Raw genomic sequence first — 72089 nt, 5'->3', positions numbered from 1 at the left:
GACAGACACGGGGCATGAGTGGGGGGGCAACAGGAGACAGACACAGGGCATGAGCGGGGGGTGGGGGGGTACAGGAGACAGACACAGGGCATGAGCGGGGGTGGGGGGGATGGAGAGAGAAACGCACGTGGCATGAGCGGGGGGTAGGGGGGAGAGAGACACGTGGGGCATGAGCGGGGGGTGGGCGGGAGGGGGAGAGACACACAGGGCATGAGCGGGGGGTGGGCGGGAGGGGGAGAGACACACGGGGCATTAGTGGGGGGTGGGGGAAGGAGAGAGAGACACATGGGGCATGAGCGGGGGGTGGGCGGGAGGGGGAGAGACACAGGGGGCATGAGCGGGGGTGGGGGGGAGGTAGAGAGACACACGGGACATGAGTGGGGGGTGGGTGGCGGGTGGGGAGAGACACACGGACATGAGCGGGGGTGGGCGGGAGGGGGAGAGACACACGGGGCATGAGCGGGGGGTGGGGGAATGCAGGGGCATGAGCGGGGGGTGGGGGGAACAGGAGAAAGACACGGGGCATGAGCGGGGGGTGGAGGGAACAGAACACAGACACAGGGCATGAGCGGGGGAGTCGGGGGCAACAGGAAAGAGACACGGGGCATGAGGGTGGGGTGGGGGGGTACAGGAGACAGACACGGGGCATGAGCAGGGGTGGGGGGCAACAGGAGAGAGACACGGGACATGAGTGGGTGGGGGGAACAGGAGACAGACACGGGGCATGAGTGGGGGGGCAACAGGAGACAGACACAGGGCATGAGCGGGGGGTGGGGGGGTACAGGAGACAGACACAGGGCATGAGCGGGGGTGGGGGGGTACAGGAGACAGACACAGGGCATGAGCGGGGGGTGGGGGGGTACAGGAGACAGACACAGGGCATGAGCGGGGGGTGGGGGGCAACAGGAGACAGACACGGGGCATGAGCGGGGGGTGGGGGCAACAGGAGACAGACACGGGGCATGAGTGGGGGGTGGGGGGGAACAGGAGACAGACACGGAGCATGAGCGGGGGGTGGGGAGAACAGGAGACAGACACAGGGCATGAGCGGGGGAGTCGGGGGCAACAGGAAAGAGACACGGGGCATGAGGGTGGGGTGGGGGGGTACAGGAGACAGACACGGGGCATGAGCAGGGGTGGGGGGCAACAGGAGAGAGACACGGGACATGAGTGGGTGGGGGGAACAGGAGACAGACACGGGGCATGAGTGGGGGGGCAACAGGAGACAGACACAGGGCATGAACGGGGGGTGGGGGGGTACAGGAGACAGACACAGGGCATGAGCGGGGGTGGGGGGGTACAGGAGACAGACACGGGGCATTAGCGGGGGTGGGGGGCAACAGGAGAGAGACACAGGGCATGAGCGGGGGTGGGGGGAACAGGAGACAGACACGGGGCATGAGCGGGGGAGGGGGAACAACAGAGACAGACACGGGGCATGAGCAGGGGGTGGGGGGCAACAGGAGACAGACACTGGGCATGAGCGGGGGGTGGGGGGCAACAGGAGACAGACACGGGGCATGAGCGGGGGGTGGGGGGCAACAGGAGACAGACACGGGGCATGAGCGGGGGGTGGGGGCAACAGGAGACAGACACGGGGCATGAGTGGGGGGTGGGGGGGGAACAGGAGACAGACACGGAGCATGAGCGGGGGGTGGGGAGAACAGGAGACAGACACGGGGCATGAGCGGGGGGTGGGGGGCAACAGGAGACAGACACAGGGCATGAGCGGGGGTGGGAGGAACAGGAGACAGACACAGGGCATGAGCGGGGGGTGGGGAGAACAGGAGACAGACACGGGGCATGAGCGAGGGGGTGGGGGGCAACAGGAGACAGACACGGGGCATGAGCGGGGGGGCAACAGGAGACAGACATGGGGCATGAGCAGGGGGGTGGGGGGTACAGGAGAAAGACACGAGCATGAGCGGGGGGTGGGGGGGTAAAGGAGACAGACATGGGGCATGAGCAGGGGGTGGGGGGCAACAGGAGAGAGACACGGGGCATGAGCGGGGGGTGGGGGAACAGGAGACAGACACAGGGCATGAGCGGGGGGTGGGGGGAACAAAAGAGACAGACACGGGGCATGAGGGGGGTGGGGGGCAACAGGAGAGAGACACAGGGCAGGAGCGGGGGGCAACAGGAGACATTCACGGGGCATGAGCGGGGGTGAGGGCAACAGGAGACAGACACGGGGCATGAGCATGGGGTGGGGGGGAACAGGAGACAGACACGGAGAATGAGCGGGGGGTGGGGAGAACAGGAGACAGACACGGGGCATGAGAGGGGGGTGGGGGGCAACAGGAGACAGACACGGGGCATGAGCGGGGGGTGGGGGGCAACTGGAGAGAGACACGGGACATGAGCGGGTGGGGGGAACAGGAGACAGACACGGGGCATGAGTGGGGGGGCAACAGGAGACAGACACGGGGCATGAACGGGCAGTGGGGGGTACAGGAGACAGACATGGGGCATGAGCGGGGGGTGGGGGGCAACAGGAGACAGACACGGGGCATGAGCGGGGGGTGGGGGGAACAACAGAGACAGACACGGGGCATGAGTGGGGGGTGGAGGGCAACAGGAGACAGACACGGGGCATGAGCGGGGGCTGGGGGGCAACAGGAGACAGACACGGGGCATGAGCAGGGGGCGAGGGGCAACAGGAGACAGACACGGGGCATGAGCATGGGGATGGGGGGCAACAGGAGACAGACATGGGGCATGAGCGGGGGGTGGGGGGCAACAGGAGAGACACGGGGCATGAGCGGGGGTGGGGGGCAACAGGAGAGACACGGGACATGAGCGGGGGTGGGGGGAACAGGAGACAGACACAGGGCATGAGCGAGGGGTGTGGGGAACAGGAGACAGACACGGGGCATGAGCGGGGGTGGGGGAACAACAGACACGGGCATGAGCGGGGGGTGGGGAGAACAGACACGGGGCATGAGCGGGGCGGTGGGGGCAACAGGAGACAGACACGGGGCATGAGCGGGGGTTGGGAGGAACAGGAAAAAAACACGTGGCATGAGCAGGGGGTGGGGAGAACAGGAGACAAACACGGGGCATGAGCGGGTGGGTGGGGGGCAACAAGAGAGAGACACGGGGCATGAGCGTGTGGGGGGAACAGGAGACAGACACGGGGCATGAGCGGGTGGGGGGAACAGGAGACAGACACGGGGCATGAGCGGGAGGGGTGGGGGCAACAGGAGATAGACACGGGGCATGAGCGGGGGGTGGGGGGAACAGGACACAGACATAGGGCATGAGCAGGGTGTGGAGAGAACAGGAGACAGACACGGGGCATGAGCGGGGGGAACAGAAGACAGACATGGGGCATGAGCGGGGGGTGGGGGAAGGGGAGAGAGACACACGGGGCATGAGCGGGGTGGGGGGAGGGAGAGAGATACACGGGGCATGAGCGGGGGGTGGGGGGAGGGAGAGAGACACATGGGGCATGAGCGGGGGGTGGGCGGGAGGGAGAGAGACACACGGGGCATGTGCGGGGGGTGGGCGGGAGGGAGAGAGACACACGGGGCATGAGCGGGGGGTGGACGGGAGGGAGAGAGACACATGGGGCATGAGCGGGGGTGGGGGGAGGGCGAGAGACACACGGAGCATGAGCGGGGGTTGGGGGTAAGGGGAGAGAGACACACAGGGCATGAGCGGGAGGTGGGGGGGAGGGAGAGAGACGCACGCGGCATGAGCGGGGGTGGGGGGAGGGAGAGAGACACACGGAGCATGATCGGGGGTGGGCGGGAGGGGGAGAGACACAAGGGGCATGAGCGGGGGGTGGGCGTTAGGGAGAGACACACGGGGCATGAGTGGGGGGGGAGAGAGAGACGCACGCGGCATGAGCGGGGGGTGGGGGGGAGAGAGACACGTGGGGCATGAGCGGGGGCTGGGCGGGAGGGGGAGAGACACACAGGGCATGAGCGGGGGGTGGGCGGGAGGGGGAGAGACACACGGGGCATGAGTGGGGGGTGGCGGAAGGAGAGAGAGACACATGGGGCATGAGCAGGGGGTGGGCGGGAGGGGGAGAGACACACGGGGCATGAGCGGGGGTGGGGGGAGGGAGAAAGACACACGGGACATGAGTGGGGGGTGGGTGGCGGGTGGGGAGAGACACACGGACATGAGCGGGGGTGGGCGGGAGGGGGAGAGACACACGGGGCATGAGCGGGGGGTGGGGGAATGCAGGAGACAGAAACGGGGCATGGGTGGGGGCAACAGAAGACAGACACGGGGCATGAGCGGGGGGTGGGGGGAACAGGAGACAGACACGGGGCATGAACGGGGGGTGGGGGGAACAGAAGACAGACACAGGGCATGAGCGGGGGAGTCGGGGGCAACAGGAAAGAGACACGGGGCATGAGCGTGGGGTGGGGGGGTACAGGAGACAGACACGGGGCATGAGCGGGGGTTGGGGGGCAACAGGAGAGAGACACGGGACATGAGTGGGTGGGGGGAACAGGAGACAGACACGGGGCATGAGTGGGGGGGCAACGGGAGACAGACACGGGGCATGAGCGGGGGGTGGGGGGTACAGGAGACAGACACAGGGCATGAGCGGGGGTGGGGGGGTACAGGAGACAGACACGGGGCATGAGCGGGGGTGGGGGGCAACAGGAGAGAGACACGGGGCATGAGCGGGGTGGGGGGAACAGGAGACAGACACGGGGCATGAGCGGGGGTGGGGGAACAACAGAGACAGACACGGGGCATGAGCAGGGGGTGGGGGACAACAGGAGACAGACAGGGGGCATGAGCGTGGGGTGGGGGGCAACAGGAGACAGACACGGGGCATGAGTGGAGGGAGGGGGGAGCAGGAGACTGACACGGAGCATGAGCGGGGGTGGGGAGAACAGGAGACAGACACGGGGCATGAGCGGGGGGTGGGGGGCAACAGGAGACAGACACAGGGCATGAGCAGGGGTGGGAGGAACAGGAGACAGACACAGGGCATGAGCGGGGGGTGGGGAGAACAGGAGACATACACGGGGCATGAGCGAGGGGGTGGGGGGCAACAGGAGACAGACACGGGGCATGAGCGGGGGTGTGGGGGCAACAGGAGAGAGACACGGGCATGAGCACGGAGTGGGGGGGTACAGGAGACAGACACGGGGCATGGGTGGGAGCAAGAGGAGACAGACATGGGGCATGAGCGGGGGGTGGGGGGAACAGGAGACAGACACGGGGAATGAGCAGGGGGTGGGGGCTACAGAAGACAGACACGGGGAATGAGCGGGGTAGTGGGGGGCAACAGGAGAGAGACATGGGGCATGAGCTGGGGGTGGGGGGGTACAGGAGACAGACACAGGGCATGAACAGGGGGTGGGGGGCAACAGGAGAGAGACAAAGGGCATGAGCGGGGGGTGGGGGGGTACAGGAGACAGACACAGGGCATGAGCGGGGGGTGGGGGGCAACAGGAGAGAGACACGGGACATGAGCGGGTGGGGGGAACAGGAGACAGACACGGGGCATGAGCAGGGGGGGCAACAGGGACAGACATGGGGCATGAGCGGGGGGTGGGGGGTACAGGAGACAGACACGAGCATGAGCTGGGGGTGGGGGGGTACAGGAGACAGACACGGGGCATGAGCAGGGGGTGGGGGGAACAGGAGACAGACACAGGGCATGAGCGGGGGGTGGGGGGAACAAAAGAGACAGACACGGGGCATGAGCAGGGGGTGGGGGGCAACAGGAGAGAGACACAGGGCAGGAGCGGGGGGTGGGGGACAACAGGAGACAGGACACGGGACATGAGCGGGGGGTGAGGGCAACAGGAGACAGACACGGGGCATGAGCAGCGGGTGGGGGGGAACAGGAGACAGACACGGAGCATGAGCGGGGGTGGGGAGAACAGGAGACAGACACGGGGCATGAGAGGGGGGTGGGGGGCAACAGGGGACAGACACGGGGCATGAGCAGGGGTTGGGGGCAACAGGAGACAGACACGGGGCATGAGCAGCGGGTGGGGGGGAACAGGAGACAGACACGGAGCATGAGCGGGGGTGGGGAGAACAGGAGACAGACACGGGGCATGAGAGGGGGGTGGGGGGCAACAGGGGACAGACACGGGGCATGAGCAGGGGTTGGGGGGCAACAGGAAAGAGACACGGGACATGAGCGGGTGGGGGGAACCGGAGACAGACATGGGGCATGAGCGGGGGGGCAACAGGAGACAGACACAGGGCATGAGCGGGCGGTGGGGGGTACAGGAGACAGACATGGGGCATGAGCGGGGGGTGGGGGGGCAACAGGAGAGAGACACAGAGCATGAGCGGAAGGTGGGGGGAACAGGAGACAGACACGGGGCATGAGCGGGGGGTGGGGAGCAACAGGAGACAGACACGGGGCATGAGCGGGGGGTGAGGGGCAACAGGAGACAGACACGCAGCATGAGCGGGGGTGGGGGGCAACAGGAGACAGACACGGGGCATGAACGGGGGGTGGGGGGCAACAGGAGAGACACGGGGCATGAGCGGGGGTGGGGGGCAACAGGAGAGACACGGGACATGAGCAGGGGTGGGGGGAACAGGAGACAGACACGGGGCATGAGCGAGGGGTGGGGGGAACAGGAGACAGACATGGGGCATGAGCGGGGGGTGGGTGGAACAACAGACACGGGTATGAGCGGGGGGTGGGGAGAACACGGGGGCATGAGCGGGGGCGGGTGGGGGGGCAACAGGAGACATACACGGGGCATGAGCGGGGGGTGGGGAGAACAGGAGACAAACATGGGGCATGAGCGGGGGGGTGGGGGGCAACAAGAGAGAGACACAGGGCATGAGCGTGTGGGGGGAACAGGAGACAGACACGGGGCATGAGCGGGTGGGGGGAACAGGAGACAGACACGGGGCATGAGCGGGAGGGGTGGGGGGCAATAGGAGATAGACACGGGGCATGAGCGGGGAGTGGGGGGAACAGGACATAGACATGGGGCATGAGTGGGGTGTGGAGAGAACAGGAGACAGACACGGGGCATGAGCGGGGGGAACAGAAGACAGACATGGGGCATGAGCGGGGGGTGGGGAAAGGGGAGAGAGACACACGGGGCATGAGCGGGGGGAACAGAAGACAGACATGGGGCATGAGCGGGGGGTGGGGAAAGGGGAGAGAGACACACGGGGCATGAGCGGGGGTCGGGGGAGGGAGAGAGATACACGGGGCATTAGCGGGGGTGGGGGGAGGGAGAGAGACACACGGGGCATGTGCGGGGGGTGGGCGGGAGGGAGAGAGACACACGGGGTATGAGCGGGGGGGTGGGCGGGAGGAAGAGAGACACATGGGGCATGAGCGGGGGTGCGGAGAGCCAGAGAGACACATGGGGCATGAGCGGGGGGTGGGGGTAAGGGAAGAGAGACACACAGGGCATGAGCAGGGGGTTGGGGGGAGGGAGAGAGATGCACGCGTCATGAGCGGGCGGTGGGGGGAGGGAGGGAGACACACAGGGCATGATCGGGGGTGGGCAGGAGGAGGAGAGACACAAGGGGCATGAGCGGGGGTGGGCGGGAGGGTGATAGACACGGGGCAAGAGCGAAGGTGGGCGGGAGGGTGAAAGACACGGGGCAAGAGCGGGGGTGGGCGGGAGGGAGAAAGACACGGGGCAAGAGCGGGGGTGGGCGGGAGGGAGAGAGAGACACATGGGGCATGAGCGGGGGGTGGGTGGGAGGGGGAGAGACACACGGGGCATGAGCGGGGGTGGGGGGAGGGAGAGAGACACATAGGACATGAGTTGGGGGTGGGCGGCGGGGTGGGCGAACAGGAAACAGACATGGGGCATGAGCGGGGGATGGGGGGTACAGAAGACAGACACAGGGCATGAGCGGGGTAGTGGGGGGCAACAGGAGACAGACACGGGGCATGAGCGGGGGGTGGGGGGCAACAGGAGACAGACACGGGGCATGAGCGGGGGGGGGGGGGAACAGGAGACAGACACAGAGCATGAGCGGGGGGTGGGGAGAACAGGAGACAGACACGGGGCATGAGCGGGGGGTGGGGGGCAACAGGAAACAGACACAGGGCATGAGCGGGGGTGGGAGGAACAGGAGACAGACACAGGGCATGAGCGGGGGTTGGGGAGATCAGGAGACAGACACGGGGCATGAGCGGGGGGTGGGGGGCAACAGGAGACAGACACGGGGCATGAGCGGGGGGTGGGGGGGAACAGGAGACAGACACGGAGCATGAGCGGGGGGTGGGGAGAACAGGAGACAGACACAGGGCATGAGCGGGGGGTGGGGGGCAACAGGAGACAGACACAGGGCATGAGCGGGGGTGGGAGGAACAGGAGACAGACACGGGGCATGAGCGGGGGGTGGGGAGAACAGGAGACAGACACGGGGCATGAGCGAGGGGTGGGGGGCAACAGGAGACAGACACAGGGCATGAGCCGGAGTGTGGGGGGCAACAGGAGAGAGACACGGGCATGAGCGCGGAGTGGGGGGTACAGGAGACAGACACGGGGCATGGGTGGGAGCAAGAGGAGACAGACATGGGGCATGAGCGGGGGGTGGGGGAACAGGAAACAGGCATGGGGCATGAGCGGGGGGTGGGGGGTACAGAAGACAGACACGGGGCATGAGCGGGGTAGTGGGGGGCAACAGGAGAGAGACATGGGGCATGAGCGGGGGGTGGGGGGGTACAGGAGACAGACACGGGGCATGAGCAGGGGATGGGGGCAACAGTAGAGAGACACAGGACATGAGCGGGGGGGTGGGGTGTGTACAGGAGACAGACATGGGGCATGAGTGGGGGGTGGGGGGCAACAGGAGAGAGACACAGGACATGTGCGGGATAGGGGGAACAGGAGACAGACACGGGGCATGAGCAGGGGGGCAACAGGAGACAGGTATGGGGCATGAGGGGGGGGTGGGGGGGTACAGGAGACAGACACGAGCATGAGCGGGGGGTGGGGGGGTACAGGAGACAGACATGGGGCATGAGCAGGGGGTGGGGGGCAACAAGAGAGAGACACGGGGCATGAGCGGGGGGTGGGGGAACAGTAGACAGACACAGGGCATGAGCGGGGGGTGGGGGGAACAAAAGAGACAGACACGGGGCATGAGGGGGTGGGGGGCAACAGGAGAGAGACACAGGGCAGGAGTGGGGGGCAACAGGAGACAGACACGGGGCATGAGCGGGGGGTGAGGGCAACAGGAGACAGACATGGGGCATGAGCGGGGGGTGGGGGGGAACAGGAGACAGACACGGAGCATGAGCGGGGGGTGGGGAGAACAGGAGACAGACACGGGGCATGAGAGGGGGGTGGGGGGCAACAGGAGACAGACACGGGGCATGAGCGGGGGGTGGGGGGCAACAGGAGACAGACACGGGGCATGAGCGGGGGGTGGGGGGCAACAGGAGAGACACGGGGCATGAGCGGGGGTGGGGGGCAACAGGAGAGACACGGGACATGAGCAGGGGTGGGGGGAACAGGAGACAGACACGGGGCATGAGCGAGGGGTGGGGGGAACAGGAGACAGACATGGGGCATGAGCGGGGGGTGGGTGGAACAACAGACACGGGTATGAGCGGGGGGTGGGGAGAACAGACACGGGGCATGAGCGGGGCGGTGGGGGGCAACAGGAGACATACACGGGGCATGAGCGGGGGGTGGGGAGAACAGGAGACAAACATGGGGCATGAGCGGGGGGGTGGGGGGCAACAAGAGAGAGACACAGGGCATGAGCGTGTGGGGGGAACAGGAGACAGACACGGGGCATGAGCGGGTGGGGGGAACAGGAGACAGACACGGGGCATGAGCGGGAGGGGTGGGGGGCAATAGGAGATAGACACGGGGCATGAGCGGGGAGTGGGGGGAACAGGACATAGACATGGGGCATGAGTGGGGTGTGGAGAGAACAGGAGACAGACACGGGGCATGAGCGGGGGGAACAGAAGACAGACATGGGGCATGAGCGGGGGGTGGGGAAAGGGGAGAGAGACACACGGGGCATGAGCGGGGGTCGGGGGAGGGAGAGAGATACACGGGGCATTAGCGGGGGTGGGGGGAGGGAGAGAGACACACGGGGCATGTGCGGGGGGTGGGCGGGAGGGAGAAAGACACACGGGGTATGAGCGGGGGGGTGGGCGGGAGGAAGAGAGACACATGGGGCATGAGCGGGGGTGCGGAGAGCCAGAGAGACACATGGGGCATGAGCGGGGGGTGGGGGTAAGGGAAGAGAGACACACAGGGCATGAGCGGGGGGTTGGGGGGAGGGAGAGAGATGCACGCGTCATGAGCGGGCGGTGGGGGGAGGGAGGGAGACACACGGGGCATGATCGGGGGTGGGCAGGAGGAGGAGAGACAGAAGGGGCATGAGCGGGGGTGGGCGGGAGGGTGATAGACACGGGGCAAAAGCGAAGGTGGGCGGGAGGGTGAAAGACACGGGGCAAGAGCGGGGGTGGGCGGGAGGGAGAAAGACACGGGGCAAGAGCGGGGGTGGGCGGGAGGGAGAGAGAGACACATGGGGCATGAGCGGGGGGTGGGTGGGAGGGGGAGAGACACACGGGGCATGAGCGGGGGTGGGGGAGGGAGAGAGACACATAGGACATGAGTTGGGGGTGGGCGGCGGGGTGGGCGAACAGGAAACAGACATGGGGCATGAGCGGGGGATGGGGGTACAGAAGACAGACACAGGGCATGAGCGGGGTAGTGGGGGGCAACAGGAGACAGACACGGGGCATGAGCGGGGGGTGGGGGGCAACAGGAGACAGACACGGGGCATGAGCGGGGGGTGGGGGCAACAGGAGACAGACACGGGGCATGAGTGGGGGGTGGGGGGGAACAGGAGACAGACACAGAGCATGAGCGGGGGGTGGGGGAACAGTAGACAGACACAGGGCATGAGCGGGGGGTGGGGGGAACAAAAGAGACAGACACGGGGCATGAGGGGGTGGGGGGCAACAGGAGAGAGACACAGGGCAGGAGCGGGGGGCAACAGGAGACAGACACGGGGCATGAGCGGGGGGTGAGGGCAACAGGGGACAGACATGGGGCATGAGCAGGGGGTGGGGGGGAACAGGAGACAGACACGGAGCATGAGCGGGGGGTGGGGAGAACAGGAGACAGACACGGGGCATGAGAGGGGGGTGGGGGGCAACAGGAGACAGACACGGGGCATGAGCGGGGGGTGGGGGGCAACAGGAGACAGACACGGGGCATGAGCGGGGGGTGGGGGGCAACAGGAGAGACACGGGGCATGAGCGGGGGTGGGGGGCAACAGGAGAGACACGGGACATGAGCAGGGGTGGGGGGAACAGGAGACAGACACGGGGCATGAGCGAGGGGTGGGGGGAACAGGAGACAGACATGGGGCATGAGCGGGGGGTGGGTGGAACAACAGACACGGGTATGAGCGGGGGGTGGGGAGAACAGACACGGGGCATGAGCGGGGCGGTGGGGGGCAACAGGAGACATACACGGGGCATGAGCGGGGGGTGGGGAGAACAGGAGACAAACATGGGGCATGAGCGGGGGGGTGGGGGGCAACAAGAGAGAGACACAGGGCATGAGCGTGTGGGGGGAACAGGAGACAGACACGGGGCATGAGCGGGTGGGGGGAACAGGAGACAGACACGGGGCATGAGCGGGAGGGGTGGGGGGCAATAGGAGATAGACACGGGGCATGAGCGGGGAGTGGGGGGAACAGGACATAGACATGGGGCATGAGTGGGGTGTGGAGAGAACAGGAGACAGACACGGGGCATGAGCGGGGGGAACAGAAGACAGACATGGGGCATGAGCGGGGGGTGGGGAAAGGGGAGAGAGACACACGGGGCATGAGCGGGGGTCGGGGGAGGGAGAGAGATACACGGGGCATTAGCGGGGGTGGGGGGAGGGAGAGAGACACATGGGGCATGTGCGGGGGGTGGGCGGGAGGGAGAGAGACACACGGGGTATGAGCGGGGGGGTGGGCGGGAGGAAGAGAGACACATGGGGCATGAGCGGGGGTGCGGAGAGCCAGAGAGACACATGGGGCATGAGCGGGGGGTGGGGGTAAGGGAAGAGAGACACACAGGGCATGAGCGGGGGGTTGGGGGGAGGGAGAGAGATGCACGCGTCATGAGCGGGCGGTGGGGGGAGGGAGGGAGACACACGGGGCATGATCGGGGGTGGGCAGGAGGAGGAGAGACACAAGGGGCATGAGCGGGGGTGGGCGGGAGGGTGATAGACACGGGGCAAAAGCGAAGGTGGGCGGGAGGGTGAAAGACACGGGGCAAGAGCGGGGGTGGGCGGGAGGGAGAAAGACACGGGGCAAGAGCGGGGGTGGGCGGGAGGGAGAGAGAGACACATGGGGCATGAGCGGGGGGTGGGTGGGAGGGGGAGAGACACACGGGGCATGAGCGGGGGTGGGGGGAGGGAGAGAGACACATAGGACATGAGTTGGGGGTGGGCGGCGGGGTGGGCGAACAGGAAACAGACATGGGGCATGAGCGGGGGATGGGGGGTACAGAAGACAGACACAGGGCATGAGCGGGGTAGTGGGGGGCAACAGGAGACAGACACGGGGCATGAGCGGGGGGTGGGGGGCAACAGGAGACAGACACGGGGCATGAGCGGGGGGTGGGGGCAACAGGAGACAGACACGGGGCATGAGTGGGGGGTGGGGGGGAACAGGAGACAGACACAGAGCATGAGCGGGGGGTGGGGAGAACAGGAGACAGACACGGGGCATGAGCGGGGGGTGGGGGGCAACAGGAAACAGACACAGGGCATGAGCGGGGGTGGGAGGAACAGGAGACAGACACAGGGCATGAGCGGGGGGTGGGGAGAACAGGAGACAGACACGGGGCATGAGCGGGGGGTGGGGGGCAACAGGAGACAGACACGGGGCATGAGCGGGGGGTGGGGGGAACAGGAGACAGACACGGAGCATGAGCGGGGGGTGGGGAGAACAGGAGACAGACACGGGGCATGAGCGGGGGGTGGGGGGCAACAGGAGACAGACACAGGGCATGAGCGGGGGTGGGAGGAACAGGAGACAGACACGGGGCATGAGCGGGGGGTGGGGAGAACAGGAGACAGACACGGGGCATGAGCGAGGGGTGGGGGGCAACAGGAGACAGACACAGGGCATGAGCCGGAGTGTGGGGGGCAACAGGAGAGAGACACGGGCATGAGCGCGGAGTGGGGGGTACAGGAGACAGACACGGGGCATGGGTGGGAGCAAGAGGAGACAGACATGGGGCATGAGCGGGGGGTGGGGGAACAGGAAACAGACATGGGGCATGAGCGTGGGGTGGGGGGTACAGAAGACAGACACGGGGCATGAGCGGGGTAGTGGGGGGCAACAGGAGAGAGACATGGGGCATGAGCGGGGGGTGGGGAGAACAGGAGACAGACACGGGGCATGAGCGGGGGGTGGGGGGCAACAGGAGACAGACACAGGGCATGAGCTGGGGTGGGAGGAACAGGAGACAGACACGGGGCATGAGCGGGGGGTGGGGAGAACAGGAGACAGACACGGGGCATGAGCGAGGGGTGGGGGGCAACAGGAGACAGACACAGGGCATGAGCCGGAGTGTGGGGGGCAACAGGAGAGAGACACGGGCATGAGCGCGGAGTGGGGGGTACAGGAGACAGACACGGGGCATGGGTGGGAGCAAGAGGAGACAGACATGGGGCATGAGCGGGGGGTGGGGGAACAGGAAACAGACATGGGGCATGAGCGTGGGGTGGGGGGTACAGAAGACAGACACGGGGCATGAGCGGGGTAGTGGGGGGCAACAGGAGAGAGACATGGGGCATGATCGGGGGGTGGGGGGGTACAGGAGACAGACACAGGGCATGAGCAGGGGATGGGGGGCAACAGTAGAGAGACACAGGACATGAGCGGGGGGGTGGGGTGTGTACAGGAGACAGACATGGGGCATGAGTGGGGGGCAACAGGAGAGAGACACAGGACATGTGCGGGATAGGGGGAACAGGAGACAGACACGGGGCATGAGCAGGGGGGCAACAGGAGACAGGCATGGGGCATGAGGGGGGGTGGGGGGGTACAGGAGACAGACACGAGCATGAGCGGGGGGTGGGGGGGGTACAGGAGACAGACATGGGGCATGAGCAGGGGGTGGGGGGCAACAAGAGAGAGACACGGGGCATGAGCGGGGGGTGGGGGAACAGTAGACAGACACAGGGCATGAGCGGGGGGTGGGGGGAACAAAAGAGACAGACACGGGGCATGAGGGGGTGGGGGGCAACAGGAGAGAGACACAGGGCAGGAGCGGGGGGCAACAGGAGATAGACACGGGGCATGAGCGGGGGGTGAGGGCAACAGGAGACAGACATGGGGCATGAGCAGGGGGTGGGGGGGAACAGGAGACAGACACGGAGCATGAGCGGGGGGTGGGGAGAACAGGAGACAGACACGGGGCATGAGAGGGGGGTGGGGGGCAACAGGAGACAGACACGGGGCATGAGCGGGGGGTGGGGGGCAACAGGAGAGAGACACGGGACATGAGCGGGTGGGGGAACAGGAGACAGACACGGGGCATGAGCCGGGGGGCATGTCTCCCGTTGCCCCCCGTCATGAGCGGGGGGGCAACGGGAGACAGACAAAGGGCATGAGCGGGCAGTGGGGGGTACAGGAGACAGACATGGGGCATGAGCGGGGGGTTGGGGGCAACAGGAGACAGACACGGGGCATGAGCGTGGGGTGGGGGGAACAACAGAGACAGACACGGGGCATGAGTGGGGGCTGGAGGGCAACAGGAGACAGACACGGGGCATGAGCGGGGGGTGGGGGGCAACATGAGACAGACACGGGGCATGAGCATGGGGATGGGGGCAACAGGAGACAGACACGGGGCATGAGCGGGGGGTTTGGGGCAACAGGAGAGACACAGGGCATGAGTGGAGGTGGGGGGCAACAGGAGAGACACGGGACATGAGCGGGGGTGGGGGGAACAGGAGACAGACACGAGGCATGAGCGAGGGGTGGGGGGAACAGGAGACAGACACGGGGCATGAGCGGGCAGTGGGGGGTACAGGAGACAGACATGGGGCATGAGCGGGGGGTTGGGGGCAACAGGAGACAGACACGGGGCATGAGCGGGGGGTGGGGGGAACAACAGAGACAGACACGGGGCATGAGTGGGGGGTGGAGGGCAACAGGAGACAGACACGGGGCATGAGCGGGGGGTGGGGGCAACAGGAGACAGACACGGGGCATGAGCATGGGGATGGGGGCAACAGGAGACAGACACGGGGCATGAGCGGGGGGTGGGGGGCAACAGGAGAGACACGGGGCATGAGTGGAGGTGGGGGGCAACAGGAGAGACACGGGACCTGAGCGGGGGTGGGGGGAACAGGAGACAGACACGGGGCATGAGCGAGGGGTGGGGGGAACAGGAGACAGACACGGGGCATGAGCGGGGGGTGGGGAGAACAACAGACACGGGCATGAGCGGGGGGTGGGGAGAACAGACACGGGGCATGAGCGGGGCGGTGGGGGGCAACAGGAGACAGACACGGGGCATGAGCGGGGGTTGGGAGGAACAGGAAAAAGACACGGGGCATGAGCAGGGGGTGGGGAGAACAGTAGACAAACACGGGGCATGAGCGGGGGGGTGGGTGGCAACAAGAAAGAGACATGGGGCATGAGCGTGTGGGGGGAACAGGAGACAGACACGGGGCATGAGCGGGTGGGGGGAACAGGAGACAGACACGGGGCATGAGCGGGAGGGGTGTGGGGCAACAGGAGATAGACACAGGGCATGAGCGGGGGGTGGGGGGAACAGGACACAGACATACGGCATGAGCAGGGTGTGGAGAGAACAGGAGACAGACACGGGGCATGAGCGGGGGGAACAGAAGACAGACATGGGGCATGAGTGGGGGGTGGGGGAAGGGGAGAGAGACACACGGGGCATGAGCGGGGGTGGGGGAGGGAGAGAGATACACGGGGCATGAGCGGGGGGTGGGGGGAGGGAGAGAGACACATGGGGCATGAGCGGGGGGTGGGCGGGAGGGAGAGAGACACACGGGGCATGTGCCGGGGTGGGCGGGAGGGAGAGAGACACACGGGGCATGAGCAGGGGGTGGGCGGGACGGAGAGAGACACATGGGGCATGAGCGGGGGTGGGGGGAGGGCGAGAGACACACGGGGCATGAGCGGGGGGTGGGGGTAAGGGGAGAGAGACACACAGGGCATGAGCGGGGGGTGGAGGGGAGGGAGAGAGACGCACGCGGCATGAGCGGGGGGTGGGGGGAGAGAGACACGTGGGGCATGAGCGGGGGGTGGGCGGGAGGGGGAGAGACACACGGGGCATGAGCGGGGGGTGGGCGGGAGGGGGAGAGACACACGGGGCATGAGTGGGGGGTGGTGGAAGGAGAGAGAGACACATGGGGCATGAGCGGTGGGTGGGCGGGAGAGGGAGAGACACACGCGGCATGAGCGGTGGTGGGGGGGAGGGAGAGAGACACACGGGACATGAGTGGGGGGTGGGTGGCGGGTGGGGAGAGACACACGGACATGAGCGGGGGTGGACGGGAGGGGGAGAGACACACGGGGCATGAGCGGGGGGTGGGGGAATGCAGGAGACAGAAACGGGGCATGGGTGGGGGCAACAGGAGACAGACACGGGGCATGAGCGGGGTGTGGGGGGAACAGGAGACAGACACGGGGCATGAGCGGGGGGTGGGGGGAACAGAAGACAGACACAGGGCATGAGCGGGGGAGTCGGGGGCAACAGGAAAGAGACACGGGGCATGAGCGTGGGGTGGGGGGTACAGGAGACAGACACGGGGCATGAGCGGGGGGTGGGGGGCAACAGGAGAGAGACACTGGACATGAGTGGGCGGGGGGAACAGGAGACAGACACGGGGCATGAGTGGGGGGGCAACAGGAGACAGACACAGGGCATGAGCGGGGGGTGGGGGGGTACAGGAGACAGACACAGGGCATGAGCGGGGGTGGGGGGGTACATGAGACAGACACGGGGCATGAGCGGGGGTGGGGGGCAACAGGAGAGAGACACGGGGCATGAGCGGGGGGTGGGGGGAACAGGAGACAGACACGGGGCATGAGCGGGGGTGGGGGAACAACAGAGACAGACACGGGGCATGAGGAGGGGGTGGGGGGCAAGAGGAGACAGACACGGGGCATGAGCGGGGGGTGGGGGGGCAACAGGAGACAGACACGGGGCATGAGCATGGGGATGGGGGGGCAACAGGAGACAGACACAGGGCATGAGCGGGGGGTGGGGGGCAACAGGAGACAGACACGGGGCATGAGCATGGGGATGGGGGGCAACAGGAGACAGACACAGGGCATGAGCGGGGGGTGGGGGGCAACAGGAGAGACATGGGGCATGAGCGGGGGTGGGGGGCAACAGGAGAGACACGGGACATGAGCGGGGGTGGGGGGAACAGGAGACAGACACAGGGCATGAGCGAGGGGTGGGGGGAACAGGAGACAGACACTGGGCATGAGCGGGGGGTGGGGGGAACAACAGACACGGGCATGAGCGGGGGGTGGGGAGAACAGACACGGGGCATGAGCTGGGCGGTGGGGGGCAACAGGAGACAGACACGGGGCATTAGCGGGGGGTGGGGGGCAACAGGAGACAGACACAGGTCATGAGCGGGGGTGGGAGGAACAGGAGACAGACACAGGGCATGAGCGAGAGGTGGGGAGAACAGGAGACAGACACGGGGCATGAGCGAGGGGGTGGGGGGCAACAGGAGACAGACACGGAGCATGAGCGGGGGGCAACAGGAGACAGACATGGGGCATGAGCAGGGGGGTGGGGGGTACATGAGAAAGACACGAGCATGAGCGGGGGGTGGGGGGGTACAGGAGACAGACATGGGGCATGAGCAGGTGGTGGGGGGCAACAGGAGAGAGACACGGGGCATGATCGGGGGGTGGGGGAACAGGAGACAGACACAGGGCATGAGCGGGGGGCGGGGGGAACAAAAGAGACAGACACGGGGCATGAGGGGGGGTGGGGGGCAACAGGAGAGAGACACAGGGCAGGAGCGGGGGCCAACAGGAGACAGACACGGGGCATGAGCGGGGGGTGAGGGCAACAGGAGACAGACACGGGGCATGAGCAGGGGGTGGGGGGGAACAGGAGACAGACACGGAGAATGAGCGGGGGTGGGGAGAACAGGAGACAGACACGGGGCATGAGAGGGGGGTGGGGGGCAACAAAAGACAGACACGGGGCATGAGCGGGGGGTGGGGGGCAACAGGAGAGAGACACGGGACATGAGCCGGTGGGGGGAACAGGAGACAGACACAGGGCATGAGTGGGGGGGGCAACAGGAGACAGACACGGGGCATGAGCGGGCGGTGGGGGGTACAGGAGACAGACATGGGGCATGAGCGGGGGGTGGGGGGCAACAGGAGACAGACACGGGGCATGAGCGGGGGGTGGGGGGAACAACAGAGACAGACACGGGGCATGAGTGGCGGGTGGAGGGCAACAGGAGACAGACACGGGGCATGAGCGGGGGGTGGGGGGCAACAGGAGACAGACACGGGGCATGAGCAGGGGGTGAGGGGCAACAGGAGACAGACACGGGGCATGAGCATGGGGATGGGGGGGCAACAGGAGACAGACACAGGGCATGAGCGGGGGGTGGGGGGCAACAGGAGAGACATGGGGCATGAGCGGGGGTGGGGGGCAACAGGAGAGACACGGGACATGAGCGGGGGTGGGGGGAACAGGAGACAGACACAGGGCATGAGCGAGGGGTGGGGGGAACAGGAGACAGACACTGGGCATGAGCGGGGGGTGGGGGGAACAACAGACACGGGCATGAGCGGGGGGTGGGGAGAACAGACACGGGGCATGAGCTGGGCGGTGGGGGGCAACAGGAGACAGACACGGGGCATAAGCGGGGGTTGGGAGGAACAGGAAAAAGACACGGGGCATGAGCAGGGGGTGGGGAGAACAGGAGACAAACACGGGGCATGAGCGCATGGGTGGGGGGCAACAAGAGAGAGACACGGGGCATGAGCGTGTGGGGGGAACAGGAGACAGACACGGGACATGAGCGGGTGGGAGGAACAGGAGACAGACACGGGCCATGAGCGGGAGGGGTGGGGGGCAACAGGAGATAGACACGGGGCATGAGCGGGGGTGGGGGGAACAGGACACAGACATAGGGCATGAGCAGGGTGTGGAGAGAACAGGAGACAGACACGGGGCATGAGCGGGGGGAACAGAAGACAGACATGGGGCATGAGCGGGGGTGGGTGAAGGGGAGAGAGACACACGGGACATGAGCGGGGGTGGGGGGAGGGAGAGAGATACACGGGGCATGAGCGGGGGGTGAGGGGAGGGAGAGAGACACATGGGGCATGAGCGGGGGTGGGCGGGAGGGAGAGAGACACACGGGGCATGTGCGGGGGGTGGGCGGGAGGGATAGAGACACACGGGGCATGAGCGGGGGGTGGACGGGAGGGAGAGAGACACATGGGGCATGAGTGGGGGGAAGGAGAGAGAGACGCACGGGGCATGAGCGGGGCTGGGGGGGAGAGAGACACGTGGGGCATGAGCGGGGGGTGGGCGGGAGGGGGAGAGACACACGGGGCATGAGTGGGGGGTGGGGGAAGGAGAGAGAGACACATGGGGCATGAGCAGGGGGTGGGTGGGAGGGGGAGAGACACACAGGGCATGAGTGGGGGTGGGGGGGAGGGAGAGAGACACACGGGACATGAGTGGGGGGTGGGTGGCGGGTGGGGAGAGACACACGGACATGAGCGGGGGTGGGCGGGAGGGGGAGAGACACACGGGGCATGAGCGGGGGGTGGGGGAATGCAGGAGACAGAAACGGGGCATGGGTGGGGGCAACAGAAGAGAGACACGGGGCATGAGCGGGGGGTGGGGGGAACAGAAGACAGACACAGGGCATGAGCGGGGGAGTCGGGGGCAACAGGAAAGAGACACGGGGCATGAGCGTGGGGTGGGGGGGTACAGGAGACAGACACGGGGCATGAGCGGGCGGTGGGGGGTACAGGAGACAGACATGGGGCATGAGCGGGGGGTGGGGGGCAACAGGAGACAGACACGGGGCATGAGCGGGGGGTGGGGGGAACAACAGAGACAGACACGGGGCATGAGTGGCGGGTGGAGGGCAACAGGAGACAGACACGGGGCATGAGCGGGGGGTGGGGGGCAACAGGAGACAGACACGGGGCATGAGCAGGGGGTGAGGGGCAACAGGAGACAGACACGGGGCATGAGCATGGGGATGGGGGGCAACAGGAGACAGACACGGGGCATGAGCGGGGGGTGGGGGGCAACAGGAGAGACACGGGGCATGAGCGGGGGTGGGGGGCAACAGGAGAGACACGGGACATGAGCGGGGGTGGGGGGAACAGGAGACAGACACAGGGCATGAGCGAGGGGTGGGGGGAACAGGAGACAGACACTGGGCATGAGCGGGGGGTGGGGGGAACAACAGACACAGGCATGAGCGGGGGGTGGGGAGAACAGACACGGGGCATGAGCTGGGCGGTGGGGGGCAACAGGAGACAGACACGGGGCATAAGCGGGGGTTGGGAGGAACAGGAAAAAGACACGGGGCATGAGCAGGGGGTGGGGAGAACAGGAGACAAACACGGGGCATGAGCGCGTGGGTGGGGGGCAACAAGAGAGAGACACGGGGCATGAGCGTGTGGGGGGAACAGGAGACAGACACGGGACATGAGCGGGTGGGGGGAACAGGAGACAGACACGGGGCATGAGCGGGAGGGGTGGGGGGCAACAGGAGATAGACACGGGGCATGAGCGGGGGGTGGGGGGAACAGGACACAGACATAGGGCATGAGCAGGGTGTGGAGAGAACAGGAGACAGGCACTGGGCATGAGCGGGGGGAACAGAAGACAGACATGGGGCATGAGCGGGGGTGGGTGAAGGGGAGAGAGACACACGGGACATGAGCGGGGGTGGGGGGAGGGAGAGAGATACACGGGGCATGAGCGGGGGTGGGGGGAGGGAGAGAGACACATGGGGCATGAGCGGGGGTGGGCGGGAGGTAGAGAGACACACGGGGCATGTGCGGGGGGTGGGCGGGAGGGATAGAGACACACGGGGCATGAGCGGGGGGTGGACGGGAGGGAGAGAGACACATGGGGCATGAGCGGGGGTGGGGGAAGGGCGAGAGACACACAGGGCATGAGCGGGGGGTGGGGGTAAGGGGAGAGAGACACACAGGGCATGAGCGGGGGGGTGGGGAAGGGAGAGAGACACACGCGGCATGAGCGGGGGGTGGGGGGGAGGGAGAGAGACACACAGGGCATGATCGGGGGTGGGCGGGAGGGGGGAGAGACACAAGGGGCATGAGCGGGGGGTGGGCGGGAGGGAGAGAGACACATGGGGCATGAGTGGGGGGGAAGGAGAGAGAGACGCACGCGGCATGAGCGGGGCTGGGGGGGGAGAGAGACACGTGGGGCATGAGCGGGGGGTGGGCGGGAGGGGGAGAGACACACGGGGCATGAGTGGGGGGTGGGGGAAGGAGAGAGAGACACATGGGGCTTGAGCAGGGGGTGGGCGGGAGGGGGAGAGACACACGGGGCATGAGTGGGGGTGGGGGGAGGGAGAGAGACACACGGGACATGAGTGGGGGGTGGGTGGCGGGTGGGGAGAGACACACGGACATGAGCGGGGGTGGGCGGGAGGGGGAGAGACACACGGGGCATGAGCGGGGGGTGGGGGAATGCAGGAGACAGAAACGGGGCATGGGTGGGGGCAACAGAAGAGAGACACGGGGCATGGGCGGGGGGTGGGGGGAACAGGAGACAGACACGGGGCATGAGCGGGGGTTGGGGGGAACAGAAGACAGACACAGGGCATGAGCGGGGGAGTCGGGGGCAACAGGAAAGAGACACGGGGCATGAGCGTGGGGTGGGGGGGTACAGGAGACAGACACGGGGCATGAGCGGGGGGTGGGGGGCAACAGGAGAGAGACACGGGACATGAGTGGGTGGGGGGAACAGGAGACAGACACGGGGCATGAGTGGAGGGGCAACAGGAGACAGACACGGGGCATGAGCGTGGGGTGGGGGGTACAGGAGACGGACACGGGGCATGAGCGGGGGTGGGGGGGGTACAGGAGACAAACACAGGGCATGAGCGGGGGTGGGGGGCAACAGGAGAGAGACACGGGGCATGAGCATGGGGTGGGGGGAACCGGAGACAGACACAGGGCATGAGCGGGGGTGGGGGAACAACAGAGACAGACACGGGGCATGAGCAGGGGGTGGGGGGCAACAGAAGACAGACACGGGGCATGAGCGGGGGGTGGGGGCAACAGGAGACAGACAGGGGGTATGAGCGGGGGGTGGGGGGCAACAGGAGACAGACACAGGGCATGAGCGGGGGGTGGGGGGCAACAGGAGACAGACACGGAGCTTGAGCGGGGGGTGGGGAGAACAGGAGACGACACGGGGCATGAGCGGGGGGTGGGGGGCAACAGGAGACAGACACAGGGCATGAGCGGGGGTGGGAGGAACAGGAGACAGACACAGGGCATGAGCGGGGGGTGGAGAGAACAGGAGACATACACGGGGCATGAGCGAGGGGGTGGGGGGCAACAGGAGACAGACACAGGCATGAGCGGGTGTGTTGGGGGCAACAGGAGAGAGACACGGGCATGAGCGCGGAGTGGGGGGGTACAGGTACAGACACGGGGCATGGGTGGGAGCAAGAGGAGACAGACATGGGGCATGAGCGGGGGTGGGGGAACAGGAGACAGACACGGGGCATGAGCAGGGGGTGGGGGGTACAGAAGACAGACACGGGGCATGAGCGGGGTAGTGGGGGGCAACAGGAGAGAGACATGGGGCATGAGCGGGGGGTGGGGGGGTACAGGAGACAGACACGGGGCATGAGCAGGGGGTGGGGGGCAACAAGAGAGAGACACAGGGCATGAGCAGGGGGGTGGGGGGGTACAGGAGACAGACACGGGGCATGAGCGGGGGTGGGGGGCAAAACAGGAGAGAGACACGGGACATGAGCGGGTGGGGAACAGGAGACAGACACGTGGCATGAGCAGGGGGGCCAACAGGAGACAGACATGGGGCTTGAGCGGGGGGTGGGGGGTACAGGAGACAGACACGAGCATGAGCTGGGGTGGGGGGGTACAGGAGACAGACACGGGGCATGAGCAGGGGGTGGGGGCAACAGGAGAGAGACACAGGGCATGAGCGGGGGGTGGGGGGAACAACAGAGACAGACACGGGGCATGAGTGGCGGGTGGAGGGCAACAGGAGACAGACACGGGGCATGAGCGGGGGGTGGGGGGGCAACAGGAGACAGACACGGGGGCATGAGCAGGGGGTGAGGGGCAACAGGAGACAGACACGGGGCATGAGCATGGGGATGGGGGGGCAACAGGAGAGACACGGGGCATGAGCGGGGGTGGGGGGCAACAGGAGAGACACGGGACATGAGCGGGGGGGTGGGGGGAACAGGAGACAGACACAGGGCATGAGCGAGGGGTGGGGGGAACAGGAGACAGACACTGGGCATGAGCGGGGGGTGGGGGGAACAACAGACACGGGCATGAGCGGGGGGTGGGGAGAACAGACACGGGGCATGAGCTGGGCGGTGGGGGGCAACAGGAGACAGACACGGGGCATGAGCGGGGGTTTCGAGGAACAGGAAAAAGACACGGGGCATGAGCAGGGGGTGGGGAGAACAGGAGACAAACAAGGGGCATGAGCGCGTGGGTGGGGGGCAACAAGAGAGAGACACGGGGCATGAGCGTGTGGGGGAACAGGAGACAGACACGGGACATGAGCGGGTGGGGGAACAGGAGACAGACACGGGGCATGAGCGGGAGGGGTGGGGGGCAACAGGAGATAGACACGGGGCATGAGCGGGGGGTGGGGGGAACAGGACACTGACATAGGGCATGAGCAGGGTGTGGAGAGAACAGGAGACAGACACGGGGCATGAGCGGGGGGAACAGAAGACAGACATGGGGCATGAGCGGGGGTGGGTGAAGGGGAGAGAGACACACGGGACATGAGCGGGGGTGGGGGAGGAGAGAGATACACGGGGCATGAGGGGGGTGGGGGGAGGGAGAGAGACACATGGGGCATGAGCAGGGGTGGGCGGGAGGGAGAGAGACACACGGGGCATGTGCGGGGGGTGGGCGGGAGGGATAGAGACACACGGGGCATGAGCGGGGGTGGACGGGAGGGAGAGAGACACATGGGGCATGAGCGGGGGTGGGGGAAGGGCGAGAGACACACAGGGCATGAGCGGGGGGTGGGGGTAAGGGGAGAGAGACACACAGGGCATGAGCGGGGGGTGTGGGGAAGGGAGAGAGACACACGCGGCATGAGCGGGGGGTGGGGGGGAGGGAGAGAGACACACGGGGCATGAGTGGGGGGTGGGGGAAGGAGAGAGAGACACATGGGGCATGAGCAGGGGGTGGGCGGGAAGGGGAGAGACACACGGGATATGAGGGGGTATGGGGGGAGGGAGAGAGACAAACGGGACACAAGTGGGGGGTGGGTGGCGGGTGGGGAGAGACACACGGACATGAGCGGGGGTGGGCGGGAGGGGGAGAGACACACGGGGCATGAGCGGGGGGTGGGGGAATGCAGGAGACAGAAACGGGGCATGGGTGGGGGCAACAGAAGAGAGACACGGGGCATGGGCGGGGGGTGGGGGGAACAGGAGACAGACACGGGGCATGAGCGGGGGGTGGGGGGAACAGAAGACAGACACAGGGCATGAGCGGGGGAGTCGGGGGCAACAGGAAAGAGACACGGGGCATGAGCGTGGGGTGGGGGGGTACAGGAGACAGACACGGGGCATGAGCGGGGGTGGGGGGCAACAGGAGAGAGACACGGGACATGAGTGGGTGGGGGGAACAGGAGACAGACACGGGGCATGAGTGGGGGGGCAACAGGAGACAGACACGGGGCATGAGCGGGGGGTGGGGGGTACAGGAGACAGACACGGGGCATGAGCGGGGGTGGGGGGGTAGAGGAGACAGACACGGGGCATGAGCGGGGGTGGGGGGCAACAGGAGAGAGACACGGGGCATGAGCGTGGGGTGGGGGGAACAGGAGACAGACACGGGGCATGAGCGGGGGTGGGGGAACAACAGAGACAGACACGGGGCATGAGCAGGGGGTGGGGGGCAACAGGAGACAGACATGGGGCATGAGCGGGGGGTGGGGGGCAACAGGAGACAGACACGGGGCATGAGCGGGGGGTGGGGGGCAACAGGAGACAGACACAGGGTGTGAGCGGGGGGTGGGGGGCAACAGGAGACAGACACGGAGCATGAGCAGGGGGTGGGGAGAACAGGAGACAGACACGGGGCATGAGCGGGGGGTGGGGGGCAACAGGAGACAGACACAGGGCATGAGCAGGGGTGGGAGGAACAGGAGACAGACACAGGGCATGAGCGGGGGGTGGAGAGAACAGGAGACATACACGGGGCATGAGCGAGGGGGTGGGGGGCAACAGGAGACAGACACGGGGCATGAGCGGGTGTGTTGGGGGCAACAGGAGAGAGACACGGGCATGAGCGCGGAGTGGGGGGTACAGGAGACAGACACAGGGCATGGGTGGGAGCAAGAGGAGACAGACATGGGGCATGAGCGGGGGGTGGGGGGAACAGGAGACAGACACGGGGCATGAGCAGGGGGTGGGGGGTACAGAAGACAGACACGGGGCATGAGCGGGGTAGTGGGGGGCAACAGGAGAGAGACATGGGGCATGAGCGGGGGGTGGGGGGGTACAGGAGACAGACACGGGGCATGAGCAGGGGGTGGAGGGCAACAAGAGAGAGACACAGGGCATGAGCAGGGGGGTGGGGGGGTACAGGAGACAGACACGGGGCATGAGCGGGGGGTGGGGGGCAAAACAGGAGAGAGACACGGGACATGAGCGGGTGGGGGAACAGGAGACAGACACGTGGCATGAGCAGGGGGGGCAACAGGAGACAGACATGGGGCTTGAGCGGGGGGTGGGGGGTACAGGAGACAGACACGAGCATGAGCTGGGGGTGGGGGGGTACAGGAGACAGACACGGGGCATGAGCAGGGGGTGGGGGGCAACAGGAGAGAGACACAGGGCATGAGCGGGGGGTGGGGGGAACAGGAGACAGACAGAGGGCATGAGCGGGGGGTGGGGGGAACAAAACAAAAGAGACAGACACGGGGCATGAGCAGGGGGTGGGGGGCAACAGGAGAGAGACACAGGGTAGGAGCGGGGGGTGGGGGGCAACAGGAGACAGACACGGGACATGAGCGGGGGGTGAGGGCAACAGGAGACAGACACGGGGCATGAGCAGGGGGTGGGGGGGAACAGGAGACAGACACGGAGCATGAGCGGGGGTGGGGAGAACAGGAGATAGACACGGGGCATGAGAGGGGGGTGGGGGGCAACAGGGGACAGACACGGGGCATGAGCGGGGGGTGGGGGGCAACAGGAAAGAGACACGGGACATGAGCGGGTGGGGGGAACCGGAGACAGACATGGGGCATGAGCGGGGGGGCAACAGGAGACAGACACAGGGCATGAGCAGGGGGTAGGGGGGTACAGGAGACAGACATGGGGCATGAGCGGGGGGTGGGGGGCAACAGGAGAGAGACACGGGGCATGAGCGGGGGGTGGGGGGAACAGGAGACAGACACGGGGCATGAGCGGGGGGTGGGGGGAACAAGAGACAGACACGGGGCATGAGCGGGGGGTGGAGGGCAACAGGAGACAGACACGGGGCATGAGCGGGGGTGGGGAGCAACAGGAGACAGACACGGGGTTAAGGGGCAACAGGAGACATACACGGGGCATGAGCGGGGGCTGGGGGGCAACAGGAGACAGACACGGGGCATGAGCGGGTGGTGGGAGGCAACAGGAGAGACACGGGGCATGAGCGGGGGTGGGGGGCAACAAGAGAGACACGGGACATGAGCGGGGGTGGGGGGAACAGGAGACAGACACGGGGCATGAACGAGGGGTGGGGGGAACAGGAGACAGACACGGGGCATGAGCGGGGGGTGGGGGAACAACAGACACGGGTATGAGCGGGGGGTGGGGAGAACAGACACGGGGCATGAGCGGGGCGGTGGGGGGCAACAGGAGACATACACGGGGCATGAGCGGGGGTGGGAGGAACAGGAAAAAGACACGGGGCATGAGCAGGGGGTGGGGAGAACAGGAGACAATCACAGGGCATGAGCGGGGGGGTGGGGGGCAACAAGAGAGAGACACAGGGCATGAGCGTGTGGGGGGAACAGGAGACAGACACGGGGCATGAGCGGGTGGGGGGAACAGGAGACAGACATGGGGCATGAGCGGGAGGGGTGGGGGGCAACAGGAGATAGACACGGGGCATGAGCGGGGAGTGGGGGGAACAGGACACAGACATGGGGCATGAGCTGGGTGTGGAGAGAACAGGAGACAGACACGGGGCATGAGCGGGGGGAACAGAAGACAGACATTGGGCATGAGCGGGGGGTGGGGAAAGGGGAGAGAGACACACGCGGGGGTCGGGGGAGGGAGAGAGATACACGGGGCATGAGCGGGGGGTGCGGGGAGGGAGAGAGACACACGGGGCCTGTGCGGGGGGTGGGCGGGAGGGAGAGAGACACACGGGGCATGAGCGGGGGGGTGGGCGGGAGGGAGAGAGACACATGGGGCATGAGCGGGGGTGGGGGGAGGGAGAGAGAAACATGGGGCATGAGCGGGGGGTGGGGGTAAGGGAAGAGAGACACACAGGGCATGAGCGGGGGGTTGGGGGGATGGAGAGAAACGCACGCGGCATGAGCGGGGGGTGGGGGGAGGGTGATAGACACGGGGCAAGAGCGGGGGTGGGTGGGAGGGTGAAAGACACGGGGCAAGAGCGGGGGTGGGCGAGAGGGAGAAAGACACGGGGCAAGAGCGGGGGTGGGCGGGAGGGAGAAGACACGGGGCAAGAGCGGGTGTGGGCGGCAGGGGGAAAGACACGGAGCAAGAGCGGGGGTGGGAGGGAGGGGGAAAGACACGGGGCAAGAGCGGGGGTGGGTGGGAGGGGGCAAGAGCGGGAGGGGGAAAGAGACACGGGGCAAGAGCGGGGGTTGGCGGGAAGGGGAAAGAGACACGTGGCAAGAGCGGGGGTGGGCAGGAGGGGGAAGAGACATGGGGCAAGAGCGGGGGTGGGCGGGAGGGGGAAAGAGACACGGGCCAAGAGCGGGGGTGGGCGGGAGGGGGAAAGAGACACGGGGCAAGAGCGGGGGTGGGCAGGAGGGGGAAAGACACACGGGGCAAGAGCGGGGGTGGGGAGAGGGAGACAGACACAAGGGGCAAGAGCGGGGGTGAGGGGGAGGGAGACAGACACACGGGGCAAGAGCGGGGGTGGGCGGGAGGGGGAGAGACACACGGGGCATGGGTGGGGGGAGGGAGAGAGACACATGGGGCATGAGCGGGGGGTGGGTGGGAGGGGGAGAGACACACGGGGCATGAGCGGGGGTGGGGGGGAGGGAGAGAGACACACAGGACATGAGTTGGGGGTGGGCGGCGGGGTGGGCGAACAGGAAACAGACATGGGGCATGAGCGGGGGGTGGGGGGTACAGAAGACAGACATGGGTCATGAGCGGGGTAGTGGTGGGCAACAGGAGACAGACACGGGCATGAGCGGGGGGTGGGGGGCAACAGGAGACAGACACGGGGCATGAGCGGGGGGTGGGGAGCAACAGGAGACAGACACGGGGCATGAGTGGGGGTGGGGGGGAACAGGAGACAGACACGGAGCATGAGCGGGGGGTGGGGAGAACAGGAGACAGACACGGGGCATGAGCGGGGGGTGGGGGGCAACAGGAGACAGACACAGGGCATGAGTGGGGGTGGGAGGAACAGGAGACAGACACAGGGCATGAGCGGAGGGTGGGGAGAACAGGAGACAGACACGGGGCATGAGCGAGGGGGTGGGTGGCAACAGGAGACAGACACGGGGCATGAGCGGGAGTGTGGGGGGCAATAGGAGAGAGACACGGGCATGAGCGCGGAGTGGGGGGGTACAGGAGACAGACACGGGGCATGGGTGGGAGCAAGAGGAGACAGACATGGGGCATGAGCGGGGGGTGGGGGGAACAGGAGACAGACACGGGGCATGAGCGGGGGGTGGGGGGTACAGAAGACAGACACGGGGCATGAGCGGGGTAGTGGGGGGCAACAGGAGAGAGACATGGGGCATGAGCGGGGGGTGGGGGGGTACAGGAGACAGACACGGGGCATGAGCAGGGGGTGGGGGCAACAGGAGAGAGACACAGGGCATGAGCGGGGGGGTGGGGGGGTACAGGAGACAGACACGGGGCATGAGCGGGGGATGGGGGGCAACAGGAGAGAGACACGGGACATGAGCGGGTGGGGGGAACAGGAGACAGACATGGGGCATGAGCGGGGGTGGGGGGGTACAGGAGACAGACACGGGGCATGAGCAGGGGGTGGGGGGCAACAGGAGAGAGACACATTGCATGAGCGGGGGGGTGGGGGGGTACAGGAGACAGACACGGGGCATGAGCGGGGGGTGGGGGGCAACAGGAGAGAGACACGGGACATGAGCGGGTGGGGGGAACAGGAGACAGACACGGGGCATGAGCGGGGGGGCAACAGGAGACAGACATTGGGCATGAGCGGGGGGTGGGGGGTACAGGAGACAGACACGAGCATGAGCTGGGGGTGGGGGGGTACAGGAGACAGACACGGGGCATGAGCAGGGGGTGGGGGGCAACAGGAGAGAGACAAGGAGCATGAGCGGGGGGTGGGGGGAACAAAAGCGACAGACACGGGGCATGAGCGGGGGGTGGGGGGCAACAGGAGAGAGACACAGGGCAGGAGCGGGGGGTGGGGGGCCACAGGAGACAGACACGGGGCATGAGCGGGGGCTGAGGGCAACAGGAGACAGACACGGGGCATGAGCAGGGGGTGGGGGGGAACAGGAGACAGACACGGAGCATGAGCGGGGGTGGGGAGAACAGGAGACAGACACGGGGCATGAGAGGGGGGTGGGGGCAACAGGGGACAGACACGGGGCATGAGCAGGGGGTGGGGGGCAACAGGAAAGAGACACGGGACATGAGCGGGTGGGGGGAACCGGAGACAGACATGGGGCATGAGCGGGGGGGCAACAGGAGACAGACACGGGGCATGAGCGGGCGGTGGGGGGTACAGGAGACAGACATGGGGCATGGGCAGGAGGTGGGGGGCAACAGGAGAGAGACAAGGGGCATGAGCGGATGGTGGGGGGAACAGGAGACAGACACGGGGCATGAGCAGGGGGTGGGGGGAATAACAGAGACAGACACGGGGCATGAGCGGGGGGTGGAGGGCAATAGGAGACAGACACGGGGCATGAGAGGGGGGTGGGGGGCAACAGGAAAGAGACACGGGACATGAGCGGGTGGGGGGAACCGGAGACAGACATGGGGCATGAGCGGGGGGGGCAACAGGAGACAGACACAGGGCATGAGCGGGCGGTGGGGGGTACAGGAGACAGACATGGGGCATGAGCGGGGGGTGGGGGGCAACAGGAGAGAGACACGGGGCATGAGCGGGGGGTGGGGGGAACAGGAAACAGACACGGGGCATGAGCGGGGGGTGGGGGGAACAAGAGACAGACACGGGGCATGAGCAGGGGGTGGAGGGCAACAGGAGACAGACACAGGGCATGAGCGGGGGTGGGGAGCAACAGGAGACAGACACGGGGTTGAGGGGCAACAGGAGACATACACGGGGCATGAGCGGGGGCTGGGGGGCAACAGGAGACAGACACGGGGCATGAGCGGGTGGTGGGAGGCAACAGGAGAGACACGGGGCATGAGCGGGGGTGGGGGGCAACAAGAGAGACACGGGACATGAGCGGGGGTGGGGGGAACAGGAGACAGACACGGGGCATGAACGAGGGGTGGGGGGAACAGGAGACAGACACGGGGCATGAGCGGGGGGTGGGGGAACAACAGACACGGGTATGAGCGGGGGGTGGGGAGAACAGACACGGGGCATGAGCGGGGCGGTGGGGGGCAACAGGAGACATACACGGGGCATGAGCGGGGGTGGGAGGAACAGGAAAAAGACACGGGGCATGAGCAGGGGGTGGGGAGAACAGGAGACAAACACAGGGCATGAGCGGGGGGGTGGGGGCAACAAGAGAGAGACACAGGGCATGAGCGTGTGGGGGGAACAGGAGACAGACACGGGGCATGAGCGGGTGGGGGGAACAGGAGACAGACACGGGGCATGAGCGGGAGGGGTGGGGGGCAACAGGAGATAGACACGGGGCATGAGCGGGGAGTGGGGGGAACAGGACACAGACATGGGGCATGAGCTGGGTGTGGAGAGAACAGGAGACAGACAAGGGGCATGAGCGGGGGGAACAGAAGACAGACATTGGGCATGAGCGGGGGGTGGGGAAAGGGGAGAGAGACACACGCGGGGGTCGGGGGAGGGAGAGAGATACACGGGGCATGAGCGGGGGGTGGGGGGAGGGAGAGAGACACACGGGGCCTGTGCGGGGGGTGGGCGGGAGGGAGAGAGACACACGGGGCATGAGCGGGGGGGTGGGCGGGAGGGAGAGAGACACATGGGGCATGAGCGGGGGTGGGGGGAGGGAGAGAGACACATGGGGCATGAGCGGGGGGTTGGGGGGAGGGAGAGAAACGCATGCGGCATGAGCGGGGGGTGGGGGGAGGGAGAGAGACACACGGGGCATGATCGGGGGTGGGCTGGATGGGGAGAGACACAAGGGGCATGAGCGGGGGTGGGCGGGAGGGTGATAGACACGGGGCAAGAGTGGGGGTGGGCGGGAGGGTGAAAGACACGGGGCAAGAGCGGGGGTGGGCGAGAGGGAGAAAGACACGGGGCAAGAGCGGGGGTGGGCGGGAGGGAGAAGACACGGGGCAAGAGCGGGTGTGGGCGGCAGGGGGAAAGACACGGAGCAAGAGCGGGGGTGGGAGGGGGAAAGACACGGGGCAAGAGCGGGGGTGGGTGGGAGGGGGCAAGAGCGGGAGGGGGAAAGAGACACGGGGCAAGAGCGGGGGTTGGCGGGAAGGGGAAAGAGACACGTGGCAAGAGCGGGGGTGGGCAGGAGGGGGAAAGAGACACGGGCCAAGAGCGGGGGTGGGCGGGAGGGGGAAAGAGACACGGGGCAAGAGCGGGGGTGGGCAGGAGGGGGAAAGACACACGGGGCAAGAGCAGGGGTGGGGGGAGGGAGACAGACACAAGGGGCAAGAGCGGGGGTGAGGGGGAGGGAGACAGACACACGGGGCAAGTGCGGGGGTGGGCGGGAGGGGGAGAGACACACGGGGCATGGGTGGGGGGAGGGAGAGAGACACATGGGGCATGAGCGGGGGGTGGGTGGGAGGGGGAGAGACACACGGGGCATGAGCGGGGGTGGGGGGGAGGGAGAGAGACACACAGGACATGAGTTGGGGGTGGGCGGCGGGGTGGGCGAACAGGAAACAGACATGGGGCATGAGCGGGGGGTGGGGGGTACAGAAGACAGACATGGGTCATGAGCGGGGTAGTGGTGGGCAACAGGAGACAGACACGGGCATGAGCGGGGGGTGGGGGGCAACAGGAGACAGACACGGGGCATGAGCGGGGGGTGGGGGGCAACAAGAGACAGACACGGGGCATGAGTGGGGGTGGGGGGGAACAGGAGACAGACACGGAGCATGAGCGGGGGGTGGGGAGAACAGGAGACAGACACGGGGCATGAGCGGGGGGTGGGGGGCAACAGGAGACAGACACAGGGCATGAGTGGGGGTGGGAGGAACAGGAGACAGACACAGGGCATGAGCGGAGGGTGGGGAGAACAGGAGACAGACACGGGGCATGAGCGAGGGGGTGGGTGGCAACAGGAGACAGACACGGGGCATGAGCGGGGGTGTGGGGGGCAACAGGAGAGAGACACGGGCATGAGCGCGGAGTGGGGGGTACAGGAGACAGACACGGGGCATGGGTGGGAGCAAGAGGAGACAGACATGGGGCATGAGCGGGGGGTGGGGGGGTACAGGAGACAGACACGGGGCATGAGCAGGGGGTGGGGGGCAACAGGAGAGAGACACATTGCATGAGCGGGGGGGTGGGGGGGTACAGGAGACAGACACGGGGCATGAGCGGGGGGTGGGGGGCAACAGGAGAGAGACACGGGACATGAGCGGGTGGGGGGAACAGGAGACAGACACGGGGCATGAGCGGGGGGGCAACAGGAGACAGACATTGGGCATGAGCGGGGGGTGGGGGGTACAGGAGACAGACACGAGCATGAGCTGGGGGTGGGGGGGTACAGGAGACAGACACGGGGCATGAGCAGGGGGTGGGGGGCAACAGGAGATAGACAAGGAGCATGAGCGGGGGGTGGGGGGAACAGGAGACAGAAACAGGGCATGAGCGGGCGGTGGGGGGAACAAAAGAGACAGACACGGGGCATGAGCGGGGGGTGGGGGGCAACAGGAGAGAGACACAGGGCAGGAGCGGGGGGTGGGGGGCCACAGGAGACAGACACGGGGCATGAGCGGGGGCTGAGGGCAACAGGAGACAGACATGGGGCATGAGCAGGGGGTGGGGGGGAACAGGAGACAGACACGGAGCATGAGCGGGGGTGGGGAGAACAGGAGACAGACACGGGGCATGAGAGGGGGGTGGGGGCAACAGGGGACAGACACGGGGCATGAGCAGGGGGTGGGGGGCAACAGGAAAGAGACACGGGACATGAGCGGGTGGGGGAACCGGAGACAGACATGGGGCATGAGCGGGGGGGCAACAGGAGACAGACACGGGGCATGAGCGGGCGGTGGGGGGTACAGGAGACAGACATGGGGCATGGGCAGGGGGTGGGGGGCAACAGGAGAGAGACAAGGGGCATGAGCGGATGGTGGGGGGAACAGGAGACAGACACGGGGCATGAGCAGGGGGTGGGGGGAATAACAGAGACAGACACGGGGCATGAGCGGGGGGTGGAGGGCAACAGGAGACAGACACGGGGCATGAGAGGGGGGTGGGGGGCAACAGGAGACGGACACGGGGCATGAGCGGGGGGTGAGGGGCAACAGGAGACAGACACGGGGCATGAGCAGGGGGTGGGGGGCAACAGGAGACAGACACGGGGCATGAGCGAGGGGTGGGGGGAACAGGAGACAGACACGGGGCATGAGCGGGGGGTGGGGGGAACAACAGACACGGGCATGAGCGGGGGGTGGGGAGAACAGACACGGGGCATGAGCGGGGCGGTGGGGGGCAACAGGAGACATACACGTGGCATGAGCGGGGGGTGGGAGGAACAGGAAAAAGACACGGGGCATGAGCAGGGGGTGAGAAGAACAGGAGACAAACACGGGGCATGAGCGGGGGGTGGTGTGCAACAAGAGAGAGACACTGGGCATGAGCGTGTGGGGGGAACAGGAGACAGACACGGGGCATGAGCGGGTGGGGGGAACAGGAGACAGACACGGGGCATGAGCGGGAGGGGTGGGGGGCAACAGGAGATAGACACGGGGCATGAGCGGGGGTGGGGGGAACAGGACACAGACATGGGGCATGAGCGGGGTGTGGAGAGAACAGGAGACAGACAAGGGGCATGAGCGGGGGGAACAGAAGACAGACATGGGGCATGAGCGGGGGGTGGGGGAAGGGGAGAGAGACACACGGGGCATGAGCGGGGGTGGGGGGAGGGAGAGAGATACACGGGGCATGAGCGGGGGGTGGGGGGAGGGAGAGAGACACACGGGGCATGTGCAGGGGGTGGGCGGGAGGGAGAGAGACACACGGGGCATGAGCGGGGGGTGGGCGGGAGGGAGAGAGACACATGAGGCATGAGCGGGGGTGGGGGGAGGGAGAGAGACACATGGGGCATGAGCGGGGGGTGGGGGTAAGGGGAGAGAGACACACAGGGCATGAGCGGGGGGTTGGGGGGAGGGAGAGAGACGCACGCGGCATGAGCGGGGGGTGGGGGGAGGGAGAGAGACACACGGGGCATGATCGGGGGTGGGCGGGAGGGGGAGAGACACAAGGGGCATGAGCGGGGGTGGGCGGGAGGGTGATAGACACGGGGCAAGAGCGGGGGTGGGTGGGAGGGTGAAAGACACGGGGCAAAAGCGGGGGTGGGCGGGAGGGAGAAAGACACGGGGCAAGAGCGGGGGTGGGTGGGAGGGAGAAGACACGGGGCAAGAGCAGGGGTGGGCGGCAGGGGGAAAGACACGGAGCAAGAGTGGGGGTAGGAGGGAGGGGGAAAGACACGGGGCAAGAGCAGGGGTGGGCGGGAGGGTTGCAAGAGCGGGAGGGGGAAAGAGACACGGGGCAAGAGCGGGGGTGGGCGGGAGGGGGAAAGAGACACGGGGCAAGAGCGGGGGTGGGCGGGAGGGGGAAAGAGACATGGGGCAAGGGCAAGAGTGGGGGTGGGCAGGAGGGGGAAAGAGACACGGGGCAAGAGCGGGGGTGGGCAGGAGGGGGAAAGAGACACGGGCCAAGATCAGGGGTGGGCGGGAGGGGGAAAGAGACACGGGCCAAGATCGGGGGTGGGCGGGAGGGGGAAAGACACACGGGGCAAGAGCGGGGGTGGGGGGAGGGAGACAGACACACGGGGCAAGAGCGGGGGTGGGGGGAGGGAGACAGAAACACGAGGCAAGAGCGGGGGTGGGGGGGAAGGAGACAGACACACGAGGCATGAGCTGGGGTCGGGGAAGGGGAGAGACACGCGGGGCATGAGCGGGGGGTGGGCGGGAGGGCGAGAGACACACGGGGCATGAGCGGCGGGTGGGCGGGAGGGGGAGAGACACACGGGGCATGGGTGGGGGGGAGGGAGAGAGACACACGGGGCATGAGTGGGGTGGGGGGAAGGAGAGAGAGACACATGGGGCATGAGCGGGGGGTGGGTGGGAGGGGGAGAGACACACGGGGAATGTGCGGGGGGGGTGGGGAGGGAGAGAGACACACAGGACATGAGTTGGGGGTGGGCGGGAGGGGGAGAGACACACGGGGCAAGAGCGGGGGGTGGTCGGTTGGGAGAGACGAGCGGGGCATGAGCGGGGGTGGGCGGGAGGGAGAAAGACACACGGACATGAGCGGGGGGTGGGCGGGAGGGAGAAAAGACACATGGACATGAGCCGGCGGTGGGCGGGAGGGAGGGTGAAAGACACACGGACATGAGCGGGGGGTGGGAGGAACAGGAGACAGACACGGGCATGAGCGGGGGTGGGGGACTTACTGTGCAGGCGGGATACAATGCCTCTCATGCGAGGAACAAAGATGGCGGGCGTCTCTGAAGCCAGACGCACTGCACGCTTTCATGCATCCAATGAGAGAGCACGTCAGATGTCCGCGGACATCACGCAAGCTGCTTGCCCAATCACCGTCCTGTCCGCAGAGCGAACAGTGAAGTGTGTCCGCGAAGCGAACACAGATATCACTAATTTTTTTCACTTACATTTTTGTCATTTTTTTAAAAACTACTGGACGGAATTACACCAAATAAAGCAAAGCACGCTTTCGGGACCAAGCCGCCGCTCCTGCTGCTAATTTGGTGTTAATCCGTCCAGCGGTTTGGGCTGTAGGCGTGAGCAAAGTTTTTTCCCATTATGTCTACGGGGAAAAAAAAGTTTTGGGACCCCCCCTATAACTTTGCCCCCCCTGGACGAATCCTCACCAAACTTTGTAAAAAAAATTCAGAGTGACCCAAATACTTTTTTTGCAAAGTTTGGTGAGGATCCGTCCAGGGAGAGCGAAGTTATAAGCCACCCAAAAAGTGCTCTTCCTATGGAAACAGCAACTTAACCATAACTACATGGCCACTACTGTGGCCATGTTATATATATATATATATATATATATTCAGTGAAAAAAACTGTGTTAAAGAGACGTTATGGTTAAGTTGCGCTACTAAAAACCTATGAAATTCAGTGAAAAAACTTTGTTAAAGGGACGTTATGGTTCCAAGTAAAACAGAAAAACCCTTGAAATTCGCCAGTTATGGTAAGCTAAGCAACCATAACTCGCGCCACCACCGTGCACTGCTAAGACTAACATCCAGGACATCAAAGATGACATCACAAATGTCATTGATGACATCACTGATGACATCACATGTGTATGTACTTTTCATGAAGTATGTGTAGAAGGGATTCTTATTATGTTGCGAAAAAATTGTCAAGAATCATTGCAAGAAATATACCCTAATAAGTGCATTGAACGATGCATTGATATAAATAGCATCCTATTTTGGGGTTCTATCTAGTATACTAAGCTACTCATACAGAAACATAACATTGTGTGCAGCGTACAAGATGAAGGTATGATATTCGTAATGTTAATATGTTGAATAATGAAATGATAATTGTTTTCTTAATAGATTTTTGTGTACTGTGAAATATGTAATAAGTAGCTAAGAAAACCCATGTATTACATAATTGCATTACTATAGACAAAACACAAAGACACAAGAACACATACCAATATGGGTATATACAGGGAAAGTGAAGTTACCAAAAAAGCACAAGTAGTAGCAGAAACAATTCATAACTTAACTGATTAGTTTCATGCAAATAAATGATTGCTCTGTTTCAAAGCTGCTATTTACCCTATGTATATGTATCACTTGATGTGATTGGACCCTAAGGAAAGTAGTGTGAGTACAATGTATACAAATATGACCACATACAGGGAAAGTACAGCCATAAAAAAAAACAACAGAACTATCAGAAAGTGCTCATAAGTCTAGTGATTATCTTTATGCACAAAAAGGATTGCTGTCTTTCAAGCTTGTGTTTTCCCATATGTATATGCTTCATATGATGTGACTGTACTCTAAGGGAATTACTGTAAGAACCTACTAGAAGGATACATCTACAAATAAAATAAAATTCTTAGTTTCTGACTGTTACTGAAGAAAACCATGTGGCCTAGATATGTCAGCAAAAGAAAAAATAGTGAGCCAGACATGTGATGTCATCAGTGATGTCATCAATGACATTTGTGATGTCATCTTTGATGTCCTGGGTGTTAGTCTTAGCAGTGCACGGTGGTGGCGCGAGTTATGGTTGCTTAGCTTACCATAACTGGCGAATTTCAAGGGTTTTTCGGTTTTACTTGGAACCATAACGTCCCTTTAACAAAGTTTGTTCACTGAATTTCATAGGTTTTTAGTAGCGCAACTTAACCATAACGTCCCTTTAACAAAGTTTTTTTCACTGAATTTCATAGGTTTTTAGTAGCGCAACTTAACCATAACGTCCCTTTAACAAAGTTTTTTCACTGAATTTTATAGTTTTTTAGTAGCACAACTTAACAATAATGACTTTGACTTTATATACATGTCATATGGAACTGACTAGATCTCTTCTTATGAACTTGATGTCCGCGAACTTATTTAATGTTCGCGGACATGTTCGGAGAACAGTACCACTACCTAAAAACTCTGGGGAGGTATGATGTGTAATAGTTATATCATAACATAGGAACATTTAACAAATTCACAAAGCAGCACACATACAAAGTATATGTAGTAATACTTAAAAATGTTACCCATATATGTAACACACTAACCATTCATGTAAATACAATATGTTTTAAAATGGAATATACCAAAAGAAGATAAAGTGGCTTCCACCATAATTACCTCACAGAAGCTCCACAACCAACAGCAAGACCAGACGTATACACTACTGATTACATATCTCACCAGACATAGTAAGTGCACTTCTTTTTACTCATATATTTATAAACTTTCTATATTAGAAAAAAAAAACATATTACTTCTTTGTTTTCTCACAGAAATGTGTAGTACTCTAGACTGGCTAGAGGACCATTTCCCACGAGACGAAATGTTAGAAGATAGTCCACCTAATGGTACACACTTTACTGTATAAACCAATTGATAAATATTATTTTGTATACATTCAACATATACATTTTTTTTACAGACCCTACAAAAATTGCAACTTCCAAAGAAAAAGAAGTGGTGGATAACACTCTTGAACACATTACCCACAAAATGGACCAACTTATGGCAAATTTTATGGATTTAAAGAACTTTGTGGAAGATCACCTAAAACCACCAACAACATACCATTGTCCCACCTGTACTTGTCCCCCCTCACCATATCCCATTCATTTATCCCCAAACTCTCTCCATGGACCACAATGTTTTGATGAGATTTGCATCCCTTCTTCACCTGATCCCACTAATATTGAAAACCCTAATTCTCCTGTGTTTGTTTCCGTTTCTGCCCCACCTTCTCAGTCATAAATTGTTTATATATGTTAAATAAAGTTACTTTTTTTATATTGTGTTGTAATTACTTTCAGTTCCTTGTAATAAAACCAATTTAGGTGTCCACGGACACCGCGGTTGTTTGGAAATGTTCGTAAAGAAACGAAAATGTAACTGTCCTGAGGACACTACATCTGTCCGTAATGTTCTCATGCAAGTTCAAAATGTTCTAAGAACACTCGTAGTGTCCTGAAATGTTCGTAAAGAAACAAAAATTAAAGTGTTCTAAAGAACACTATATCTGTCCGTAATGTTCGCTATTAACTTAAAACTGTCCTAAGAACACAATTGGTGTCCTGAAATGTTCGTAAATAAATGAAAATGATGTGTCCTGAACAACAGTACAACTGTTCGTAGTGTTCGCTACCCAATTGAAAGTGTTCTAAGAACACAATTGGTGTCCTGAAATGTTCGTACATAAACTAAATTACACGTGTCCTGAAGAACACTATATCTGTCCTTACTGTTCGCTACCAAGTTTAAACTGTTCTAAGAACACACGCGGTGTCCTGAAATGTTCGTTTCACGTGTGACGCACTTTTAATTACTTCAGAACCCGAACAGTGTCCATAGGACATCAATGCGCATGCGCTAACCAATCTCCGTGCACTTGGTGTCCTGCGGACAGGCGCTTCCTTCGCAGACTAGTTCGCAAACAGATCATATGACCGCGCCCACGCTCATCGTGTGTCCTGAAATGCGGACACTGTTCGTGTCCCCGAACAATTTAAAAGTACATTTTCAGTTAATGCATAATATTTTTCAATAAAATCTCACCATGCCACAAGTCCCACATAGCAATCTTGAGTTTCTATATACCTTTTGAAACTTTCCGATCCTTTTTTTGTGTTCGATCTGTCCGCGCACAGTGCGCATGTCCGCGGACAGCGCACAAGCACCCCTATAAAAGACCACGCCCAAGAGCTTATTCCCATTGTGTTTCTGGCTATTCTTCAGAACACAGTGATTTTTGCTGCCACCTGCAGACTACACCATCATCGACATGGCATCCTTGTCTGCTGAACTGCCACTTGGTGCTGCACCTGCTTCAGCATCACCACCACCCCCTCCACCACCACCACCTCCCCAAGGGCCTGAAGAGGGGAACAGGACTGAGGATGCGGAAGAGGAAGAAGAGGATGATGAGAATGAGGTAGATAAAATCCCTACTACCCGCACTAGGCGTGAGTCTTGGGTGTGGCGGTTATTTACCATTCATGGGAATGGTCCTAAGGCTTGTGCGAACCATGTTACCTGCAATGAGTGCAAAATGATACTCAGTCGCGGGAAGCACAGTAACTACAGCTTTGGGACCACTACTATGAAGCGACACCTGAGGTCATTTCACTCTCGGGCTATTCGCAGGGTTGTACCTTGCGAAGAACGTAGCAGGTTGATTTCCTCTACTTCATCCTCTGTTTCTGATCCTGTCACCACAAGGACCACCTCTGTGGGACAGCGTCTTTCTCAAGCTGCCTCACAGGCCATACAGAATGCTGATGACCCTTACCTTTCGAGGGTCACAGTTGTATGTATGTACTGTGACACAGTACTCTGCAGGGGGGAGGGACTTCGGAGTGCTTTTGAGACTATCGTCTCAGAGCACGAGAAGACCTGCTCACTACCCAAATAAAACCCACTCTACATCTTCCTCTCTCAGCTCGCCCTTTCTTATCCCTGTGGTTGGTGTCCCCCCCTTTACCCTCCTTTACCCTCCTCTCCTAGTGTGTCGTGTCTGAAAAACCAAAAAAAATACAAAATTACAAAAATAAAAAAAAAATAAGGCTCTTTTCAGAGCCGCCTTTCCCAGTTAAAAAAAAGAAGTGAAAATAAATGAAGCAGGGCTCTTTGTATTTTTTAGAAGTCCGCGGACAGTTCGCGAACATTAAAAAAATTGGGTTACTACTCCATCACAAACATTGTAATTTTCTCTGGAAAGAGGTGGTGGCTCTGAAAAGAGCCTTTGGGTGGTGTTTGTAAGTCAAAAATTGTAAATGCTTAACATCTACTTCAAAATCGTTGTTGTAATTCCAAAAAAGGTCGCAATGCATTTTGTACATTAAGATGGACTCCATCTCTGCGAAAAATGTATGTACTACAAAACATAATATTTTCATTGTGAAAAGAAGACATGCCAAAATCTCTTAGAAAGCCACAAACAGCCTTATTAACATTTCGCCTTGCTTTTTCCATTTGTGGACCAAATGAAGAAGAACGAAGCCACATTTGTCTCTGCGCAATCCGTGAAAATATCACTTGAGAATTAGGAAACATGTCCATAACCTTCCTCAGTCCTTCTTTCATAGCAAATTGCAAAACAATTCCAGTCACATGCCCTAAACTGTTCCCTCCACAATGAATTACAATTATGTCTGGATGTTGCTCTGTCTCCAAAGTAACACAGAGAGGTAGCAAATCCAACCACTTCATTCCACGTACTCCATGCCAGTGTACTTCCACATGTGGGAATCCAAGATCTACAGCTACTCCACAGCTTTCTGCATGCACCTTCAACCAATGTATCCACGAATCTCCTAAAATCCAAACAATCTGTTTTCTGAAACACACAGCCATAGCTATCTTTTGTTCTCTCAGCAAAAAGAGTATCTCAGAAAATCTCTCCTGGCACAACACACCCACCAAACTTTCCTGACCAATCCCTTTCAGTGCTTATTCTCATTTGCATGACTTCTGAACCCAAAAATCCCCGGATGTAACTCCCGATGTCCGGGAACTACCGCCATGTCCGCTGACATATCGTAACATGAACAGCCCTTCTACCATTTCCACTACACTCTCTCTGCCATTCCCTCATTGGATGTACCTCAAAAATCACATGACCATGCACCAATCACATTCAAGACCTCTACATCTAACTGCATCATCATAGATCAGCACTGCAAATGTACTCTGAAACTGTCTGAGTACAAGTGTCATATCATTGGCAAGCAGCATCTACCACAAATACTGTACAAGTCTTCAAGATTTCTACTTGCAGCTCGATGCATATCCATATGCATGAACACAAACTTCAGGTATGCATATTTTCTGTATAGTAGATGACATAGCTCTCAACCATTTTTGTTTTACAGGCGGGTGAAATCACCCGATTTTGTTTTTGGCGGGTGAGAAGCCCATTGGAATGAATGGGCGTGCAGGAGGCTTGGCGGGTGAGTCTGCCCTTTACAAGGCGTGTGACACCCGCCAAAAGCGTGTGAGTTGAGAGCTATGGTAGATGAACACATTTTCAAACAGACTTTTACCTTGTAGAATCTGTGAAATGAATTTACTGTACTTTTTTCAATTTCCTAAAATCAACTATCACTTATACACCTTTATACTTTTTACTTTCTTTATACACACACACTCAAATCATGTTAAACTAACATTTTTTAAATGAAATATATAGACTACATATATTCAAACAAAATTGCATGCAAACACAATCTATGTTTAAACCTTTATAAAAAGACTTATACAATTTCATATTTTTTGTTTTTATTTATTTATTTACTTAATTACTTTAAATTAGACATGACATTGAGGCGCTATTACCTAGAACAGTTTACTTACAGAAATAGTGGTATTCACTAATATTTTATAAATTTCACAAGACATAGTAAAGATATTTTATTTTTGCTACAGTTAGTCATTCAATACAATTTGTTCATTAAGAACATATCATATGTACTGAACTGATGCAATGTATCTTATGTAAATAAATTAGTTTAATGGTTTTACAGAAGGCACTGAGGATTTCAATTAAAAAAATCAATATCTAAATTAAAAACAGTGCTATATACAAACAAAGTTACTAATTTGAAGCTTTTACAGTTGCAGTGAAGACCAGTTTCCTGAAAAGAAGCAGCCGAATTCGAAGAAGAAAGAGAAACTAAGAAGTTACCTGTTAATTTAAAAAAAAAGTAAGTAAAATATCACCATAATATTCATATTATTAATCAAATATACTATAACATTAATACCAGCTATTTTGGTTTCTTAAAATAGAGATTTTGTACCATTTTGTCCAAAAATTTCCATGTCGTAAACAGCGATTTACAACCAGAATGGCCCACAAATTTCTATTTTTGGACACACAAATTAGCCAACTGAACCACTACAATTTTCATATTATAGAACAAACAACTGTTTTAATTGTATACATTAGATTTACTATTTGTACTTTTCCACACCACTAGCTTACTTTTTTTTTGTCATCTGAACCCCAGTTTAGTGACACATTAATTCAAGAATACCTATCCCTACTAGTTTTAGTTCCCAATGCACAATCACACACCATTACATACATCTTTATCATTTTATTCAAACACTCATGCACACAGCACACATACATTACAGAACACCCCAACCCATATCTTCTTTATTTTTTTCAACAGACCCTTAAGAATGCCTACCAAAAGACAACTCCGTAGAAAGCAACGCAAAATTAGAGCAAATGAAAATATAGGTGTCCAACATAAGCATCCATCTCTAGCAGAATTTGTAAAAAAAAGTTGAAACATACAGCTAAATCAATCATTTAGTGAAACACAAGAAGTTTCAAGTACAACAACTTCGCTTCCTCTATCAAAATGTAAAACAAACCAAAAAACAATTAACAGAAAATCACCTATCAGTACAGATAAAACTACTTCTTCAAATTTTAATATAGTGAAAAGTAAGCATACCAAGAAAAGTATTTTAGCCAAAATATACCATCACAAAGTCCTTCAAAATCTTATAAAAACAGGAGAGAAATCAGGTTCAAAGCTTAAAACCTATCGTAGGAAATTAATCTTAGAAGCATTGATGGACAGTGCGATTCTTCTCAAAAGAAATTTATTTATTTTACTGTTAAACAAAATGAAACCACTAAGAAAACTAATAACTAAATTACAAAAAAGACTTCTCAATAAGTGAAATGTCAACAGAAAGAACTTCTTAAGTATCTGCGGAGGTGAATGGAATCACACTACGAGCACAGAACCATATTTTAATAAAAAAGCGTACAAACAAAAGCAAACAAATACAATTGCCATAAATAGCAGTGGTCGAGGTTATGAAAAAGTGAATAATACCATAATGTTACAAGAAGTACTCCTTACAAAAATATGCCCTGAACACTTAGAATTACCCCTCCATTCAACTGAATCAGAACGTCTAGTGTACAAATGGCCATGCACGTCAATGTGTAACATTCCCAAACAATGTTTCAAATCTTTACACCAATTCCTCAATAAATATGTAAAAAGCAAAGACAAAATCAAAATTAAATTACTGCAAAATATAGATACCTGTCCAGTGCGCAAGTACACAGGACTACAAGGACATTCATTGGCCTGCATTACAGGACCTACTTGTAAAACCACTTTCCATGATATCAAAAGGATATCAACACATCATTCAACTATAAGAAATCTAGTCTATAAACTGTACTATGCTAAAAGTCCTGCTTTAGCACTAGCAACGTTAAATAACATCCTTCTACATGGTACAGCAAAAGACCTACTTGAAGAAATTCACTATATCCAGAAAAATATTTTGGAAGTGAAAGCCATTTACAGAATGAAATAGCTTTAAACCAATTAAGCAACAATTCTACATATGGCAACCTTTTGCTAAACACATACAAAAAAGAAATACTAAAATTTAAAAGTACATCAGCTGAAGTACCAAACCATGTATGTGTATGTTGCCGTAGAATTTTTTTATAAAAGTAACACAAAAACTGTGGACCTATCATACAAAATAGAAGACAATGAAGATTCTAAATGGTTTGAATTAGCTATCTACCTTCTAGCAGAAAACAAATATGAAATAACTGAGCCCTTAATACTTTGCAGTTATTGCACTACAAAACTTGACAACAACCAAACTCCTTCACGTTCTATCACAAATAATTTGGAATTATACCCAGTACCAAAACCTCTACAACAACTTAATTTATATGAGAGCATCATAATTCAAACAGTACACCCATTTCAAGCAATAATACGCCTTCAACCAAAAACAGCAAAATTACCTCCCTCTGAATTGGTAAAAGGCATTCGTGGAAAAGTAGTTTATTTACCATTAAATCTAAAAGAAAATGTGCATACTCTAGGAGTGCAACGTCCAATGCAGCAATCTTTAATTATATTAGTAAATGGAGTACCTACAAAAGACAAAAAAATATGGCAACAGCTGGTAGATTTATATAAAGTTAGACAAGCCTTCCAATATCTTAAAGAGAATAATGAATATTACAAAGAAATTAATATTGAAGAAAACTTGAAAGATACAACTGAAATAATTCAAGAAACACAAGAAGCTGGTCAATTTGAGCTACTAGATCCTGCTACAATATCAAATACTTTAGACGATTATACAATTCATCCTTTGCACTGTAATGACACCGTACAAGATGTACTGGAAACTTACCAAATGCGTCAAACAAAAGGATCGCCAATCAGTATATGGGAAAAAAGTATAGAAGCACGTGCTTTTCCTCTACTCTTTCCTACTGGCAAAGGAGGAAGGTATGATGATAGACCTATTCAAATATCAGCTTCAGAATACCGCTCATTACGGATGTATTCTGAAGATCCCAGATTTAGACAAAATGTGGAATACATATTCCACCTACTCTTTGAAAGTGAACTAGCAACTTTATGTTACGGAGTTGCACACATATTAAAATCAGGATCCCACTTTCAAAATATGACAGCTACACAATTATTAGAGAAAGTGCAACAAAAGGATGAGGTTTTACAATCAAATATTACAAATCCATTAGCAAATATGCGTGGTACTAAAGAGTACTGGTTTCGACGTCATGGAGATGTACGTTGTATGATCAGAAACCTTGGCCCACCCACTTGGTTTGTTACATTAAGTTGTGCAGAATATGCATGGGAAGATTTACATGATTTCCTACGCATATCAAATAAAAACAAAACAAACATAGATATTCTAACACCTGGAGAACTTTGTTCTTTGGATCCTGTTAATGTTTCAAGATATTTTCACCATCGCTTCATTGCTATGCTACATTTTATTTGTAATAAAACTGTTCCTCCCCTTGGAGAAGTGCAACACTTCTTTTGGAGAAAAAAATACCAAGCCAGAGGAGCACCACATATCCACATGCTTTTATGGATTAAAGATGCTCCTAAATTTGGTCAAGACAGTGATGCCACTGTTTTACAGTTTATTGAAAAATATGTCACTTGTGAAATTCCATCAGAAGCCACAAATAGTGATCTTCGTGCATAAATTTTACAATTTCAACGACACAAATGTGGAAAATATTGTCGTCGCAAATACAAAAACAAAGGCAAATACTACACCAAATGCCGATTTGGTTTCCCTAGACCAGTTACAAATACAGGTCAAATAAACAACCTCATGTCTTCAGTTCGACATAGTGTTAAAGGTAAGTCACCTAAAAATACATATTACATAAAAAGAAAAGAAGAAGAAAAATATATCAATGATTATAATGCAATCATTGCCCACTTATGGAATGCAAACATAGATGTGCAGTACATTGCAGACAATTCTACTGCAGTTGCACGATATGTCACAGCATACTTAACTAAAGCAGAAAAGACAGAGCTCCAAGACCTCTGGAATGACCTGTCATCAGATAAAACAGTATCTCAGAAATTATACAGCTTGGGCATAAAAATGCTCACCCATAGAGAATGTGGATCTTATGAAGCAGCTGATCGTTTAACTGGTACTTCATTGTATGGTAAATCTGAAAATATAGTATGGCTAAGTCTTGGTCCAGCTAAATCTAGAAAAAGAGTTCTAAAATCATATGAAGATATAGAAACAATAGCCAAACATGATCCCAACAGCCAAGAAATTAAAAAAAAATTTTTAAAAAAAAATTATTGGACACATACTACCCAAACAGAAGTAATACTTTGGAAAACATGTGTCTATACCAAATAGCCCAAAACTACACATACAAAAATAATATGAAACCAGATGAAAAAAAAGGTAAATATAGAGTGACAGACTGTGAAGGCATCTTAGTTAAACTCACTAAACCAAATTTAATTAATCATATCAAATTGTCATTGAAGACTCCTCAACATAAATAAGTATATTACATGTCCCTGCTACAACTCTTCAAACCATGGATAAAAGAAGAACAATTACTAGATAACTATGACTCATATGAGGATGCTTTCAAAGCAAATGAAAGCACTATAACTGATGTAAACTTTACACAGTACAAAACAATGTTGCACAATGAACAGCAACATGAAGAAGAACTCCAAGCCCAACCAGATAAGGATACTCTTGACAGTAGTCAACCTTCTGTAACAGGAAGCCAAGAACCACTGGGAGAACCACTAATAACAAATGAGGCAGAATTAGCTATGATAGAAGTAGAAAACACCATGTGTCAGTATGAAGATAAGGAAGACTTAACTATACTACAATCAAAACTAAACAATGAGCAAAGTAGCATTTTTCAAGAAGTAACAAAACAAATTGCACATGGTGTAAAACATGAAAATAAAGAATGTTCCTGCCATAATTATAAACCTATACTACTGTACGTCAGTGGTGAAGCTGGTTCTGGCAAAACATTCCTAATCAAAATCATTAGTAAGTTCCTTCAACAATTGACAAACGACAAACTGTCAGCTGTTGTCACTGCCCCCACAGGTTTAGCTGCCTACAACATAGGTGGTGTTACATTACACCGATTACTACTATTACCAGTAGAACACCAGAACAAATTAGACTATTACAAACTTTCTGCAGAAGCTGCAATGGAATTACGCAGAGTATTGAAAAAAAATGAAAATGTTACTAATAGATGAAGTGCATGGTCTCCAACCTGATGTTAGCTTTGATTCACTTCAAATTACAAGAAGTACTCAAAACAGACTATGGGCCTCATTAGGACCCAGGCGGTAAGGGGTTTACGGCGGCGTAAACAGCGCCGACCCTTACCGCCTGATTCCGAGGTCCCTTAGCGCCATGGAGGTTTTAACACCTGCTTTTAGCAGGGAGGTCATTACGACCTTGGTGCTAGTTGCACCAACTTTACCACCATGGTGTAAACTACGTTTACACCATGGTGGATGGCGGATTTACCGCCCCATTCCAAGGTGAGTGGGGCGGTAAATCCCCATTTCCCATTTTCCCTTCCCCATTCCCATTTTTGCCTCACAGCGTCGTAATTAGCACCATGGCGGGTTAGCGCCATGGATTTTAACGCCTGCTAAAAGCAGGCGTTAAAATCGGAATCAGGCGTTAAGGGTTAACGGTGGCGTTAACCCTTAACGCCTGAGTTGTAATGAGGCCCCAGGTGTTAAAATCCATGGCGCTAAGGGACCTTGTTGTTAATTACGCCACCGTAATTTACGGTGGCGTAATTAACGCCTTCCCCACTCCCATTATGCCCTATGGGGCAAAAATGGGATTGGGGAAGGGTAAATGGGTTAATGGGGACTTACCGCCCCACTCACATCGGAATGGGGCCGTAAGTCTGCCAACCACCATGGCGTAAACGTAGTTTACGCCATGGTGGTAAAGGTACGACCCAGGCGGTAACTTACCGCCTGGGTTGTAATGAGGCCCTATGAAGAGCTCTTTGCAGGAAAACACATTATTGTTTTTGGAGATCTGCTTCAATTAACACCAGTAAAAGGTGATCCTATTTTTAAAACATTAGGGCACAAACTCTGCCGTAAAACTGTTGGCAGCATTGGAAATGTCAACCTTTGGCAACATTTCCAATACAGAGAATTAACAGAAAACATGCGCCAATCTGCAGATCTAACTTATGCCAACATTTTAAAAAGTTTGAGAGTTGGTATACTTTCTAAAGAAGCAGAAGCAACATTGAAAACCCGGCACATTAATGCACTTTATGGCGATAATGCATGTGCTACAGATGTTATGGAACAATTAGCCCACAAAAATGTCAATTGTATGGCCTTAATGCCAACTCTTGCAAGCTGTTTCAAATTCAATGAAATCATGCTAAGTAAAGAAATGCAACCAATAATGGAAATTAGCGCCACAGACAAACTAGATGTACATGGTATGACACTACCCATGTGTGACCAAGCCACAACAAGACTAAATAATTTAGAAAAATCAATCTCAAACACAGCAGGCTTAGAAAAGATGTTAAAATTATCCTTAAATTGCAGAGTAATGCTTAAACGTAACCTTGACGTGGACCAAGGACTAGTTAATGGAGCACTGGGTACAGTTGTTGGCTTTCAAACATACCCACGTGACAACAAAATTCAGTTTGTCAATATACTCTTTGACAAACTTTCAGAAGTAAAACGGATAGGACGCTCAACAGCTAGATTCCTTCTCTTCAAAGATATGTATGTACGCAGAGAACAATTTTCTCTAACTCTTGCATACGCAGTCACAATTCATAAATCACAAGGTTTTACCCTAGACAAAGCAATGATAGATATTGGTAACACAGTCTTTAAAGAAGGCATGAGCTACGTAGCACTATCACGCTTACGTACACTTGACGGTCTATTTCTAATCAACTTTGATGCAAGTAAAGTAAACGCTGATATTCCTTGCATTTTAGAATATAATAGACTTCGCTCACTATACACTCCCCATTTAAACACATATTCTGTTCCACAAAAACTAAAACGTTGTAAAAGTAAACTAAATCAAACAGAAATGCAACAGGACGTCACTGCAAATCCTCCAAAGAGAATAAAAGAAACTAATACTTCATCAAGTACCACAAACAAAAAAGAATCAATTAGAGAAAGTAAACCAGGTACTTCTTTAAAGAAGGAAGACAAACTCCAAAAAAAGCAGTTAGATACAGAACTACCTAGACCATTTAAATTCTCAAATATAGTTGGTGTAAGTTGCTATGCAAATGTAGCAATGAATATTCTATTTCAATTACCACCAATTGTTGACAACATTTACTTACACAGCACAGACCCATTGTGTTTGCAAATGTTAGTACTTCACAGAAATGCAGCAAACAATCCTGACAACACATATATGGGGTCATTACGACCCAGGCGGTAAGTACACCAACTTTACCACCTGGTGTAAACTATGTTTACACCATGGTAGATGGCGGATTTACCGCCCCATTCCAAGGTGAGTGGGGCGGTAAATCCCCATTTCCCATTTACCCTTACCCATTCCCATTTTTGCCCCATAGGGCATAATGGGAGTGGGGAAGGCGCTAATTACGGCACTGTAAATTACGGTGCCGTAATTAGCACAAAGGTGGTTTAGCGCCGAGGATTTTAACGGCTGCTAAAAGCAGCCGTTAAAATTGGAATCAGGCGTTAAGGGTTAACGACGGCGTTAACCCTTAACGCCTGAGTTGTAATGAGGGCCATAGTGTTTTTGGAATAAGATGACAATTGGACTACTCTGCTGGAATGGTGAAATTCACTATAAACTCACAGGAAGATCCACAAGAATTTCTAATGTACTTACTACAAGTACTGGAAAACAAAAACATACCTATAAATGAAATCTTTCAGATTTCCTACATGTGGAAACATACATGCACTCTCTGCATCAATGTGACACAAGAAGAAATCCCCAATGAATGCTTCATATATATATCAATACCAAATTGTGAATCCATTCCATTTCAGCAACTTGTACAAAATGCAAACCATGGTAGATTATGCTCTACCTGCAATTCAGATAATCGCTCCACGTTAGTAATACAAACACATAGTAAATACGTAATACTAATGCTTCTATGTTACAATGCAGATGGTACCAAAAACAACTGCAAGCTGACTGGATTCACACATGGTCAAATATCACTTGGTAAGAAAACCTTCACAACAATAGGTATAATCTACCACGCAGGAGCCACAACCAATTCAGGGCACTACACTGCATACATAAAAAAAGAAATGTGGATGGTTTGAATGTAATGATAGTACCATTACTCTAAAGCAGAGATTACCAGCAAATCTTACAAACGCTTATTTGATGTTCTTAAAACCAAAATGTGATAAATAAACTGTATTTAAACCTTTAAGTAAATTTGTGTTACAAAAATATAAACTGTTAGAATACTCCAAAAGCTATCTAACAGCTCAAAGATTCTACAACAACTAATCAGATAAATGAATACGACTAAATTAGGCCAAAAGATACACAGTTAGAATACGCCAATTGGTATCTAACTGTCCCAAAATGTAACAATATCCAAATAGATAAATCAAAACCACTAAAATATATTAAAAAAATAGACAGTTAGAATATGCCAATTGGTATCTAACTGCTCCAAAATTTTATAATATCAAAACAAATGAAGAATCTGTTACTGCTCCAAAAAAAATACAACAAAGCAAAGTATAAAGCATTAGCCAGAAACAACAAGTGAACACTGAAAACAAACAAACAAATAAATTGTAGCATAAGAGAAAAAGGTTTTTTTTTAATCCAACATAGATTTTTTTTTCTCCCACAGACCCAATGATTTTAGCAACAAATACAGAAACTGAGCAAATTGCACAGTACTCTGATTTGTACTCTACTAAATATGAGGGTCGAAAAAAAATAAAAGTATATTGCTTATACAATGTAATAAATCATTACAAAATAATAATACTAACATGCTATTTTCTTTTATCACAGAAATGAAGAAGAAAAACATGGACTCCCATTACTAGACCAAACAGTAAGTATACAATAATAAGGACAACCATAGCAGCATATCACATCCATAGTATCTAATACCTTTGTTCCTTATACATTTGTTTTTCACCCAAAGTTATAAGCAAATATGAATGTGATATGCTGCGGTGGTTGTTGCAACAACCACCGCAGCATATCACATCCATAGAGTCAAACATTTCAACTATGATCTATGGGAAACTTTTAATGTCCGCGAACAATGTGAGTGTTCTTAGAACACTTTGAACTTGCCAGCGAACAATACGGACACCGTTTTCAGGACACCCCCTACGAACATTTCAGAACAACGCGATAGTTCTTACAACACTTTCAACTTAACAACGAACAATACGGACAGCGTCCTAAGGACACCCCCTACGAACATTCCAGGACACCGGGAGTGTTCTTAGAAGCGTCTTCAGAACACCACCATCTTGTTTATTTGCGAACATTTCAGGACACCGCGAGTGTTCTTAGGACACATTCAACTTGACAAAGAACAATACGGACAGCGTCCTCAGGACACCCTCTACGAACACTCCCCGGACGCCTGGAGTGTTCTTAGAAGCATCCTCAGAACACCACCATCTTGTTTATTTGCGAACATATCAGGACACCGCGAGTGTTCTTAGGACATATTCAACTTGACAAAGAACAATACGGACAGCGTCCCCAGGACACCCCCTACGAACACTCCCCGGACACCGCGAGTGTTCTTAGAAGCGTCTTCAGAACACCCCCATTTTGTTTATTTGCGAACATTTCAGGACACTGCGAGTGTTCTTAGGACACATTCAACTTGACAGAGAACAATACGAACAGCGTCCTCAGGACACCCCCTACGAACACTCCCCGGACACCGCGAGTGTTCTTAGAAGCCTCTTCAGAACACCACCATCTTGTTTATTTGTGAACATTTCAGTACACCGCGAGTGTTCTTAGGACACATTCAACTTGACAGAGAACAATACGGACAGCGTCCTCAGGACACCCCCTACGAACACTCCCCGGACACCGCGAGTGTTCTTAGAAGCGTCTTCAGAACACCCCCATTTTGTTTATTTGCGAACATTTCAGGACACCGCGAGTGTTCTTAGGACACATTCAACTTGACAGAGAACAATACGGACAGCGTCCTCAGGACACCCCCTACGAACACTCACCGGACACCGCGAGTGTTCTTAGAAGCGTCTTCAGAACACCCCCATTTTGTTTATTTGCGAACATTTCAGGACACCGCGAGTGTTCTTAGAACACATTCAACTTGACAGAGAACAATACGGACAGCGTCCTCAGAACAACCCCTACAAACATTTCAGGACACCGGGAGTGTTCTCAAAATTGTCTTCAGAACACCCCCATTTTGTTTATTTGCGAACATTTCAGGACACCGCGCGTGTTCTTAGAACACATTCAACTTGACAGAGAACAATACGGACAGCGTCCTCAGGACACCACCTACGAACACTCCCCGGACACCGCGAGTGTTCTTAGAACAGTTTCACTTTGCTTGTGAACAAAACAGACACATATTGACTCCTTAGAACACCCCCTAGTCAGTTTATTTAGAACATTTCAGAACACCCGTGATGGCCGCAAACAAATCGAACACAAAAAGAACGTCTAACACATAAAAAACACAACTTTCATCCTATCTCATACACTCCCACCCTCCCCAAACACTCCTACACACCAACACACTCTACAAAATACACATTTTGAACAAAGTTTCACTGCGCTGTCCGGGACGTCCGCGAATCCAATGTGGCGGGCGCTACCGAAAAATCTGACGCGCTTCACGCTCCAAGCCGTCCAATCAGCGAACACTTTGCATGTCCGCGAACATCACGCAAGACGATTGGCCAATCAGGACACTTTCCGCGGAGCGAACAGGGAAGTGTATCCGCAAACCGAACACAGATATCACTAATTTTTTTTTACCTACTTTTTGGTCATTTTTTAAAAAAACTACTGGACGGATTTTCACCAAATTTGCAAAAGCACGCTTTCGGGACCAAGCCGCTGCTCCTGGTCCAAATTTGGTGGAAATCCGTCCAGCAGTTTGGGCTGTATGCGCGAGCAAAAATTGTTTCCCATTCACTCTATGGAGAGTGAGTATAATGTATACAAATATGAGCATATAGAGGGAAGGTAGAGTAATAAAAATAAAACTATGAGAAAGTGCTGATAACCATGATGATTATCTTCATGCACAGAAAGGTTTGCTCTCTTTCAAGCCTGTATCTTCCGCTATGTACATGTTTCATATGATGTGACAGGACCCTAAGTCTACAAATATAGTACCTTTTCAATTTTTACTTCCTGACTGTTACTGAAGAAAACTATGTGGCTTCGATATGTCAGTAAAGGATAAAAAGGGAGAGCCAGCCATGTGATGTCATCAGTTATGTCATCAATGACATTTGTGATGTCATCTTTGATGTCCTGGGCGTTAGTGTTAGCAGTGCATGGTGGCGCGAGATATGGTTGCTTATGTTACCATAACTGGCGAATTTCAGGAGTTTTTCGGTTTTACTTTGAGCCATAACGTCCCTTTAACAAAGTTTTTTCACTGAATTTCATAGGTTTTTAATAGCGCAACTTAACCATAACGTCCCTTTAACAAAGTTTTTTTAATATCACGCAAACAATATACAAACATGGCGTGCAAAAACCAACTTCTACAGATGGCTTTACACAGAATGTTGCAAAGTAAGAATTTATGCTCGTTCTCAGTGAAGGTCAGCTGCTTCCACAACTTCTACAGATGGCTTTACACAGAATGTTGCAAAGTAAGAATTTATGCTCGTTCACAGTGAAGGTCAGCTGCTTCCATTTTTTTCTCGGGCCCCGGAGAGGCTCACGAAGCGGACTATAAGGTTGTATTGTGTTTTGACCTTGACAGACAGAGATTGTGATGAAAGACTTCTCTTGAAGGAGTGTTGCTAAAACGTAAGAGAAGATAAAGATGAAATTTCTGAAACGAAACCACTTTTATATATTATATCACTATACGAAAGATAGTTGGCACACGCGGTGTCGTATTTTGGGACTGCACCACTCGTAGACAATGGAAATTGCAATTGTACTGTAAGTAACCCTTTAGATTACTTTATACCAAATATAATTACAATAGCGTTGCATTAAAGACCGCTCAAGTTGAACTTGTTCATTGAAAGTGGCATAATGTTTTCTACCGCGCACTATCACTGCCGAATTGATCCCCTGTCGTTTAGAGGGCTCTGAAAAAGGCAGATGACACAGGGTGGGTTAATAGAAATAATTTAACCGGTCTACAGGCGGTCAAGCGCTCTACTCGCTGTGCCACTTCACTGTAGCCTGTCAAGTGGCACAGCGAGTACAGCGCTCGCTTTGACATCCGTGCACAGCTTGCTAACGCAAGTTTGAATCCCGGCAAGGCAAAACTCAGCCTTTCATCCTTCCGTGGTCGATAAATGAGCACCACACACCGTGGTTAATAATAAGCACTGCTTACATACCTCACGGTTCTTAGCGCTATATGAATGGGAAAATATTATTATTTTATTATTAACATACTCTGTTGCACTATCTTCGATAGCATTTAGTTTCACGCCCTAATAAATAAAATGATGATTTTTAATGAAGATTGGCTGGTGAGACTAATTTATGTTTTTTAAAACAGGTACGTGGCCCCATTTTGTCTATGTCACGATTTACAGACTCCAGCGGATGGGGTCTTCAACTGCCAGGTGCAAGTCCAAATATGCAACTTCATGACCCTCACCATTTTATGGGAGAATCGCCAAGGACCAATATGCCCTTACGCAGTACTAGCGGCTACATACAACATACCAACCAATAGGGTGGTCTAATGGCTCGTTGTTGGAGCAACCTTCCGATTATCAGAGCGACCATTTACTGCGTTTATCATAAACCAACAGCCTATCTACCGCAAAGGAACAACGCGTGGCTCCAAATAAACTTTTGCTGATCGACAGCAGAGACAATAGCAAATCGCTGAATATTCACTAAACATTTCATGTGAAATAAATGTACTTTACCAAATGTACAATCCTGCTGTTTACTTTTAAACCACTGTTTCATATTCCGAATTGTGGCGCACTGAGTTGTAAGCTGATCTAACACTCTCTGTACCGCAAAGGAACATCGCGTGTCTCAACATGAACTTTTGCAGATCGACAACAAAGACAAATGCAAATTGCTGAATATTCTCTAAACATTTGATGTCAAATAAATGTACTTTACAACATTTACAATCTTGCTCTTTGCTTTTAAATCACAGTTTCATATTCCGAATTTTGGCGCGCTGTGTTGTGACATAATGTGTGTTGTCTTCCGGGTTCTGTGTAAAGTTGCGTAGTACTGGAAACGACTGGGCGCGTTTCATTACGCACCCTGTAACGTCACGGAGAAAGGCGGGGAATATGAATGCTTTGATAATATCAGGCTTAGGGGCGGGAGATATGATTTAGTGTTTGCAAAAGCAAGTCAGCCAGGTCAATAGCGCCAGTCATAGGATTATCACATAATGTCGGCGCACACCAGCCGGATTTATCGTTTCTTTAGTGGACAAAAAGTCGGTTGACGCCCCTAGGAAATTGTACTATTAGCGAAGAAAAGGAGTGCTCTTAAAACACTTTCACCCTGACAACGAACAATACAAACAACGTTCTCAGAACACCCCCATTTTGTGTAATTGCAACCATTTCGGGACACTGCGAGTGTTCTTAGAACACATTCAACTAGACAGATTACAATACGGACAGCGTCCTGAGGACACCCCCAGTTTGTGTATTTACGAACAATTAAGTACACCGCGAGTGTTCATAGCTCATTTTTACCTTCCTTGCAAACAAAAATGACACATACTCCGTCCTCTAAGCACCCCACCATTTAGTTTATTTACAAAATGTCAGAACAGCCGTGTTCTCCGCGGACAAATCGAACGCAACAAAAAGGTCTAGCACATAAAAAAACAAAACATTGAACCTATCTCATACTCCCCCACCCTCCCCAAACACTCTTACACACCAACACACGGCACTAAATACAATTTTTTATCCACGTTTCACTGCGCTGTATGCGGTCAACTGCGAATACAAGATGGCGGGCGCCACAGAAAATCTGACGCGCTCCATGCCCCTCGCCGTCCAATCAGCGAACACGTCGCATGTCCGCGGACATGACGCAAGCCCATGGGCCAATTGGGGTGCTGTCCGCGGAGCGAACAGGGAAGTCCGTCCGCGAAGCGAACGCAGATATCACCAATTTTTTTGCCTTACATTTTGGTCATTTTTAAAAAAAACTACTGGACAGATTTACACCAAATTTACAAAAGCACGGTTTTGGGACCAGTCCGCCGCTCCTGCCGCAAATTCGGTGTAAATCCGTCCAGCGGTTCGGGCTGTAGCCGTCCGCAAAGTTTTTTCCCATTCAGTCTATGGAAAAAAAAAAAAGTTTTGGGAAACCCCCTATAATTTTTCCCCCCCTGGACGAATCCTCACCAAACTTTGGAAAAAAAATCAGAGTGACCCAACTACTTTTTTTTGCAAAGTTTGGTGAGGATCCGTCCAGGGAGAGCGAAGTTATAAGCCGCCCAAAAAGTGCTCTTCCTATGGAAACAGCAACTTAACCATAACCACATGGCCACTACCGTGGCCATGTAATATATTTATATATATATATTACATGGCCACGGTAGTGTGCTGCGGTGGTTGTGGCCAGGGCATAGATTGTTGCACTCTATGCCCTGGCCACAACCACCACAGCATATCACATATATAGTTGCTTATAACTTTGGGTCAAAAACAAATTTATAAGGAACAAAGTTATAAGATACTATGGGTGTGATATGATGTGATGGTTGTGGCCAGGGCATAGAGTGTATAATATACTTACTGTTTGGTTTAGTAACTGGAGTACATGTATTTCTTGTTAATTTCTGTGATAAAAGAAAATAGCATGTTAGTATTAGTATTTTGTAATGACTTTTTACATTGTATAATTGTTTGGACCCTCATATTTAGTAGAGCACAAACCAGAGTACTGTGCAATTTGCTCAGTTTCTGTATTCGTTGCTAAAATCATTGGGTCTGTGGGAGAAAAAAAAATCCATGTTCGATTAAAAAAAAAACATTTTTCTGTTATGCTACAGTTTATTTGTTTGTTTGTTTTCAGTGTTCATTTGTTCTTTTTGGCTCATGCTTTATACATTGGGCTGTTGCATTTTTTTGGAGCAGTAACATATTGTTTATTTGTTTGGATATTATGAAATTTTGGAGCTATTAGATACCAGTAGGCGTATTCTAACTGTCGATTTTTTATATATTTTAGTGGTATTGATTTATCTGTTTGGATATTGTTAAATTTTGGGACAGTTAGATACCAATTGCCGTATTCTAACTGTCTATTTTTTGATATATTTTAGTGGTATTGATTTATCTGTTTGGATATTGTTAAATCTTGGGGCAGTTAGATACCAATTGGCGTATTCTAATTGTCTATTTTTTGCTCTAATTTAGTGGTATTCATTTATGTGATTAATTGTTGTAGAATCTTTGGGCAGTTAGATAGCTTTTGGAATATTCTAACAGTTTATATTTTTTACTACAAGTTTACTTGAGGTTTAAGTACAGTTTAGTTATTAAATTTTGGTTTTAAGAAATAAGCGTTTGTAAGATTTGCTGGTAATCTCTGCTTTAGAGTAATGGTACTATCATTACATTGAAACCATCCACATTTCTTTTTTATATATGCAGTGTAGTTCCCTGAATTGGTTGTGGCTCCTGCGTGGTAGATTATGCCTATTGTTGTGAAGGTTTTCTTACCAAGTGATATTTGACCATGTGTGAATCCAGTCAGCTCGCAGTTGTTTTTCGTACCATCTACATTGTAACGTAGAAGCATTAGTATTATGTATTTGCTATGTGTTTGTATTACTAACGTGGAGCGATTATCTGAATAGCAGGTAGAACATAATCTACCATGGTTTGCATTGTGTACAAGTTGAAATGGAATGGATTCACAATTAGGTATTGATATATATACAAAGCGTTCATTGGGGATTTCTTCTTGTGTCACATTGTTGCAGAGAGTGCATGTATGTTTCCACATGTATGAAATCTGGAAGATTTCATTTATAGGTATGTTTTTGTTTTCCAGTACTTGTAGTAAGTACATTAGAAATTCTTCCTGTGAGTTTACAGTGAATTTCACCATTCCAGCACAGTAGTCCAATTGTTGTCTTATTCCATAAACACTATACGTGTTGTCAGGATTGATTGCTGCATTTCTGTGAAGTACTAACATTTGCAAACACAATGCGTCTGTACTGTGTAAGTAAATGTTCTCAACAATTGGTGGTAATTGAAATAGAATATTCATTGCTACATTTGCGTAGCAACTTACACCAACTATATTTGAGAGTTTAAATGGACCAGATAGTTCTGTTTCTGACTGCTTTTTTTGGAGTTTGTCTTCCTTCTTTGAAGAAGTACCTGGTTTACTTTCCCTAATTGATTCTTTTTTGCTTGTGGTACTTGATGAAGTATTACTTTCTTTTACTCTCTTTGGAGGATTTGCAATGACATCCTGTTGCTTTTCTGTTTGATTTATTTTTCTTTTATAGTGTTTTACTTTTTGTGGAACAGAATATGTGTTTAGATGGGGAGTGTATAGTGAGCGAAGTCTATTGTATTCGAAAATTCAAGGAATATCAGCGTTTATTTTACTTGCATCAAAGTTGATTAGAAATAGACTGTCAAGTGTACGTAAGCGTGATAGTGCTACGTAGCTCATGCCTTCTTTAAAGACTGTGTTACCAATTTCTATCATTGCTTTGTCTAGGGTAAGACCATGTGATTTATGAATCGTGACTGCGTATGCAAGAGTTAGAGAAAATTGTTCTCTGCGTACATACATGTCTTTGAAGAGAAGGTATCAAGCTGTTGAGCGTCCTATCCTTTTAACTTCTGAAAGTTTGTCAAAGAGTATATTGACAAACTGAATTTTGTTGTCACGTGGGTATGTTTGAAAGCCAACAACTGTACCCAGTGCTCCATTAACTAGTCCTTGGTCCACGTCAAGGTTACGTTTAAGCATTACTCTGCAATTTAAGGATAATTTTAATATCTTTTCTAAGCCTGCTGTGTTTTAGATTGATTTTTCTAAACTATTTAGTCTTGTTGTGGCTTGGTCACACATAGGTAGTTTCATACAATGTACATCTAGTTTGTCTGTGGCGCTAATTTCCATTATTGGTTGCATTTCCTTACTTAACATTATTTCATTGAATTTGAAACAGCTTGCAAGAGTTGACATTTTTGTGGGCTAATTGTTCCATAACATCTGTAGCACATGCATTATCGCCATAAAGTGCATTAATGTGCCGGGTTTTCAATGTTGCTTCTGCTTCTTTAGAAAGTATACCAACTCTCAAACTTTTTAAAATGTTGGCATAAGTTAGATCTGCAGATTGGCGCATGTTTTCTGTTAATTCTCTGTATTGGAAATGTTGCCAAAGGTTGACATTTCCAATGCTGCCAACAGTTTTACGGCAGAGTTTGTGTCCTAATGTTTTAAAAATAGGCTCACCTTTTACTGGTGTCAATTGAAGATGATCTCCGAAAACAATAATGTGTTTTCCTGCAAAGAGCTCTTCATAGTTTGTTTTCAGTACTTCTTGTAATCTGAGGTGAATCAAAGCCAACATTAGGTTGGAGACCATGTTCACTTCATCTATTAGTAGCATTTTCATTTGTTTCAATACTCTGCGTAGTTCCATTGCAGCTTCTGCAGAAAGTTTGTAATAGTCTAATTTGTTCTGGTGTTCTACTGGCAATAGTAGTAATCGGTGTAAAGTGACACCACCTATGTTGTAGGCAGCTAAACCTGTGGGGCCAGTGACAACGGCTGACAATTTGTTGTTTGTCAATTGTCGAAGGAATTTACTGATGATTTTGATTAGGAATGTTTTGCCAGAACCAGCTTCACCACTGACGTACAGTAGTATAGGATTATAATTATGGCAGGAACATTCTTTATTTTCATGTTGTACACCATGTGCAATTTGTGTTGTTACTTCTTCAAAAATGCTACGTTGTTCGTTGTTTAGTTTTGATTGTAGTATAGTTAAGTCTTCTTTATCTTCATACTGACAGATGGCATTTTCTACTTCTATCATAGCTAATTCTGCCTCATGTATTATTAGTGGTTCTCCCAGTGGTTCTTGGCTTCCTGTTACAGAAGGTTGACTACTGTCAGGAGTGTCTTTATCTAGTTGGGCCTGGAGTTCTTCTTCGTGTTGCTGTTCAATGTGCAACATTGTTTTGTATTGTGTAAAGTTTACATCAGTTATAGTGTTTTCATTTGCTTTGAAAGCATCTTCATATGAGTCATAGTTTTCTAGTATTTCTTTTTCTTTTCTCCATGGTTTAAAGAGTTGTAGCAGGGAAATGTAATATATTTCTTTATGTTGAGGAGTCTTCAATGACAATTTGATATGATTAATTAAATTTGGTTTAGTGAGTTTAACTAAGCTGCCTTCACAGTTTGTCACTCTGTATTTACCTTTTTTTCATCAGGTTTTATATTACTTTTGTATGTGTAGTTTTGGGCTATGTGGTATAGACACATGGTTTCCAAAGTATTACTTCTGTTTGGGTAGTATGTGTCGAATACATTGTTTTTTAAAATGTCTTGGCTGTTGGGATCATGTTGGGCTATTGCTTCTAGATCTTCGTATGTTTTTAGAACTCTTATTCTAGATTTAGCTGGACCAAGACTTAGCCATACTATATTTTCAGATTTACCATACAATGCAGTACCAGTTAAACGATCAGCTGCTTCATATGATCCACATTCTCTATGGGAGAGCATTTTTATGCCCAAGCTGTACAATTTCTGAGACACTGTTTTATCTGATGACAGGTCATTCCAGAGGTCTTGGAGCTCTGTCTTTTCTGCTTTGGTTAAGTATGCTGTGACATATTGTGCAACTGCAGTAGAATTGTCTGCAATATACTGCACATCTATGTTTGCATTCCATAAGTGGGCAATGATTGCATTATAATCATTGATATGTTTTTCTTCTTCTTTTCTTTTTATGTAATATGTATTTTTAGGTGACTTACCTTTAACACTATGTCTAACTGAAGACATGAGGTTGTTCACTTGACCTGTATTTGTAACTGGTCTAGGGAAACCAAATCAGCATTTGGTGTAGTATTTCCCTTTGTTTTTGTATTTGCGACGACAATATTTTCCACATTTATGTCTTTAAAATTGTACAATTTGTGCATGAAGATCACTATTTGTGGATTCTGATGGAATTTCAAAAGTGACATATTTTTCAATAAACTGTAAAACAGTGGCATCACTGTCTTGACCAAATTTAGGAGCATCTTTAATCGATAAAAGCATGTGGATATGTGGTGCTCCTCTGGCTTGGTATTCTTTTCTCCAAAAGAAGTGTTGCACTTCTCCAAGAGGAGGAACAGTTTTATTACAAATAAAATGTAGCATAGCAATGAAGCGATGGTGAAAATATCTTGAAACATTAACAGGATCCAAAGAACAAAGTTCTCCAGGTGTTAGTATATCTATGTTTGTTTTGTTTTTGTTAGATATGCGTAGGAAATCATGTAAATCTTCCCATGCATATTCTGCACAACTTCACGTAACAAACCAAGTGGGTGGGTCAAGGTTTCTGATCATACAACGTACATCTCCATGACGTCGAAAACAGTACTCTTTAGTACCACGCATATTTGCTAATAGATTTGTAATATTTGATTGTAAAACCTCATCTTTTTGTTGCACTTTTTGTAATAATTGTGTAGCTGTCATATTTTGAAAGTGGGATCCTGATTTTAATATGTGTGCAACTCCGTAACATAAAGTTGCTAGTTCAATTTCAAAGAGTAGGTGGAATATGTATTCCACATTTTGTCTAAATCTGGGATCTTCAGAATGCATCCGTAATGAGCGGTATTCTGAAGCTGATATTTGAATAGGTCTATCATCATACCTTCCTCCGTTGCTAGTAGGAAAGAGTAGAGGAAAAGCACGTGCTTCTATACTTTTTTCCCATATGCTGATTGGTGATCCTTTTGTTTGACGCATTTGGTATGTTTGCAGTGCATCTTCTATGGTCTCATTAGAGTGCAAAGGAAGAATTGTATAATGGACTAAAGTATTTGATATTGTAGCAGGATCTAGTAGCTCAAATTGACCAGCTTCTTGTGTTTCTTTAATTATTTCAGTTGTATCTTTCACGTTTTCTTCAATATTAGTTTCTTTGTAATATTCATTATTCTCTTTTAGATATTGTAAGGCTTGTCTAACTTTATGTAAATCTACCAGCTGTTGCCATATTTTTTTGTCTTTTGTAGCTACTCCATTTACTAAGATAATTAAAGACTGCTGCAGTGGACGTTGCACTCCTAGAGTATGCACATTTTCTTTTAGATCTAATGGTAAATAAACTACTTTTCCATGAATGCCTTTTACCAATTCGGTGGGAGGTAATTTTACTGTTTTTGGTTGAAGGTGTATTATTGCTTGAAATGGGTGTACTGTTTGAATTGTGATGCTCTCATATAAATTAAGTTGTTGTAGGGGTTTTTGTAGTGGGTATAATTCCAAATTATTTGTTATAGCACGTGAAGGAGTTTGGTTGTTGTTAAGTTTTTTAGTGCAGTAACTGCAAAGTATTAAGGGGTCACTTATTTCGTATTTGTTTTCTGCTACAAGGTAGAGAGCTAATTCAAACCATTTAGTATCTTCATTGTCTTCTATTTTATATGATAGGTCTACAGTTTTTGTGTTACGTTTATAAAAAGTTCTGCGGCAACATACACATACATGGTTTGGTACTTCAGCTGATGTACTTTTAAATTTTAGTATTTCTTTTTTGTATGTGTTTAGCAAAAGGTTGCCATGTGTAGAATTGTTGCTAACTTGGTTTAAAGCTATTTCATTATGTAAATGGCTTTCACTTCCAAAATATATTTTCAGGATATAGTCAATTTCTTGAAGTAGGTCTTTTGCTGTACCATGTAGAAGATTGTTATTTAACTTTGCTAGTGCTAAAGCAGGACTTTTAGCATAGTACAGTTTATAGACTAGATTTCCTATAGGTGAATGATGTGTTGATATTCTTTTGATATCATGGAAGGTGGTTTTACAAGCAGGCCAATGAATGTCCTTGTAGTCCTGTGTATTTGCGCACTGGACAGGTATCCATATTTTGCAGTCGTTTAATGTTGATTTTGTCTTTGCTTTTTACATATTAATTGAGGAATTGGCGTAAAGACTTGAAAAATTGTTTAGGAATGTTACATATTGACGTGCATGGCCATTTGTACACTAGACGTTCTGATTCAGTTGAATGGAGGGGTAATTCTAAGTTTTCATGGCATATTTTTGTAAGGAGTACTTCTTGTTACATTATGATATTATTAACTTTTTCATAACCTCGACCACTGCTATGTATGGCAATTGTATTTGTTTGTTTTTGTTTGTACGCTTCTTCATTAAAGTATGGTTCTGAGCTCGTAGTGTGACTCCATTCACCTCTGCAGATACTTAAGAAGTTCTTTCTGTTTACATTTTGTTTATTGAGAAGTCTTTTTTGTAATTTAGTTATTAGTTTTGTTAGTGGTTTCATTTTGTTTAACACTAAAATAAATAACTTTCTTTTGAGAAGAATTGCACTGTCTATCAACGCTTCTAAAATGAATTTCCTACGATAGGTTTTAAGCATTGAACCAGGTTTCTCTCCTGTTTTTATAAGATTTTGAAGGACTTTGTGACGGAACATTTTGGCTAAAATACTTTTCTTGGTATGCTTACTTTGCACTATATTAAAATGCAAAGAAGTAGTTTTATCTGTAGTGATAGCTGATTTTCTGATAATTGTTTTTTGGTTTGTTTTACATTTTGATAGAGAAGGCAAAGTTTTTGTACTTGAAACTTCTTGTGTTTCACTAAATGACTGTATTAGCTGTTTTGTTTGAACTTTTTTTACACATTCTGCTAGAGATGGATGCTTATGTTGGACACTTTTATTTTCATTTGCTCTACTTCTGCGTTACTTTCTACGGACTTGACTTTTGGTAGGCATTCATTAGGGTCTGTTGAAAAAAATAAAGAAGGTATGGGTTGGGGTGTTCTGCAATGTATGTGTGCTGTGTGCATGATTGTTTGAGTAAGATGATGTATGTAATGGTGTCTGATTGTGCATTGGGAACTACAACTAGTAGGGATGTGTATTCTTCAATTAATATGTTACTAAACTCAGGTTCAGATGACAGAAAAAAATAAGCTAGTGGTGTGGAGAAGTACAAATAGTAAATCTAATGTATACATTAAAAACAGTTGTTTGTTCTATAATATGAAAATTCTACCGGTTGAGTTGGGTAATTTGTGTGTCCAAAAGTAGGAATTTGTGTGCCATTCTGGCTGTAAATCGCTGTTTAAGACATGGGGATTTTTGGACAGAATGGTGCACAATCTCTATTTTTAGGCAGAGAAATAGCATGAATTAACTTTACAGTATGTTTGAGTAATAATATAAATATTATGGTGATATTCTATTTACTTTTTTTCGAAAATGAGCAGTTTAATTCTTAGTTCTTCTTTGTTCTTGAAATTTGGCTGCTTCTTTTCAGGAGAATGGTTTTCACTGCAATTGTAAAAAAAACAAATTAGTAATTTTGTTTGTATGTAGCATTGTTTTTAATTTAGATATTGATTTTTTTCATTGAAATCCTCAGCACCTTCCCTAAAACCATTAAAACTGTCTTAATCACATAAAATACGTCGCACCAGTTCAATACATATGATATGTTCTTAATGAACAAATTGTATTGCAATGAGTAACTGTAACAAACAACATATCTTTAGTATGTCTTGTGAAATTCATAATGTACCACTGAATACCACCATTTCTGTAACTAAGCTGTTCTAGGTAATAGCGCCTTAATGTCATGCTTAAATTAAAGTAATCAAATAAATAAATAAATGTAATTGTATAAGTATTATTTTTTGAGATTGGAACATAGAGTGTGCATGCATGCAATTTTGTTTCAATATATGTAGTCCATAAATTTCATTTAAAAAAATGTTAGTTTAACATGATTTGATAGTGTGTGTATTAAGAAAGTAAATAGTATAAAGGTTTATAAGTGATCGTTGATTTTAGGAAAATTGGAAAAAAGACAGTAGATTCATTTTACAGATCACACAAGCTAAAGGTCAGTTTGAAAATGTGTTCATGTACTGTACAGAAAATATGCATACCTGTAGTTTGTGTTCATGCATATGGGTATGTATGGAGCTGCAAGTAGAAATCTTGAAGACTTGTACAGTATTTTTTGTAGATGGTGCTTGCCAATGATATGACACTTGTACTCAGAGAGATTCAGAGTACATTTGCAGTGCTGATCTATGATGATGCAGTTAGATGTAGAGGTCTTGAATGTGATTGGTGCATGGTCATGTGATTTCTTAGCTACATCCAATGAGGGAATGGCACAGAGAGTGAAGTGGAAATGGTAGAAGGGCTGTTCATGTTACAATATGTTCACGGACATGGCGGTAGTTCGCGGACATCGGGAGTTACATCCGGGGATTTTTGGCTTCAGAAGTCATGCAAATGAGAATGAGCAGTGAAAGGGATTGTTCAGGAAAGTTTAATGGGTGTGTTGTGCCAGGAGAGAGTTTCTCAGATAATCTTTTTGCTGAGAGAACAACAGATAGCTATGGCTCTGTGTTTCAGAAAACAGATTGTTTGGATTTTGGGAGATTTGTGGATACATTGGTTGAAGGTGCATGCAGAAAGCTGTGGAGTAGCTGTAGATCTTGGATTTCCACATGTGGAAGTACACTGGCATGGAGTACGTGGAATGAAGTGGCTGGACTTGCTACCTCTCTGTGCTACTTTGGAAACAAAGCAACATCCAGACATAATTGTAATTCACTGTGGAGGGAACATTTTAGGACATGTGTCTGGAATTTCTTTGCAATTTGCTATGAAAGAAGGACTTGGGAAAGTCATGGACATGTTTCCTAATTCTCAAGTAATATTTTCACGGATTGCGCTGAGACCAATGTGGCTTCGTTCTTCTTCATTTGGTCCACAAATGGAAAAAGCAAGGCGCAATGTTAGTAAGGCTGTTTGTGCATTTCTAAGAGATTTTGGCATGTCATCTTTTCACAATGAAAATATTATGTTTCGTAGTACATACATTTTTCGCAGAGATGGAGTCCATCTTACTTATGGTGCCAATCAGATTTTTCTGAGAAATTTACAAAATGCACTGCATCCATTTTGAAGTAGTTAAGTATTTATAATTTTTGACATACAAACACCTCCCAAAGGCTCTTTTCAGAGCCACCACTTCCTCCCAGAGAAAAATGCAATGGTAACAATAGGGTAGCACCACAATTTTTTTAATGTTCGCGAACTGTCCGCAGACTTTTAAGAAATACAAAGGGCCCTGCTTTATTTATCTTCACTTCTATTTTTTAACTGTGAAAGGCGGCTCTGAAAAGAGCCTTATTTTTTGTGATTTTTGTAATTTTATATATTTTTTTGGTTTTTTAGACGCGACAGACTAGGAGAGGATGGGAAAGGAGGGTAAAGGGGAGGGGCACCAACCACAGGGATAAGAAGGGGCGAGCTGAGAGATGAAGATGTAGAGTGGGTTTTATTTGGGTAGTGAGCAGGTCTTCTTGTGCTCTGAGACGATAGTCTCAAAAGCACTCCGAAGTCGCTCCCCCCTGCAGAGTACTGTGTCACAGTACATACATACAACTGTGACCCTCGAAAGGTAAGTGTCATCAGAATTCTGTATGGCCTGTGAGGCAGCTTGAGGAAGATGCTGTCCCACAAAGGTGGTCCTTGTGGTGACAGGATCAGAAACAGAGGATGAAGTAGAAGAAATCAACCTACTACGTTCTTCGCAAGGTACAACCTTGCGAATAGCCCCAGAGTAAAATGACCTCAGGTGTCGCTTCATGGTCGTGGTCCCAAAGCTGTACGAACCGTGCTTCCCGCGACTGAGTATCATTTTGCACTCATTTCAGATAACACGGTTCGCATGAGCCTTAGGACCATTCCAATAAATGGAAAATAACCGCCACACCCAAGACTCACGTCTAGTGCGGGTAGTAGGGATTTCCTCCACCTCATTCTCATCATCCTCTTCTTCCTCCTCTGCATCCTGACTCATGTTCCCCTCTTCAGGCCCTTGGGAAGGTGGTGGTGGAGGGGGTGGGGATGGTGCTGAAGCAGGTGCAGCACCAGGTGGCAGTTCTGCAGCCAGGGATGCCATTTCGATGGTGGAATCAGCAAGTTACTGGAGAAATAGCTGTGCTCTGAAGAATAGCCAGAAACACAATGAAAATAAGCTCTAGGGCGTGGTCTTTTATAGGGGTGCTTGTACGCGGTTCGCGGACATGCGCACTGTCCGCAGACAGATCGAACACAAAAAAGGGTTCTAAAAGTTTCAAAAGATATGTAGAAACTCAGGATTACTATGTGGGACTTGTGCCATGATGAGTTTTACGGAAAAATATTGTGGATTACTCCAAAATGTATTTTTAAATTGTTCGGGGACACGAACAGTGTCCGCATTCAGAACACGCGATCAGCATGGGCGCGGTCACATGATCCCTTCGCGAACAGGTCCGCGAAGCAAGCTCCTGTCCGCAGGACACCAAATGCACGGACATTGGTTTGCGCATGCGCGTTGATGTTCTATGGACAGTGTTCGGGTCCTGAATTAATTAAAAGTGCGTCATACATTAAACGAACATTTCTGGACATCGCGTATGTTCTAGAACAGTTTAAACTTGCTAGCGAACACTATGGACAGATACAGTGTTCTTTAGGACACTTCCATTTTCGTTTGATTACGAACTTTTCAGCAATCAATTGGGTTCTTAGAACAGTTTCAACTTGCTAGCGAACAGTACGGACAGGTATAGTGTTCTTTAGGACACCTCCATTTTTGTTTAATTACGAACATTTCAGGACACCGCTTGTGTTCTTTGAACAGTTTGAACTTGCTAGCGAACAGTACGGACAGGTATAGTGTTCTTTAGGACACCTCCATTTTTGTTTAATTACGAACATTTCAGGACACCAATTGGGTTCTTAGAACAGTTTCAACTTGCTAGCGAACAGTACGGACAGGTATAGTGTTCTTTAGGACACCTCCATTTTTGTTTAATTACGAACATTTCAGGACACCGCTTGTGTTCTTTGAACAGTTTGAACTTGCTAGCGAACAGTACGGACAGGTATAGTGTTCTTTAGGACACCTCCATTTTCGTTTATTTACGAACACTTCAGGACACCGCTTGTGTTCTTAGAACAGTATCAACTTGGTAATGAGCAGTACGGACAGGTATAGTGTTCTTTATTAGGACACCTCCATTTTTGTTTAATTACAAAACATTTCAGGACACCAATTGGGTTCTTAGAACAGTTTCAACTTTCTAGCGAACAATACGGACAGGTATAGTGTTCTTCAGGACACCTTCATTTTTGTTTATTTACGAACACTTCAGGACACCGCTTGTGTTCTTAGAACAGTTTCAATTTGGTAGCGAACAGTATGGACAGGTATAGTGTTCTTTATTAGGACACCTCCATTTTCGTTTAATTACGAACATTTCAGGACACCAATTGGGTTCTTAGAACGGTTTCAACTTGCTAGCGAACAATACGGACAGGTATAGTGTTCTTCAGGACACCTCCATTTTCGTTTCTTTACGAACATTTCAGAACACCTGCGCTGTCCGCGGACAACTACATTGTTTTTAAAAAAAAAAAAAAAATGAAATGAATTAGAACACAATATAAACATTTTACTTTGTTTAACATGTATGATTAATTTATGACAGAGAAAGTGAGGCAGAAACAGAAAAAAAACCGGAGAATTAGGGGTTTCAACATGATTGATATCAGGTGAAGAAGGGATGGAAGTCTCATCAAAACGTTTTGGATTATGGAGAGAGTTTGGGGATAATTGACTGGGATATGGTGAGGGGGGACAAGTACATGTGGGACAATGGTATGAGGTTTTTGTTTCAAAATGATCCTCAACTAAAGTTTTAAAATTATTAAAATTGCTCAATAATAAATCATTTTTTTCTTTTAAGCTGTCAAGCGTGTTTTCCATAACAGTTTCTTCAGACATATTTTCAATTTTGGTATGCTCTGTACAAAAATAAATATATATTTAAATATATATAAAATAATAACACTTAAATGGTTTATATTGTAAAGTGTGTACCATTAGCTTCACTATTTTCTGACATTTCGTCATGTGGGAAGTGCTCCTCTAGCCATTCCAGAGTACTAGACAATTCTGTGAGAAAAAAAAAATATATAATATTTTTTTTTTAATCTAATACAGAAAGTTTATAAAGATATGAGTAAAATGATGTACACTTACTATTTCAGGTAAGATATGTTCTGAGTAGTCTGTAGGTCTGGTCTTGGTCTTAGTTGTGGAGTGTCTGTCAGGTAATTATGTTGGAAGCCTATTTATCTTCTCTTGGTATATTCCATTTTAGAATATATTGTATTTAAATGAATGGTTAGTGTGGTACATATATGGGTTACATTACTTATGTATTACTACATATAATATGTATGTGTACTACTTTGTGAATTTTTTAAATGTTATCATGTTGTAATATAACAATGAAACATGCCCCCCTCAGACTTTTTAGGTAGTGGTATTGTTGTCCGAATATGTCTGCGGACATCAAAAATGTTCGCGGACATTACATTCAGTAGAAGTGGTTCAGTATGTTCCATATTACATGTACATAAAGTCAAAGTTACTATTGTTAAGCTTTGCTACTAAAAACCTATGAAATTCAGTTTAAAAACTTTGTTAAAGGGACATTATAGTTAAGTTGTGCTACTAAAAACCTATGAAATTCAGTGAAAAAAACTTTGTTAAAGTGACGTTATGGTTAAGTTGTGCTACAAAACACCTATGAAATTCAGTAAAAAAAATGTGTTAAAGGGATGTTATGGTTAAGTTGCGCCACTAAAAACCTATGAAATTCAGTGAAAAAAACTTTGTTAAAGGGACGTTATGGTTAAGTTGTGCTACTAAAAACCTATGACATTCAGTGAAAAAAACTTTGTTAAAGGGACGTTATGGTTAAGTTGCGCTACTAATAACCTATGAAATTCAGTGAAAAAACGTTGTTAAACGGGCGTTATGGTTAAGTTGTGCTACTAAAAACATATGAAATTCAGAGAAAAAACTTTGTTAAAGGGACGTTATGATTCCAAGTAACACCGAAAAACCCTTGAAATTCGTCAGTTATGGTAAACTAAGCAACCATAACTCGCGCCACCACCGTGCACTGCTAAGACTAACACCCAGGACATCAAAAATGACATCACAAATGTCATTGATGACATCACTGATGACATCACATGTCTGGCTCCCCCTTTTTCCTTTACTGACATATCTAGGCCACAAAAATTAGTGATATCTGTGTTCGGTCCGCGGACACACTTCCCTGTTTGCTCCGTGGACAGTGTCCAGATTGGCCAATCGGCTTGCGTGATGTCCGCGGACATGCAAGGTGTTCGCTGATTGGATGGTTTTAAGCGTGAAGCGCGTCAGATTTTCGGTAGCGCCCGCCATCTTGGATTCGTGGACGTCCGCGGACAGAGCGGTGGAAGTTTGTTCAAAATGTGTATTTAGTAGAGTGTGTTGGTGTGTAGAAGTGTTTTGGGAGGATGGAAGGGTATGAGATAGGTTAAATGTTGTGCTTTTTTTATGTGGTAGACGTACTTTTTGGTTTGATTTGTCTGCGGACATCACGGGTGTTCTGAAATGTTCTAAATAAACTGAATGGGGGGTGTTCTGAGGACTCAATATGTGTCTGTTTTGTTTGCAAGCAAGCTGAAACTGTTCTAAGAACACTCGCAGTGTCCTGAAATGTTCACAAATGAACAAAATGGGGGTGTTCTGGGGACGCTGTCGGTATTGTTCTGTGGAAAGTTGAATGTGTTCTAAGAACTCTCACGTTGTCCTGAAATGTTCGCACATAAACAAAATGGGGGTGTGTTCTAAGAACACACGCTTTGTCCTGAAGTGTTCTAAGAACTCTTGCGGTGTCCTGAAATGTTCAAAGGGGGTGTCCTGAAGACGCT

This window comes from Ambystoma mexicanum, chromosome 4p (genome assembly GCF_040938575.1).
Source record: "Ambystoma mexicanum isolate Mex_15411 chromosome 4p, UKY_AmexF1_1, whole genome shotgun sequence".
In the NCBI taxonomy this organism is placed as follows: domain Eukaryota; kingdom Metazoa; phylum Chordata; class Amphibia; order Caudata; family Ambystomatidae; genus Ambystoma; species Ambystoma mexicanum.
This window is presented reverse-complemented; position numbering follows the sequence as displayed.